The sequence below is a fragment of the Ictidomys tridecemlineatus genome, chromosome 4 (assembly GCF_052094955.1).
Source record: "Ictidomys tridecemlineatus isolate mIctTri1 chromosome 4, mIctTri1.hap1, whole genome shotgun sequence".
NCBI classification, from domain to species: Eukaryota; Metazoa; Chordata; class Mammalia; order Rodentia; family Sciuridae; genus Ictidomys; species Ictidomys tridecemlineatus.
Window position 1 is genome coordinate 7,463,413 of NC_135480.1, and position 58,596 is coordinate 7,522,008.

General features: G+C 50.2%; 2 protein-coding genes and 2 long non-coding RNA genes across 4 annotated transcripts; 1 reads left to right on the plus strand and 3 right to left on the minus strand.

Annotated features, from left to right (window-relative positions):
* Positions 1-975: 975 nt before the first annotated feature.
* On the minus strand, positions 976-7,574 carry Cdc42ep2 (CDC42 effector protein 2). The gene is made up of 2 exons (XM_078045628.1): positions 7,416-7,574; positions 976-2,474 (listed from the first exon to the last, which is right to left on the minus strand). The coding sequence occupies exon 2, from the start codon at positions 2,138-2,140 to the stop codon at positions 1,499-1,501; it is 642 nt and encodes a 213-aa protein (XP_077901754.1). The 5' UTR covers positions 2,141-2,474; positions 7,416-7,574; the 3' UTR covers positions 976-1,498.
* Positions 7,575-13,758: 6,184 nt separating this feature from the next.
* Positions 13,759-18,455, minus strand: LOC144376977 (uncharacterized). Its single transcript, XR_013437420.1, has 2 exons — positions 17,990-18,455; positions 13,759-17,156 (listed from the first exon to the last, which is right to left on the minus strand). It is a non-coding gene; the product is annotated as an uncharacterized LOC144376977 (long non-coding RNA).
* Positions 18,456-19,576: 1,121 nt separating this feature from the next.
* On the minus strand, positions 19,577-46,378 carry Pola2 (DNA polymerase alpha 2, accessory subunit). The gene is made up of 18 exons (XM_005333446.5): positions 45,953-46,378; positions 41,754-41,878; positions 41,286-41,377; positions 41,049-41,106; positions 36,626-36,732; positions 34,348-34,541; positions 33,681-33,769; positions 31,769-31,924; positions 31,093-31,155; positions 30,333-30,375; positions 26,535-26,659; positions 25,894-25,932; positions 25,119-25,192; positions 22,136-22,244; positions 21,809-21,915; positions 21,067-21,126; positions 20,684-20,810; positions 19,577-19,975 (listed from the first exon to the last, which is right to left on the minus strand). Exons 1-18 carry the CDS (start codon positions 46,029-46,031, stop codon positions 19,826-19,828), a joined length of 1,797 nt encoding a protein of 598 aa, XP_005333503.2. The 5' UTR covers positions 46,032-46,378; the 3' UTR covers positions 19,577-19,825.
* LOC144376978 (uncharacterized) lies at positions 19,971-34,979 on the plus strand. Its single transcript, XR_013437421.1, has 2 exons — positions 19,971-20,609; positions 21,042-34,979. It is a non-coding gene; the product is annotated as an uncharacterized LOC144376978 (long non-coding RNA).
* Positions 46,379-58,596: the final 12,218 nt, after the last annotated feature.

The window sequence follows — 58,596 nt, forward strand, 5'->3', positions numbered from 1 at the left end:
CCTTGCCTCCAGCTGCCCGCATGTCTGTACCAGGTACCCAGCGTACCTTAGCACATCTCCCTCTGCTTGGTCCCCTCACCCCCATCCCCTCCCGTGGCTGCCCGCATCCTCTATTCAGCCAGTCCGAGTGATGACCTTTCTAAAATCTAGATCTGACCACATGTCTCTCCTGCTTCAAATCTTTCAGCAGCTCTGATGCCTCAGCTTCGGACTGGCAAGCAGCGAAAATGTTCCCAGCAGATGCCAGCCCGTTACCCAGCTTCACAGTAGCTCCTCTATCATTCATTTTGGTGCCTTAATGACTTTTGCTTATGCCTGAGCACAAACGCCTTAGCTAAGGTTTAGCTCGCAGTCACACCAGATTGTCCTGCTGGGCCCTGACACCACCTGCCCCAGCTTGGGAGCACTCCTGCCCCTTTGTCGCGCCTGATAGTGTTGTTTGCTTTCTAGCATTTACCAAGCTAGAGATTGTCTCTTATGGGTTTACACGTTTATATCCTCCCCCCACTAGCATGCAAGCTCCAGGAGAGTAGGGATCACATCTGCCTTGGATCCCCAGCACCTGCCGCCCTGCCAGCTAGACTATGGATGTTTAATAAACAGCTGCCGATGGAGTCCTCTGGTCAGCAAGGTCGGATCTCTCCCAGGCCCGTCCCTCTTTCCCACGTTTTTCCTCATTCATCTGAAGCTGGAGAAGCTGTTGGTCCCTTGCACACACTTGTGACTATTCCTTTCCTCTTGGGTCTCCCCTGGCTGACCCCAGCTGCCCAGGCAGGGATTGGACCCAAGCACCTGAATCGAGGTCTGAATATCCACAATAGACACTTGACTTGCTCCTGCTTTGTTCTCACTCTGGCTGGGCTCTGAGTCAGGTGTGATCCTCCTGAGAGTAAGGCCTGCCATCCGGCGTGGGGCCTTCCTCACGTGAGCACACCTTCTGCAGGAAACCCGGGGCAAGGGTACAGGATGCTCAGCCACAGGAAGCAGCACTTTTTATTGCAACCAGAATCCCCGGGGTCAGGTGAGGAAGGGATGGGACAGGACACGAGGCTGGACACATCTGGTCACTGATACCAGGCTACCAGTCCAGGACACAAAGCCAAAGGTGTGGAACAGCCCACCAAGTGCCCAAGTCCTCCAACTGCCTCTTCCCTGCCCTCAGGCAGGGCATCCAGTGGGGCAGAGGGGGAAAGAAAGTGGAAAGGGGGCTCTTTCAGCAGAGCTTTCACCCAAGAGAGAGCAGTTGGCAGTGGTGCCCAAGAAGTTCAGGGCATCTGGGCTGACTTCTGCTTGTGTCCTGGGTGGGTTGTTCTGGGAAACCAACAAGGCATACCGTGCCTGTGGGGAGAGGACAGGAGGAAGGGGGACAAAGGCTCACAAGGAGAATCACCCCCCAGCGACCACAGGTAGGCCAGGGATCCTTGACTTTGGACCAGGGCCATGTCCACACCCGGCCTCCTGGCCTCACCCCAGCCTGGATGCCTGGTCAGCCAATGTCCTATGTGGGGATCTGCACGCCGTCCAGGTCCTGATCCATGATCTGGAGAACATCTTCCAGGATGGAGGGCCCTAGGTCCACGTGCAGGGACAGCAGGGAGCTGCCGTGGGACAGGAAGGGCTCCTCCTCGGCCCCTGACTCTGGGGTCAGCCCGTTGTGGGGCGAGCCAACCTCTGGAGTCCTCCAGATGTCCACATTTCCTGCCTCCTGTGGGGAAGGCTGCACCTCCAGGTGCAGGCGAGGGGGCTTGGGGGGGGCCTGGGCTGTGGGCAGGGTGAGGGCCTGGGGCCCGCCGATGACAGGTAGGGAGATGGCATTCTTGAGCAGAGGCGACGGCTCGATGGGAAGCAATGGCCCCACAGGGAGCTCCCGGCCACACATGGTGGCAGTGCGCATGAACTGGAAGGGAAGGGCGAAGCTGCCATCCTCCTCAACTGCAGTTCCCGGCAGAAGGTGGAACTTGCCCTGCAGGAAGGAGATGTCCCCAAACATGTCCCCGCCACCTCCACTGCCGATATGAATGGTATGACGGAAGTCCCCTAGTGGTGGGCTGATCATGTCCGAGGACAGCAGGTCCCGCAGCTTCTCCTTCTTGCCCTTGCGACTGCCACGCTTCAGATAGATGGGGACCTTTGTGGACATAGTGACCTCACCCAGGCCTGGTTGCCCAGCCCGCGGCTTATGCTGCCTCCTCTCAACACCCTCAACCCCAAACTCAGGGCGCAACGTTCAGGTGCTGGAAACGTGCCAAAGGGCTGAAGACCAGGGTGTGGGATGTAACCAAAACGGACCGAAGGAAATTGCAAAAATGAAGATTAAAGACCAGGGAAGGCAGAGGTTGAGATAAAAGTCACTTTCTCCCAAAGGGTTGAAAATTCTTTTTTGAGAACTGGAGGCAGAAAGATGGGGAATCTGTTGCTAGCAGTGTGCTTTGGTCTCGTTCCTGAGATTCCCAACTGAGTCCAGGGCTGAGGAGCTGAAACACAAAGGGGGCATATAAGTCAGGGACAAGAGGACAAAAGTAACCATTTCATTTCTGGTCCCCCTGCCTCAGTCCGACTTGGCTCCTCTCCTTGGGGGAGCCCTCTGGAAGAAGCAGGTCTTCATAAATCCACTGCATCTTAAAGAGTAGACCCTGGGAGTCTAAGGCAGGAGGATTGCAATTTTGAGGCTAGCCTCAGCATCTTAGTAAGAACTTGCCTCAAAATCTAAAATTCAAAATAAAAAGAACTAGGGATATAACTTAGTGGTAAAGTGCCCCTGGATTTGATCCCCAGTAAACCTCCCCCCACAAAAAAATGGGACAGAACACCAGCACCAAGCCCCTCCCTTTATATGCCTAAAACTGAGGCTTGGAACTTGAGTGATAGGCACAAGTCTTGTACAAAGTCCTACTCTGATCCCAGGCTCTGCCTATCACCTCCACCTGAATTCTCTCTCCCTTTCCTGATCCACTGCACCTCATGACACATTATCCCTCATGACATGTAGGTACCAAGTTGCGTGGTGGTCTCACACATGGTCTCAATACCCAACTCAACTGAGGACAGAGAGCTTGAAAACTGTTCTGCTTAGGCGTGACCTGGGGCAGGATGTACAGTCGGACTGGACCCACAGGACACGGGTCCAGTCACATCCCACCTAGAGGGGAGTTAGGAGTTTTTATGCGCAGGGGCCCCTGAATCTAATACAGTGTAGGCCCTCCCTCCCTGCCCACACCTGAAGGGCAGGTAGAGTGGACAGTTTAGATATTTCTAGTGGGAACTCTTACCTGACATTCTTTTGGGCTTTCTGCAAACACATCTCAATCAATACCACCACCCTACTATCACCCCCCACCTTTGAAAATTAGGGTATTGAGGTGAAGATATAGCTCAGTGGTGGAGTCCTTCGCTGGTATGTGTGAAGCCCTGGATTCAATCCCTAGCACCGTAAAAAAACAAAAACAAACGAACAAACAAAAACCTATTTGGGGAGGATTCCTTCAAGGCATTGAAGAGAGAGAAGAAAATGCAAAAACATGGTATAGGTGGTGCCATTTATTAAAAGCACGACTCCTTCTCCATATAGGCATGTATAAGAACATACATATATGGGTCTGTATAGGATTCTGTCCTCTATAAAGACAGAGAAGAATCTGGAAGAATTTAGATTGTCCCATGGACTACACTGACAGGTAGGGGCAGAGAGGATGTGTGGAGTCATGGATGAGGAAGGAAAGATGTCCTCAGTAAAAGTGATCTGTAGGGCTGGGGATGTGGCTCAAGCGGTAGCGCGCTCGCCTGGCATGCGTGCGGCCCAGGTTCGATCCTCAGCACCACATACCAACAAAGATGTTGTGTCCACCGAGAACTAAAAAATAAATATTAAAAATTCTCTCTCTCTCTCTCTCTCTCTCTCTCTCTCTCTCTCTCTCTCTCTCTCTCTCTCTCTCTCCCCCCTCTCTCACTCTCTCTTTAAAAAAAAAAAAGTGATCTGTAACACTTGGTCCGGTTATTACAATGTGGTGTACGTGTATGGTACACGTTAATGCCAAAGAGTGTTTGGCCAAATGTTGATGGTGGTTGCCTCAAGGTGTACAATCTCAGGTTAACTTCTCTGTCTTATTCAGACTTTTCTAAACTCAACTTGTTTGTGTGTGTGTGTGTGTGTGTGTGTGGGTGTGTGTGTTGCTGGGGATTAAATCGAGGGCCTTGCTGAACATACTAAGTAAGTGTGCTACCACTGACTGAGCTACACCTCAGCCATCAACTTTTTAATTTTTTTTGGGGGGGAGGACTGGAGATTGAACCCAAGAGCACTTAGCCACTTAGCCCTTTTAATTTTTATTTTTTAAATTTTGAGACAGGGTCTGTTTAAATTTCCCAGACTGGCTTTGAACTTGCAATCCTCCTGCCCCAGACTTCCAAGTCGTGGGGATGATAAGCCTGGGCCTGGCCATCAGGCCTGGTCATCAAGTTCTTACTAATAAGCATATTGGGGCTGGGGCTGGGGCTCAGTGGAAGCGCACTTGCCCAGCATGTATGAGGTACTGTGTTCGATTCTCAGCACCGCATAAGAATAAATAAAATAAAAGTCTATCAACAACTAAAAATTTTTTTTTAAAATAATGAGCATATATTATTTATGTAGTCAGGAAAAAAGATATATATATAGATAGATAGATAGATAGATAGTATATATGTATATATATATATATGTAGTATATATATATATATATATGTAGTTGGACACAATACCTTTATTTTTTGTTTACTTATTTTTATATGCTGCTGAGAATCGAACCCATGGCCTCGTACATGCTAGGCGAGCACTCCACCACTGAGCCACAACGCCAGCCCCTAAAGCTATTTTTAATGTGGGAAAAAATAAATACACCATGAAAGAGTGTCATACTGGTTGAACAAAAAAAGGAAATGGAGCAAGTGTGTCCTCTGCTTCCTGGGGGTGATGCATGGAGGGCCTGGTTGGCACAGTACAGACATGCAGGGGCCCAGATGTGCAATCAGCATAAAGAGGCAAAGAAAAAAAATTGTTCAAGATCATCCAGCAGATAAGGTCAGGGCCAGGATTCAAGCCAGATGAGCCTGCCCTCTCCCACTGCTCCCCACCCCATAGGTCAGCCAGGGGTAAGCAAAGGAGGCATCTGCCAGTTCCCCTGCCTCATCCTTCATCCTGGGCAGGAGGAAGCAGGAAGGAGAAAGGAGGATGCAAGAATGGGACCCAGTCCTTCCCCCCAATGTGGGCCTTGGATCAGGAAACCCCACCCCAAGACCGGACACCCCAGGTCAGTCAGGCTGAACCATGGACTCTGGACATCTTGCTCCTCCCAGAGCACCTGCAGCTGCACAGGAAACAAAGGAATGACTCTCCAGTGGTAGCATTCCAGCTAAGCTTGGAAGGAGCTGCCGGGAGGGGAGGGGAGGCGGTGGGCCTCCCAGGGTCTTGGAAAACCATTTATCCTCTGTCTACCACACCAAGCCCAGGGACATGCTGACAAATATCCAATCCACTCCCTTGTCAGGAGAGAGTCCTGGGAGAGCTTTTCCTTCCTTTCCACTGTTGGAGAGTGGGGCTCACCTATGGGATTTGCCCAGAGCCTGGGCCAGGTCCTCCCTCCATCCCTAAATCACACTAGAGCACCAAGCCAGCTTGAATGTTTCCACAGCAAAGTGGGCGTCCCTGACAGCTGTCTCACTCAGAGCCAGATGTACCCACCCAATTCCAGATGTGGAGAGACCAGAGGCTAAGGGGAAGGGTGGGGCCCGCATCAACCACCCAGGGGAGAGCTGGAAATTACAACCAGCAAGCCTCAAGTATTTAGATTTGGCAACCATGAAGCTTCCCATACTAATGTTCCCAGTCACATCACAGTGAGTGTCCTTATTGCCCTGTACAGAAGTGGCAGCTGAATCTCAGCGATGTTAAGAAACTTTCCAAGGCCAACCAAATAGCAAGAGCTGGCACTGATCCATGTGGCTCAAATGGGGTGGGCTGCTACAAGTGGGATGTATCTGGGGAGTGGGAGGGAAATCACCAGGTCCCTTCCATCTAGTCATGCCCTTTGGCTCCCCACTCCCCCCAACTTGCAAGTGTGCAGAGATGAGAATGAGATTTCCTTAGGACAAGGCTGTCCCTGGAAGGCTGGTGGAATGGCGCCAGGCCGCAGTAGGAGGAGCAGATGAGAGCCATCCCAGCTCTCTGGACTTGCCTTGGACCTCCCTCAGAGAAAATGACTTCCTGAAGATGGGGTCTCTCCTGTCCCGAGGAATATCAGACCACTCCCCACTAGGGATATTCAAGAAGGAGGCCCCTGAGCTTCAAACTAGAAGACTGGCTGTAAATCCAGTTCCATCCGGGAGTGGGTGATCTTGGGCAAGATACCCCTCCTCTCTGGGTCTCACCCTCCTCATTCAGAAAATGGGCTGCTGGAGGCCTCACTGCTGTCCCGCCAGTGAGGGCGCAGGGGTCACTGTCAGTCCTGTCAAATGGATATTCAGAAACTATCTGCAATGCCTTCCTCAAGCACTGTGGGTCTCGGGGACACTGCCTTGAACAAGATCAAGAACAAACTGCTCCTGGCCAACCCGGAGTTGAGGAACGCGCCCGGCTCTGCAGCCACTAGGTGGCGCGCGCGCTCCCGCTATCGTCCAGCGTCCTGGAGGAGTCCCAGGGCGCAACCGGGTCTCCAGCGCGCCTCCGGCTCCAGGCAGGAGTCCCCGAGGAGCTGCGCGTTCGAGTATCAGATGAGGATTGTCTGTGGGATCGTTTTCTCTTGGGAGTTACTGGTCGCACATACAGACAATGAATGGGGGAAAGGGGCGATGGGGGACCCTGTCCCTGTCTCCAAGCTCTGGGAGGGGCCTCCCTGGTGCTTCCCGGCCTGGGCGATGTCCGAGTGTCCGCTCGGCGCCGGGCCAGAGCTCCGACAAACAAGCCCCCGCCCCTCCCGCGGGTCGGGTTCCTCTGCCCGGGCTCGAATTCCGGCGCCGACCCCTCCCGGTCCCCAGTCCGAGCGCAGCTCAGCCCAGCCGGGATCCGTTTCAGGTCACTGCAGCCGCCGCTAAAGATAGGAGAACATCTCACCATCGGCTAAAAATACAGCCCGAGCCCCGGCGGGGACACTGGGTGGCAGGAGGACGCTTCTGGGTGCCCGGGGCTAGGACCGAGGTTCGGGCAGATTGGGAGGAGGACTGGAGATTTTCAGGTGGAAGTGCGGCGCCCCACGGGCCGTGCGGGTCACGGGCGGGGCTGCGGGGATCGAGGCGCAGGAGGAAAAGCCCACCGAGCCCGAGAACCTGAGCGGCGGTGAAGCCGGGACCGGGGCGCGAGCGGGGACCCGGAGCCTCTGGGATGGGCCTCTCAGGGGACCCCGCGGAGCCGCGGGAGAGCTGCAGAAGCCCTGGCCCGAACTCACCATCAGGAGCGCTGTCAGCGGACCCGCGGGAGGCGAAAGCTCGGAGCTGGACCGCCAGGCTGTGGGACCCGACCCGGGCTGTGAACTTACTGTACGGACAGTGGCCCTAAAGCCCCGCCCCCGTCCTGCAGATCCAATGACGGTGCCGCCCCAGTAGGACCACGCCCACAGCCCCGCCCCGCCCGGGCACCGCCCAGGGCTCCCCTAGTGCAGAGGCGCTGGGTTGGGGTACAGAGGCCTCGCACTCCCAAGGGCGCGGTCCTGCTTCCGTTGTTGCTGGCCGGCGCTGTCCGATACCGGGGATGGACTCCCTGGTCTCAAGACTGTGCCCTCTGGAGCCAAACCCTTGGTTCTAGAAGGCCCGGGGAAGTGGCTGCTAGAAGACCCAATTCTTCATATTCACTGGGCATCACTGGACCTACTAAGGGCTGTGTCAGGGGAGGCCCTACTAGGCGAATGAATGGGGCATTGGAAGTGTCTACGTTGAAATCTTACAAACTCATGAGCGTTTTGAAGAGCTTATAAGCTCTCCTAGAAGAGCCAGAGGAGAGACAGAAAGAGAGACAGAGAGAAACCGCAGTGTGTGGTCTGGGCACACCTGTATTTGCTGACCAGCTAGGTGACTTCCAGAGAGGAGGTGGGGCTCTGACTCACTCCATGGACTCATACAGTTATTGACCGGCAGGACTTCACAGGGTCTGGAGATAACTGAGGGAAACTCTGTCCTTGTTCCCTTCAGTGATTCAACAGATATATGTTGAGCATCTGCTATGGATTAAGCTCTGGGAATTCAGCACCCCCTGGGTTGGAGCCTACAGCACAGTAAAGGGAAAGTCAAGAAATCCAAGGTCCCAAGCACAAAGTGATATCCTTCCAGGTGGGTCAGTGCTAAGATTCAGGCAGATGAAGAGGGGGATAGTGATCTGGTGAGGAGATCTTCATTGTCCGCGGAGTGTCAGCCCAGAAGGTACAGTGGGTCCAGGAGGGTTGGCTCCAAGCTGTGAATGTGGGAAGGGCCCTTAGTGAGGCGGGTGAGGAGGAAGGACGTTAGTGGTAGGGGGGTCTTGGTAGGCAGAATGCTCACCCTGAGGTGTCCATTTTCTATATCTTTGGAATTTGTGAATGTTTTATTACATCGAAAGAGGAAATTACAGTTGCTAAATCAGTTGGCTTAAGGCTATTAATATTTGAGATAGGGTCTCACTCTGTTATCCAGGTTGGTCTTGAACTTCTGGGCTCAAGTGATCTACCTACTTCAGCCTCCAGGGTAGCTGGGACGACAGGCATGTGTCACCACGGCCAGCTCAGTTGACTTTAAGATAGGCCATCCTGAATTATCTGGGTGGGCCCAGTGTAATAACGGGGACCCTTAAAAATAGAAGAGGAAGGGGAGAGTCAAAGAAAGAGACATTGTTCTAGAAAAAGGGCCAGAGGTTGCCTTGCAGCTGTCTTTGAAGATGGAGGAAGAGGCCAGAAGCCAAGGAATTTGTGTAAGGAAATAGATCCCCTCCGAGAACCCCCAGAAGGAACATGGCCCTGCTGACACTGATCTTAACCCAGTGCAACCTGCGTTGAACTTCTGACCCACAGAGTGTAAGATAATGAATTCATGCTGTTTTAAGCTTCCACGTTTGTGTTAATTTGTTCCAGCAGAAGTGGAAAACGAATACAGGAAGTTTCAGGTTTTAATCTTGAGGCTGCTCAGCTCCTCCCTCAGCTCCCCAGGGAGGATGGGTGAGGGGCGTTCTGCCAGGACTCGCCTGGTGGCTTGGAGGAAACAGGCTGAAAAGTTCAGGAAGAGGGAAGGATGACCCAAGGTCCAGTTGTGGCATAGGTGGGTGCTGTGGTTTGAACGTGTCCTCCCCACAAAAGCATGTTTTGGAAACTTAAAGCATTGTTGGGAGGTGTTTGTGTCATGTGGATTTCACCCCTTTGAGTGGATCAGTGCTCATTATAAAAGGTCTTGGGGCTGCAAGTTCAATCTGTCTCCCTCTCCCTTTCTTATATTTCTTCTTTCCATCATGAGAAGACATAGTTTGAAGGCCCTCACTGTGCTTTTGGACATTCCAGACTCCGGAACCTTGAGCCAAATAAATCTCTATTTATTTATAAACCACCTGGCCTGTGGCATTGTGTTACAGCAGCAGAGTATGGACTAAGAGGCTGTGTGTGTTAAAGGCTGTGTCTTTCCCCCTTTTGGCCACCTGGGTGTTGCCAGGCACTTCTCCCCTCAGACCCACCAATGCCCTTACCTTGCCTTTTGTCCCTGAATCCTGCCTGGTGAGTGATCAGAGCTTGAATGATTATCCCCTTGTAAAAGAGAAACTGAGGTTTGGCAGGAGACTGAGACAGGAGAATCACAAGTTCAAGCCCACCTCAGCAACTTAGCGAGGCCCCAAGCAACTCAGTGAGGTCCTATTTCTACATAAAATGTAAAAGGGGCTGGGGATGTGGCTTAGTGATTAAGCGCCTCTGAGTTCAATCCCCACCACTAAAAATATTTCAAAAAGAGAAACTCTTTTGGGATTACTACAATGATTTGCTTGGCCGGAAAGGGGCAGAACATGAGGGTCCTGAACCCCTTCCCTCAGGCTTCTCAGAATCGTTGTCTCTGCCCTTCCAGTGGATCCTGGGAGGGGAGGAGTGACTCAGTACACTGAGCTCTGAGCCACCAACCAGGCTCTGAGCTAGCTCTGCTGATGACTTGCTCTGAGGTCTCCAGGAAAGAACTTTCCCTTTCTGAGTGTCCTTGCTTGTGAAACAGGGGAAGAGCATCAGGCCACATGTGTCCCACACAGGGGATCACATGTGCTTTATTAATGGGAATACACAGGCCCGCAGGCAGCGAAGTTTTGTGAAACGTTACAATAGCTTTGGCGGGCAGCTGTCCTTGCCGACTGACCAGGCAACTCTAATGATAAAGCCACCTGAGCCTGTAGGGGTCCAGCTGAGCCAAAGCCCCCACCCCTGCACGGTGCCCCCAGAAGTCCTCCATCGGGGCTGGGGCTGGGGATGGTCAGGAGCTGCATTCAGAGCAGGTGTTGACACAGACAATTCCAGGGAAGGAGGATGGAGAAGGCTCCAGCTCTTGGTCAGAGCCACCAATAGTCAGGAACCAACCTAGAGCTCTTTGCAAAGGTTTTGAGGAGGGTGGGTTTGGGGGTCCTGGGGCAGAAGTCCATAGCCACAGAGCCCCTGAGCCTGGCTCAAGGCCCTGCTCTCCTCCTCCAGCCTGGCTACCAGGCCAGGGCGCCAAGCCAGGACTGGAGCTGCCGTCTGCACACCCCTGTGGGACAAGCTTCTGTGTGGCGCTGGTACCCCTTGCTGCTTGGACTACTCCCACCAACACCCGACCCTGGATTCTGCCCTTTGCAAGAAGAGAGCAGGACACTTCCTTTTCCTATTCACAGATGAGGCTGTCCCTTGGCTGGGGACCCCAGAGTCCCTGAGGAGGTTCTGCTGAATGGATGAGATCTTTGTGTATACACCCAGCATCGCTGCAGGGACCTGCAATTAAGCATTTCTAAAATGGGACTCCAGTTACTAAAACCGGCTTTTCCACACAGCTTCTCAGGTATGTGTAGGGACGTGTGTATGTGTGTGTGTGTGTGTGTGTGTGTGTCCTGCATTTCTGACCCAGAAGACACAGAGGCAAGTGCCAACCCAAGCCTGGACCGTGTGTCTGGGTCTGAGGACTCAGTTGGGCCTGGATTGTCCTGCCGGAGGAGCTTCTGGACTCTCTGGTGGCCAAGAGGGCACTTGGGAGGGGCAAGGCAGCCCATGGTAGAGAGACACTGGAATGGCGAATGCAACTTCCTTTTCCTTTGCCTGGAGCCTCCCATACCCTGGGATAGTCCCAGCAGCCCCATAGCCCCTCCCCCACTACCACCCCCCTCCCCCCACACAGAGGGGGCTGATTCAACCCTTCCTTCCTGGCTCCTTTTTCCTGGAACTCGCTAAGGGCCCTTGGGCCAGAATCAGACGTCCCCTCCCCCAAGGGTGGCCAGCATGAAGAGATTAGAGCGGAAGTCCTCTCTCCTCGGGCTCCATCACCTGGGGACCCAGCACCCTGAGGGAGACCTGGCAGCAGAGAGTCTCAAGGGGAGGGTGGAGTCCTCTTGGATGGGTATCTAGGGGAGGTGCTGAGGAGAAACCTCAGGAGAAGCCTCAGGAGATGCCTAGCCCCTTGAGCAGGCCCACAGGTCAGCCAAGAGCTGGAAGGAGCTCCACCTACCTATGGGTGTCGCCAACATCCCAGCTGAGTGCAGCCTGCAGGGCCGTGTCCTGAGCCCCCAGCTCTGCGCTGGGGTTTGCCTTGATTGTTTCTCATTTCCTCCCCCCACAGGATGCCTGCCAATCGCAGCTCTTCCCTCCTGCTCTTCACCCGCTTCAGAGAACTGGACCCAGCAGAGGCTGGGACCGGAGATGGCGGGGCACTCCGCCTTATCCCAGCCCGCTCCCTGGGCCTTGGGCCCCTCTTTGGGAGTTGCGTGGTGGCAGGGCCTTGCCGGAGGAACTTTTCTTTATGCCTGAAGTTTGGCTTCTGGCCCAGTGACATGGGGGTTTCCAGAATGGTGACAGCCCTGTCCTAGCAGGGACAGGCCCAGGCACTTCCTCCCAGAGCCTCTGGGAACGTCAGCCCCACGGCTGTCCCTGGGCGTAGGGAACCGTTGTGGAGTCAGCAGAGGCCGTCTTCAGTGCTTCCCACGCCTTCAGGGACACCATGTCATTAATCTCGAAACCCATCTTCTCCTTGCCTAGGGCTGAGCTGGAGCAGAGAAGACACAGGTGGCCAAGCTGGGCCCAGCCCTCAGAGAACAGCTAACCCCTCAGGAAACAAATAACCAACTCCAAGACAGCAGGAGGTGTGCCTCGGCCAGGGCCTGTGCTAGAGGCAGCTCTGAATCACCCTGGCTCAGGTGGAGAACCCAAGAGAACAGCCATGAGAAGGAGTCAGAAGGGCCTAGAGGAGGAGGTGACAAGTGAGCAGGGTGTTGACAGGTGAAAGGGAGTTTGCTGGGCCGAGAAAGGGAAGGACACTGGAGCTGCCATCTGTGTCCACTGCAGGCAGAGCAGGAAGAGTCCTGGTGAAGGCAAAGGCACTGGGTGATCAGGAGGCAAGAGAGGTCCAGCAGGCCTGTCCTGGGGGTCAGTCCAGGGGGTGGAGGGTGAGCACTGTCTTCCCTGCCCGGCATCTGTCCCTTTATTCCGGCGTCGTCCAAAATACAATCTTGCAGAGTCTCCAGCAATACAGTGCCTACCCCGAGCTCTAAAAGTGGGTTTGAAGCTTGTTCTTGGCCACGCTGGGCCATTCCTAGGCTCAGGGATGGGCATGTAACACCAATGGGCATCAGCCTGGGGACTTGCTGGGAGTCAGGGTTACGAATGCCTAGATGCCAGCCCCCAAAGGCTGCTGGTCATTTTTACCACCCTGAGGGGAGAGCCTGCTGGAGAACAAACAGAGCCAAGCAGAGCCAGAGACTGAATCTCAGTGATGTTGCTCGTAAGCTCCTGGATCCGGTCATGCCTGAAACAGTTTCCATTGCATAAACCAACAAATTCCAGTTCTGCTTAACTCAGTTGGGGTTAGTTTCTGTTACTGGCCACTGAGAGGTAAAATCCTACTACAGAATAACTGAAGGGAGGTGATAGCTCCTGAGAGTTTCTGGCTGCCTCGGGAAGCCTATCGAGGGCCTGTGGCCTGATACGACTAGCAGTTTTTTCATTTGAATTACTTTTTGGATAAGGACACGATTTCGTGTGGTTCAAAATTCAGAAAATTCAAGAGGCAAAATCTTACCTCTGTCACCCACTTCCCCTCTGGAGACAATGGATGTGACCAGTTTCTTGTACCCCTGCTAGAGTTGTTCTTTAAGTTCAACCAAAGCCTCGCCCATCTTTTTGTCACAAATAGCCAATATGTAGACAAGTACAGCCCCAAAGTCCTGTAGGCCCTCATGGGAGCCAGGGGAGGGCTGAACCCCTTGTTGGGGGCCTCCACTATCCACACTGGTCTTCACTTTGCTTTTTTTTTTCTCAGTTAACATTATATTTTGGTTTGAATATGCTTTCTTTCCTCAGCAAACTCAGTTGAAGTTTAATCCCCGTTGTGAGCCAGTGTGGTGGTGCACGATAATCCCATCAGCCCAGGAGGCCCAAGCAGGAGGATCGAGAGTTCAAAACCAGCCTCAGCAACTTAGCGAGGCCCTAAGCAACTCAGCAAGATCCTTTTTCTAAATAGAATGCAAAAAAGGGCTGGGGTCGGTGGTTAAGCAGGTTCAATCCCTAGTACCCCAAATAAATAAGTAAGTAAATAAATAAATAAACAAATAGATCCCCATCGTGAGGCATTGAGAGAGTAGAAATTTAATCTGACCAAAAATGGAGATAAGTCTTTGTGGGGTGATTAGGATTAAAGTCATGGGGTGGGCCCTTCCCCATGATTGGATTCTGGTGGCTGGTGATCCAGGCTCAGGGATGCTACTTCCAGCTACTTGGGAGGCTGAGGCATGAGGATTCCCAAGTTCGAGGCTAGCCTGGGCAACTTTGCAAGACTGTTTCTCAACATAAAAATATAAAGAGGGGTTGGGGATGTGGCTCAGGGTAGAGATCCCCTGGTTCAATCCCCAGTGCCACCTCCCCCACTGCACACACTCTCCACACTCTCTGTCTCTTGTCATTTCATACCCCATGCAGCATGGAGGCTCTGCCAGCAAAAGGCCATCACCAAGATGTGGCCCTTCCACCTTGGACATCTGGTCCTGTGAGCCAAATTAAACCTCTCTTCTGAGGACATGGAGGTGGACACCTGTAATCCCAGCCGGATGTGGCTCACTGGTAAAGCACCTCCAAGATCAATTCCTGGTACAAAAACAAACCCTCTTTTCTTTATTGCCTCCCAGTCTACGGTATTGTATGAAGAGTAACAGAAACAGAACTAGTGCCTCTGCACCAGGATGAGGAGTGTGTTCTCCAGATCACATTTTTACACCTATATGGTTTTCCAGCTCAGGAGTAGACTGTGAGTCACGGAGGCACGTCTGGGGGGCGGGGGTGGGGGCAGCAAGTCATGCTGTCAGTGCTGTTCCTCATGTGCCTGAGAGACTTCTAGCAAGATGTAAGGGAGGCCCTGTACCGCTGTGCAGGCCTGTAATCCCAGCAGCCCAGGAGGCTGAGGCCGGAGGATCACAAGTTCAAAGCCAGCCTTAGCAATTGAGCAAAGCCCTAAGCAACTTAGTGAGACCCTGTTTCAAGACAAAATATAAAAAGGGCTGGGAATGTGGCTTGGTGGTTAAGTGCCCCTGGGCTCAATCCCTGGTATCAAAAAAAAAAAAAAAAAAAGGGTGAACGCGACAAATCCTTCCCAAGCTCCCCCACCCCTAAGCCTGAGCCTCTGCACCCCTTCCCAGAGGCCTCTTCTGCTGCCAGAAGTGTCCTAGGGAGCTGACCACTCAAAGGGGCCTTGGAGTCCTTGAGTGGACAGGGCCTTGTGAAGAGCCTTCCAGGAATCGGGAGCAACCCTCGGTCTCCCCACGTTCCCTGCTCTGTGCTGGGAGAGCCGGTGAGCAGGGCTCAGCGCTGACGGAGGGGCAGGACGAAGACCCTCACCCAGGGTCTCCCACACTCCTGCTGGGGGAAGCTGCTTCCTCTGAAGGGCTGGGGGCTGCCCCTGCCCGTGGCCTCTCCCTCCCTACTCCTCCCAGTGAGGCTGCTGACTCAGCCTCGGAGGCTTGGTTCTCTTTCTCAGCATGAAATGCTTCCGACCCCAGGAGGATGTGGCAATGATAAGAGCAGGCAGAGGAGAGCCCGCGGACCATGCACAGGCGCCCGGGTTGCCAGGGAGCAGGGTCAGCAGGGTCAGAGGGCAGCAGCTGTCCCTGAGACCTCTGAGAGGCCCCAGGTCTAGGCAGCTGCAGGCCTCAGCTGTCAGGAGGGCTCTGGGGGGGTGGGGAGTAGCCTGCAGCCCAGGAGGAGGAGGAAGAGGAGGAGGAGGAGGAGGAGGAAGAGGAAGAGGAGAAGGAGGGGAAGGGGTCTGGGCGGGGGGATCTAGAGCTGGTTGTTGGTCCACCCTGGACCAAGGGTGGCCCAGCCTAGGCCCCTGGGCATTTCCAGGGCACACCTAGAGGGAGCAGCCACAGCCCTGGCTACTCAGGAACAGAGAACACAGAGTGACGGGGGTGGGTGACAGAGAGGCCCAAATTCCTGAAACGCAGTCAGCTGAGCCCACCATGGATGGATGTCCAGGAGCATCCTCTTGTCTGCCCACTAGAATCTTGTCACCCTTCTCCTCTCCCAAGCCAGTCCCGCGACCTTTGCCCTGTTATTAAGGAAAAGTGTCGTCCAAGGTCCCCTCCACAGCAGTGTCTGGCCCATCGCCCCTGCACCAGCTCCCAACTCCTCCTTCTGCAGCTCTGGATCTCTGGGAGCCCGCGGTCCCCTCTCCGTGCCTGCGTCTCTCCAGGGCGCCTCCCGGCTCCAGCGGCCCTCTTGGGTGCTGCCCTTCATCCATCCTCCCAACACACCGGGCGCCTCCTGCAGCCCGTCCGCCTCACCTCCCTCCTCCATGTGCTCCTGGCGCTAGGGCCGGTACCTGGGACCCCTCTAAGTCCGTCCTTGTTGGGTGGCCATGTTCACCACCTGGCAGGGTGGGAAGACAGAGGGTTTGGAGTTTGAATCCAGCCCGTGGCTTCCGGAGGCAGTGACTCCCAGCCTCTGGCAGGTTGGGTGGGAGGGTGGTTGCTGCCCTCCTTCTGATCTGAGCTGCTTTTTATCTGTCTGTTCCTTGACAGTCCCCGCAGTCCTCCTCCCCTAGTTCAGGCCCTCATCCTATTGGTTGCAAGTGACAGAAAATTCAAACTAGGTTAAGTGGGGAAAAAAAGAGAAAGAAGAAGAAAAAAGAAAGGGTGAGGGGCATCTGTGGTTCACGGTTGGGATGGAGACGAGCTTCCGTGCAGTTCAGACACCAGAAGGCGTTCCTGACCCCGCTGTTCACTCCTGGCACCCGGATGTCCTGTGTTTCTCCTCTGGTGGTGAAGGAGCTGTAGCAACTCCGCCCTTGCAGCCGTATCTTCTCCATCAGCCCTAGAAGAAGGCTTACCTTTGGAACACCTTAGTTCCCACCCATCCCTGACGGGTCACTGAAGCCAGGAGATGCAATGCAGTGTTAGGTTGAGGCAAAGGAAGAGCGTGGAGGAAAGGTGGTCACCCTGCAGGGAATCTGGGGTGCTGTTTCCGTAGGAATGGAGAGTGGCTGCTGGGTGACTGTCTTCTGATAGTTCATAAAATGGTCTCTAGGCTCCCCCAGCTTCGTCGCGGGGGAGCACTGCCAGTCTTCTGGTACAGGTTGTATATTACCCACCTCAGTCCTCAGAAGCCTCAGGAGACCCCTGGGATGGCAGAATCCAGTCCAAACTCCTTTGCCATGTATTCTAGACACTATTGTTCAGCTCAAAAAAAAAAAAATGTTTCAGGCCCTTTGCTTCTCTTCTGTCTCTTCTTTTTCCCTCTCCTTCATTCACTCCTGTCCCTCTTCCTGTCCTCTATAAATCTACAGCACTCCCACACTCCATTTCCCTGGAACATACCCAAGAGAACTGAAAAACAGGTGTTCACCCAAAAACGTATACCGAGGTGTCTGATAGTCACAACAGCCAGCAAGTGGAACAACCTCAGGGTCTGTCCATGGATGAATGAAAGAGTGAATGAAATACAGTTTGGCCAACAGTAAAATATCATACAGCCCTGGAAAATGAAAAGAAAGTACTGTCACATGTTACTTCAAGAATGGACCTTGAAAATATGCTAAATGAAAGAAATCAGACAGAAAGGACCCTGTTTGAGTGATTCCATTTAGATTAAATGCCTGGTGTAGGTGAATCGATAAAGAAAGTAGATCAGTAGTTGCCAGGGCCTGGGGCAAGGGGAGTGAGGAGTGACTGCTATTGGGTATGGGTTTCTTCTTGGAGTGGCAAAAACATTCCTGAAGAATGTAGTAGAGATATTTGCACAACGTTGTGGATAAAGTGAAAAATCACGGAAGTGTACGGTTCTTGTTGTACCTCAATAAAATACCTTTAACTCTCAAACCTCCCTCCCCCCAGTCAGTCAAGTTTTGTGCCAAGTTTGAGGCTCCCGGTTGGGAAGGAGGCCACATGTGCCCAGGCAGGACTGGCTGTCAGGTGGCTTCGTTGTGACCCAGGCCAAGGGTCAGGCAGAGGAAACAAAGAAGTAAGGGATCAGCCCAAATAGCCACCCAGCGCCAGAGGCAGCTGAGCAGGGCTGCTGACCCTTAGGGTCAAGGGAAAGACAACAGCAGGCTGAGTGGCGCACAAGGCTGGGCAGGATGGAGAGGTCCGAGGACTGCGTCTTGCTGGCCCGCCCACCCAGAGCGCCCCTCGGGTGAATTCTCCAGCCTTGTTCCTGGCACCCAGTTCCCACCCACAGGAACTGGGGGGGGGGGCTTTAGTTCCTTGCCAGAGCCGGGGCCTGACTCCTGAGGGCTGCCCAGGCTCCCTGTGGGAGTGGGGAGGAGACCCCGGGTGGAATGCCAGACATTGCTCTTCAGAGCTCTCTACCTTGTCCTGGGCTCGCGTGCCAAGGGCCTGGGGCATGAGCAGACACGGAGAGCTGCCCCCAAGGAGGGGTGGAGGCGCAGGGGACCCAGTCAGCCTCCACCCTCCACCACCGATGCCTCCCTCTCAGAGCCTCTGTTCCAAGATCGTGTGCCCCACCGCAGGATGGCATGAGCCCTGGGGATGACAGATGCTGCAAGAAACTGGGCACAGCTGGGGTCTAGGGACAGTCAGCTGGCAGACGCCTGGCACCGACTTCCTGATGAGAGCAAAAAGGAACTGTCTGGTGGCAGAGAGGCCGGAGAGACGCATCTGCGGGGCCTGCCTGCTTCTGGGCCACGTCTTGCCTTCTTTCTGTTGAATCTTACTTGCCTGCTCCGCCCTCCAGGATCGTTTCCAACAGTCACACGACCTGTCTCCAGGCAACGCTCCCAGCTCTCATTCATGCCTGCCACAGGGAGTTCCAGCTTTCTCTCTCCGTGGCCTCTGGCCCCTCCCTGCCCTGGCCTCCCTCTCTGCCAGCGCCCCAATCCTACCCAGCCTCTGACGCCCCCTGAGTCTGGAAGGAGTTGGGGTGCGAGATGTTACCATTCCCCAGAGGCTTCTTCAGAATCAACAGGACAACTGCCAAGTGCTGTGGCCTCTGGTGATAAGGGCCGACCCTCCTTTATCGTGGCCGGAGGCCCCTGGTTAATCTTCCCAGGCCTGGTTTCCCGAGGCGGGGAGGGGCGGTGTCGCTGGTATTTGGCTTGGTAGAAGCACAAAGGCTCTTGAACTGGGGTAACTGAGTCAGGCTGTGGGGGGAGGCGCCTCGCCTCCTCCAAGGCCACGGGGTGCTTCCTGTGCGGGGAGCTGGGGGGAGACTCAGCTCCCCAATTTGGGGCCTGTCTCTAAAACCAAGAAGCAGCTGAAAGGGAGCTGTACTGCGCAGGCCCAGCCCATCTGCCGCCAGATTCCCGTCACCTTCAGAGGAAGGCGGGAGGCAAGGCTGGCCACTGTTAAGTCACCGATTACCTCTGAGTCAGGGGACTGGCAGCTGCTGCTCCCTCACACACCCCAGGCCCGCCCACCAGGGGTTTTCCGACTTGGCTCTGGCAGACAGCTTCCTGCTCAGGTGGACTTAACCCGTGGCAGGCCTTTCCCCAGAGTAAGGACATGTGGGCAGGGGGCGTGTGGGGACCGGGAAGGCCTGTCCTGGCCCGAGGGCTCTGGGTTACAGGCAAGCCCCATGCCCTTTGGGACTGGGTAGAGTGGCGACCTCAAGGGACTTGGGCTTTTGGCTCAGGGAAGCTGCCTTGGGCAGCTGGAGAGGTCAGGCTGGGACCCCAGCACGGACGAGAGGCCATGTGGGGAGGGCTGGGCCCGCCGCCAGTGCTGGCTCCGCAGCCCAGCTCCAGGCCAAGCCCAGCGCCCCCCCTCAGCTCGGCAGCCAAGGGGGCCTGGGGAGGATGAGGGTGGGGCCAGAGTCCCAAGGAGCTGGCAGAAACCCAGTGTGACCGCACTCTGCCTTCCCCGGACACGGGTCAAATAGGCCACATTCTTTGGCTACTACCAGGAAAAAGAAAGTGGAAGAAAGATTAAACGCAGAAGTTACATTCAGAATTTATTTTTATTTCTCCAAAAGTTGTTTGTGGGTTTGATTCACGTAGAAAAATCCCAAAGCCTTCCCGCCCTTCAGAGCACTGTTTCCCGCTGGCTCCCCTCGCACACTGGTGTCCATCCGGGGTGAGAGCTTCCTCCCAGGGAAGCCTGACCCAGAGCCAGGGCCCCACCACACCCGGGTCCTCAGAGCCGGCTGCTCCCCTGTGCTGCGCAGAGAGGGTGGCGAGGCCCGAAGACTCAGATCCTGACCACCTGGGCAGCAATACAAGGGCTCTGCCTCGTCTCTCCGGCCGCCAGCAGCCTCCTGAGGTACAGGCGGCCAAAGGTGCCGCCCACCTGCCCTTTGGTGAGGCGCCCGGGATTCACGCAGACGCAGCCGAGGATGTCCTGGGGAAGGAAGGGAGAAGCCCGGCTTTAGAGGCCCTCAGCTGGGGACTGATGTGGCAGAGTAGCCGGACACTCAGACCCCAAAGAAGATTTTGTAAAATGGAAACGAAGGCCATCACATGGTCACTCTGAACTGCTCCTGCGACTCCGAGACTGAACAAAGGAGAGGTGCCCTGGAGGAAGACAGTGGGTGCTCATACTCGGAGACAAACCGATCAGCTGTTTCTTGTTTTCTGGATGAGAAACAACTTGCCTCCCGAGGCTGGACTAGCTCTGGTCTGGAAAACGGGGACTGGCCCGGGGGTTCCCTGTGACGGACGCAGCCCAGCAGGCAGGGCTGGCGGTACAGGGACCACAGTGGCTCCTGAGCTGCTTCCAAGTGTCCTCAGTGGATCCCGCGGGAGGTCACCAGAGTACGGAGGGGCAAGGCAGGGCCCGTGTGCCGCGCACCAGGCCACCCTGACTCGCCTGGTGGGAGCCACTGTGCCAGGCCTTCCCACTCACCGGTGGCTCCTGCTCCATTCCAGCTACACTTCACCCACGGATTTGTCATCTTGTCCCACCGTGTCCCCCAAAGCCATGAGGCCCAGGGCTAGGTCAGAGGCCACCATGCCCTTCAGCAGACCTACAAAGGGTGAGTGCTGGGTGGCCCGGGAGGGAAGGGCAGGGACCTGCTCTGGAGGTCCGGGAAAGCCAGCGCAGACCTACCTTCACGAAGTACCTCAGCTCCGAGGGGACTATGAGGACGTCTGGGGTGACCAGCAGCTGTGCGTAGGCATAGAAGTTCTCATAGTCGATGGCCATGTCCTCCTGGGGAGGGTACAGTGGGTAGTAGCTGCAGAGATGAGAGAGAGGGTCAGCAGCAGCGGGGACCAGGGACTTTGCCCCAGGCCCCTGTGCCGACTTCTGCGCACTTGTCTCCACCGACCGGCTCTTTCTTTTGTTTGGGGAGACAGAATGCAGGCTTTTGGTGACAGGGTGACGTCCCCCAGTAGTGAGTGGCCTGGTGGAGGTCTGACAGTCAGAGCTGTCACTGCTCCATGACCCCAAAGTACTCTCTTTGCAGCCAGCTGGCGGCAGCGAGCGCTCACCTCCTCTGGGTCAGGATGTGCTTGAGAATGCGGCTGAGTCGGTCTGAGGTTCCAGAGGAGCTGGGAGCAAGCACAGAAGAGGAGCGACCCAGCTAAGTGGCCAAGAGGCAGCAGCAGGACACCTCTGGGGAAGCCTAGCCCTGCCAGGAGCAGAGCACACTGTCCCCACAGGAGGGAGGCAGCACCAGGGGTGAGGGAAGCAGGGACCCTGGTGATCAAGGCCAACACATGGCCTGGCCAAGAGGACCCAAGGTCTGCACCCACTGGCAGCCACCAGGAGCACCCACCCACCTTCCCAAACCACCTCGCTCCGCCTCTCCTCCCTGTCGAGGAGGGCGGGAGAGCCAACCGTCAAACCAAAAGGTCAGACTTGGCTGCATCTACCCCTCACCCTGTTCCACCGGGAGAAGACCCTGGAGGGCAAACCCACGGCCCGCCCTCCACAAAGAGGACACCCTCGCCTACCCAGGTCGCAAGCCAGGAGGTGGAGGGAGGGAGGAGCGGGGAAGACCCAGCTAAATGCTGGAGTAGACGGGGCCCCCAGGACTCTCACAGGCTGTTTAGATGAGTGAGGGCAACAAATGTGTCCGCTGCTCTCGGCTGCAGGGACATGGCACATGGCCAAAGGGCTTGGCATGAAGTGCGGTCCTCAGGACGCGCTGGTCAGGACTGCCCAGCACCACGCGGCTGGCAGGCTGCAGGGAGCCGGCTGACACTTGCCGGCCTGGAGTGGACCTCTTACCTGCTGATCTCCTCGGCCCCCATGTGGAACAGCAGATCCGTGGACGTCAGGCCAAAGATCACCCCGTTTACAGAGAGGCTGCAGGGCTCCGACACAAACTGCACTCGCTGAATCAGAAGGTGGGACACACACGTGGCACAGGGCAGCAGGAAACACCTGCCCACGACGGAGACACTGGAGGGGGCCCACCCACGTGCAGCAGACTCACAACCGTCTTTGCCTGTCACAGAATGTCTAAGAGCCAGGCTGCGTGGGGACCCCAAACAGGCTTCTCCTCCCCCAAGAGTTGCCCCTGCGCCTCGCTGTCATGGGGGGGGGGGCTGGCACCTTTTTGTCCTCCCTGGACAGATCGGAGTAGCTAAAAGGCGGCTGTGGGTACACAGGCTCGTGGTGCACGTCTCTCAAGGACGGGACGAAGACCAGGTGGGAGCCGGAGCTGCTTTGTCAAAACACAAGAAAAGAGAGACAGTGAGAGCCGCTGGGCCCAGGCAGTGGGCCACGTGGCCCAGGAGTGAGGGCTGGACACCGCAGACCCTCGGCTGGGTGGACGTGGAAGGTGCTCTGCCCCAGAGAGGCTGCTGCCCTGGACACGCGAGGGAAGGGCCATTTGCCCTCATGTACACACATCCATTTTGACCAGCTTCTGTGACCCAGGACACACCGTCCCTTCCTCTGTGTGGCATCCCACTGAGGGGCAGAGGAAAACTATTATTTGGTAGAAAAAGGAAAAAGAAATTGAGATCTAGAAAATCTAGACCGACGAGGATTTGGCCAAAGAATCCCGGGCTCAGAGCAGGCACTGGGCCTGTAGTTCAACCCCTGATCCCTGGACACACACAACAGAGGCACTGAACTGTCCCCAGACGCCTGGCCAGGTTCTGCCACAGAAGCTGGGGACTCCTGACCAGGGAGAAACCAGGCACGCTGGGCAGATCGGAGGCTGCCTTAGCACTTTCAAGATCAAGCTGAAACCCCTTGAGTAGTCACAGGCTGGGCCCCGACAGGACGGTGAAGACGTGCAGGACACGTGCTGGCTTCTCTGTGCCAGCGCCCGGGTTTCGACCTCGGAGCCGACGGGCTCGAAGGAGTGGAAGACACACTCAACAGCAACAGCAGAAGCAGAGACGGCAGCAGATGTCTGCTCTAACAGAGGCAGAAGGAGAATCTCTAGGGCCACAACATGAGGGAAAGCTGCTAACTCTCTGGGCCAACTGTTTATTTTCCCTGGCTGCACAAAAGAGGAAAGGGGGAAAAGCCGGTTTCCTTGGCTCCTCAGCTTGGTTGGCAGAGGGGCCCTTTGTAAACCAAACAGGCGTAAAGCATTACTTTGGGGCATGTTTAAAACCTGCCAACAGCTCTTGCTTCCAGCTTCTTTTCTTGCTGACAATGCTGTGGCCCTGCAGGCATAGGCACAGGGATTTTCACGTGTGATCTCGGTGTTGACTGCTGTCACCCTATCACTTGTCCATCATGCCTACTCCCAAGAGTGAACCCAGACTGCGTGCGGCAAAGGAAACCAGGATGTTGAGACCAAGGGCACTCTGCACATTAATGACAATCCCTTTGGCACTGAAGGCTCATTATGTTATTCAAGTCCACCTCTGGGTGCTGGAATCTGACGAACAGGCCAGCGGGAGGGGACGGGGACATCTTGGCTCTAGGTTCCAAGGACTCATAATCTGTGATGCATGCAAAGAATGAGGCACAGCTGGCTGCTGTCAGAGGCTGGAGTTGCTGTCTCAGGGTCGAATTTGGAAGTGAGCTTGTTGAGGAGGAAACAGCTTCCTGGCTTTGGGGGAGGGATCAGGAAGAAAATTCCAACTGTCTCAGTGTTGCACAACCTCACACATCACACGGAGGGGGGTCTCACAGCCGCTCCCTCACATGGACAGCATAGGAGCTGGTCCTTCCTCGCTGGCTCTGTCCTCTCCTGACAAATGAGCGCAGTGCTTGGCATTCCTGACCTCTAGGAATAGAAAGAAGTCCTCGGCCGAGGACCACTTATATACTGTTTCTGGAAGGGTGGGGCAGCTCCCGCCCCACGGCACACACTGGCTGTAGATGAAAGTGCCTGGTAGTGCTGGGCGCCCGCCTCAGGGTGACAATGCCTGGCTTGTTCCTTGTTTGTATCATTGCTGTCAATACCACATGGGGTGAGGAACCCAAATCAGAACCCAGCCTCAAACTGCAAGTACCAGCCACACTGGGCCCTGCTGCAGCTCCTATGGATTCCCATGGCCGACAACAGGGACATGTGGCCCCCATCCTGCTGCTGCTTTTTATTTTTGGTATGAGGGTGGGGGAGGGTGTCTCCTAAGCTCTAAGCACTCTCCAGATCTGATGAACCTGGCTGGCATCATGACAGGTTGAGGAAGTGGGAAGGACTTTCAGATGACAGGCCCAGCCTGTCTTCTAGCTCCAGGATGAATTACTGGGGTGCTCACTCTCAGGTCTGCTGCCCCCTGCACTGGCCCACACCCGCTGGTAGGAGAAGGTAGTGTTACGATTAATCATTTTGGGGATCTGTTTTCATGCCCAAAGGTGAAAGATTATGCACCTTGTTTTGAAAACCGCCTTTGTTATAGGCTCGTTTTTAAAAACTCAGCACAGCAATATTTGTTTTTTTATGAGCTCAGTTACGGGCAGGCAGATCCCACAAGATGCTCTGTTACTACACCAACTTCTTCAGCCCCTGGCACCTGGGAAAAGGGACAGGAGTGGATAATCAGCTTCCTGCATCACTTCCTGCTTCTAGCATTAGACTCTTCCTGGGACCGACTCTCCTTTCAAATTAGAACCGCACAGCTCTTCCATCACTGCTGTGACTTCTGCAGTCCCTTTTTGAGCTACGGCAAGGAGTCAAGATCCCCATCCTCGGCAAGTCCCACTGAACATGGGAAGCACCAACTCAGGGAAGGAACTGGCTCACCCCAAAACGATTGCCCAAGGAGAAGCCTGGGCCTCATGGGCTCTGCTGCCAGTCATAAGGACCACTCAAAGCCATCCCAGAACATCCCCATGGACACCAGGTTTGCATACAGAATGAGAAATAGAAAGAGAGGAGAAAGAGCAAGGGAAGAGCGAGGGCTGGGGCAGCTTTTCCTTTCAAGTTGGTTTATCTCGGCGCTTCACAAAGCCGCCGCATCACTTGGCGCCTGTACACTTGAAGTTCAAGGGTTCTATCTGATCTTATAGTTCAAAAGGACGCAGACGATGGGAACTACCATTAAGGTTTAAATAGTTCCGGTTTCTTAGTGGGAAGCCCTAGAAGAGGAAGCTTTGGGTTCTGTCTAGCATCTGGAGTGCTGACCTTCTCGTCCCTTCGATGATGGTTCGCAGACACTGCCTAAAGACATCTTCAAATGGGCTTGTCAGCAGACAGTTCTGCAAGGGAAAGGATGGGGATTTAGAGGTGGTCTCTGGTGTCATTCACGTGTCATACTTGCTAGGTGACCCTTGGGTGATGGCTGTCAGGCTTGGAGCTGAAGGATAAAAAGGACGCGCTCTCTGTCCACCAGGAGCTGGATCCAGGTGGGTGGGGAATACATGAGGAAGAATCGATCTGCTGAACATAAGCTGAGAGAGACTAGCAGGAAGAAGAGGGCACCCCACCAGGTGGAGGCTTTGAAATCTTGTCCATGGAAGGTGAAGTAGCCTGAGTCAAAGGCAGGAGGCCCTGGCCTTGGCCACAAGGATGTCCTAGGAAGGGCCATTTGTGTTTTATGGATCTAAGGATAGCCAGATGGTCAGCAGCTCAGGGCAGTGGCCGTGTCAGGTATGGTCAGAGCACAGCTCCCATCTCAGGGGTGCCTGCACTTCAGCCGCTGCTCTTGTGCCTTGGCACCAAGTGCCACAAAGAAACCAGTGCACTTCACCCCCCACCCCGCCAGTTTCCAGATGGCCTTATATCCTAGTGAAATGAGTACCTCAGATTCAAGATATTTATTAATGCCTGGCTACAATATTTTTTGATTAGCCACAGGTTTAATTTAGGTTTGTTATAGATGTGGAAAGTGGAAATAAAAGCAAGGCCTGGATCGAAGGGAAGTGCCCGGTCCCCTTCCCCACCATCCCGAGGCACTTACCTCCACCTGTTCGTGCTTAGCATCCAGGAAAGGACCAAACTGCCCCGAAAGGGAGAAACAAAGACACCAAAAGAACAAGTCAGGACCGCACAAGTCTGCAAACACCTACAGGTGACTTCTTGCCATTCTTTTCCCAGGGTCCCCTGTCCTGCCACGGCTGCCTGGAGAACCTGGGGATATTCTGCAGGGGGGGCAGGGGGCGCCCTGCCAACTCCACAGGCAGAGACACCTGAGGCCTGTGGAGAGAGGCTCCCAGGGCCCACACCTGTACTGCTGCCCCTCCCCAGGGCACTGGGCTATTTTCTTTCTATAGCTAGCAAGGACAACTGACCACCATGCTAACAGCAGGACTTTAGACATAAAAAGATTTGGTTCAAAAGCTGGAAAAAGGAAACAGAGGCAAGAATATTATAAAATCAATGAAGGGAGAAAAAAAAAAGCTGGGCATTTAGATTTAGCGAAGGCCTCTAGATCACATTCACCTCTCCAGAGATGCAGATGGAGAACTAAAAAGGGTTTAAAAACAACAAGAACTGACATATTTCTGAAAGACTTAGAACAGCAGCAAGACCCCTTTCTGAGACTGACTGCTGTTCTCCCCCAGCCGCCTCCCTGCACAGAGCCATCCTGGGGGCTCCTACCAGGATGCAGACATCCGGCCGGTCGCGGTTGATGACGGTGATCAGGTCGAGCAGTGGCTCGTAGGTGATGCTGTCAGATGTGGTGTAGGGCCCACAGGCAACCATGACCATGGTCTGCTCAAAATCTAAGACAGAAAGGACTGTCAGGTCTTGAGTAGAGGACGGGCACTGGGGTGGTGGGAGCAGGAAGGGCCTCTGGAGGAAAATGCCCTGGGAGTCCCCACACTGCGTTTCCATATGTGTGTGGCCTGGGGACCCAAGAGGAGGCAGACCTCGTCCTTCCTCCAAGGGCACCTCACCAGGTGGAGGACACAGGCAGGTCTGCAAACAACCACAGCCACAGCAGTGCTTCCCAGCAGTGCACCCGAGGGACACGAAGACACGGCCACCAGGAAAGCCCTCACCCTCACTGAGACTCAATCGTGCCCAGCACTGGGACCATGCGGGTCCAGGGGGGCAGGACAGTCCAGAGGCAGGTGGGCTGAAGCCTGGAAGGGGAACTGCAGGTGCTGTTTCCTGTCAGACTTTCTAACAGCAGATGCTTTGCTTTTGGAGAGTTGGCCCTCTCCCCACAGGGCAGAAAAGTGGGGCTGGAAGTCAGGTGCTCTGTCCTCGGCTAGCCTAGGGGCAGGCACATGACCCAGCTCAGGCCATTCACACCTTCCTGCTGGGGTCTGGAGTCTGGAGAGGGCCTGTCCCAGGACAGGAGGAAGGCGGGAGCCCTACTCCAGTCCAGGTGTTTGGATGACAGAGCTGGGGGGTTCCTGTTACCTGGACATAAGAGCTGCTGGGCCTGTGTCCTGGTCCCAAGCCTAGGTCTCCAGCCCCTGTCCAGTCTGTAAGCTGCCTGGATTTCCCTGAACAAATTCTGATATTGATCTGGGTCAGTTTTTGTAGCTTAAAATGACAACAAAATCCTAAGAACTTTGACTTTTTAAAAAAAATTTTGGTAGTCCTAGGGATTGAACCTGGGACCTAGCACAGTCTAGGCAAGTGCTTGCTCCACCACTGACCACCCAGAGCCCAGACTCTGGCTTCCTGACATGCAGTTGTATAGCTTCTGAGCATTGCTGCAACAATTTACCTCAAACTTAGTGGCTTAAAACAAATCTTTCATCTTCCATTTCTGGAGATTTAAAAGTTCTAAAATCAAGGTGCTGACAGGGCAGGTGGGCTAGGGGAGAACCCATTTCCTTGTCTTTTCTAGCTTTCAGAGGCCACCTGGGTTCCCTGGTGAATGGCTCTGCCTTCCGTCTTGGAAGCCGGCAGCCTCACATTTCTGACTCTGATCATCCTGCCATCCTCCTTCATAAGGACCAATGTGATGACAGGCAGCCCCCTGGGTATCCAGTACAATCTCCCCATCTCAGGGTCTTTAACTTAATAACAGTTCCTTTTGCCATAAAAGGCAACATCTTCACAGGTTCCAGGGACAGGAGGGGCATCATTCAGTCCACCACTGCCACAGCGGCTCCACAAACAAAGACAAAGCACTCTATTCAGTGGGAAAGCAGTTTGTGTGGTGGTGGGCGGGGGACAAAGTCGGGTTGGTTCTGTGTGCCTACCAGAGACGTAAAGGTACCAGAGGACACAGTGAGTGCCAAGAGGGCGAGGTCCGCGTCTCATCTGTATCTCTACAACCATCTGATTAATTCCTCATCCAAAAGCTCCTGGCCCATGGCTGGGGCTCCTGGTACCTAAGCCATGATGATTCATCCCTTGAAGTTGATCTGATACCAACATGCCACCCTTTACACACACATTTTCCTCACAAACACATACTTTCTGATAAACCGTACAATGTCATAAATTACTAAATTTTGTTCCTGATTCTAGGTCATCTCCAAGAATGACCTCACGTGCTGCTGACTGGCACAGGGTAGTGACAATACGCTAGTCTGCCATCCACTGCTAATCTTTTTTTGGGGGTGGGTGTGAACTGGGGACTGAATCCAGGAGTGCTCTACCACTTTTGCCACATTCCCAGTTTTTAAAAATCTAAGTCAGGGTCTTGCTGAGTTGCCCAGGCTGGCCTTGAACTTGTGTTCCTCCTGAATAGCTGGGCCTGAGTCTACTCCTTTTTTTTTTTTTAATCTAGTGGAATATTTTGTATTATTTTCATACTAAGTTGTTTTTTTTAGTTTGTCTCAATTCTGATATTACACATTTATTGGAAATACCTGACAGTTATTTAGATTTTATGAGATTTACAGTTGAAAAAAATAAATTGAGCTGGGCATGGTGGCGCACGCCTGTAATTCCAGCGGCAGGGGAGGCTGAGACAGGAGGATCATGAGTTAAAAGCCAGCTTCAGCAACAGTGAGTTCTAAGCAACTGAGGGAGACCCTATCTCTAATAAAAATACAAAATTGGGCTGGGAATGTGGCTCAGTGTTTAAGTGCCCCCTGAGTTCAATAAACAAACAAACAAATAAATAAATCCGCGTGTCCAAGTTATCCCCAAGCTAATTAAACATTTCCCAAGATCTGAACTGAGTATCTTTTAAAATTAAGAATCCAGTTCCTCAGTAGTAGCTTTAGCTATATCTCAGGTGCTCAGCTGACACCTGTGGACAGCACAGGGCCAACACATCTTGGCTCCCACCGTCACAAGAATAACTTCTTATTCTAGCTCCTGGTGGGACATAAGTCAGGCAGCAAGATGAAGTCATCCCACGGGAGAGCCTGGCGCTGCTTTTCATCTCTAATGGTGTTCCACTTTGCTTAGAAAAATGCCTAGAGATGTTTTGTCTATTTTTTACTGGTAAATTATATTTGTGTGCAATGGTGGGATTTGTTGGTATCTATTTATACATGCACACAATGTAAGTATAATCTGATCAATATCACTCCCCGAGTTCCCCTTTCCGTCCCCTCCTCCCTCCCGTTCCCTTTCCTCTACTCCACTGATCTCTCTCTGATTTTCATGAGATCCTCCCTTTCTCTTCCTCTTTCCTCTTAGTTTCCACATGAGCAACACATAACCCTTGACTTCCTGGATTTGGCTTATTTTGCTTAATATAATGTTCTCAAGTTTGCCTACAAATATTTTGAGGCAAAGTTTGCCTAAGTTTCTTTTTGCATTTCCTTATCTAGATTAGTTCCAAATTAACAACAGGCTTTCTTAGATTTTTTTTTTTAAATATTTATTTTTTAGTTTTCGGCAGACACAACATCTTTGTTTGTATGTGGTGTTGAGGATCGAACCCAGGCCGCATGCATGCCAGGCAAGCGTGCTACCGCTTGAGCCATATCCCCAGCCCCTAGATTTTTTTTTTTTAACATAATCTTTTAATTTTGGAATACCTTTAGAAGATAGAGATGGCGCAGGACTCCTGCCTGCCTCTTACCCAGCGCACCCTAACATTTCCGCCTTAGGTAACTATGGCATAAGGAACCTTGGTATGTTAATTACAGTTAACTCTTGGCTTTATCCTGAGCTTCCTAGTTTTCTCACCAGTGCTCTTTTCTCTTCTAGGATCCGATCCAGGATGCCAATAAGTTATTTTAAAAAAATGCACATCTTTTTCCTTTTCAAAGTAACTTCCAAATGCCTGTCAGTGTGGTCTTTAAAGGATGTGCTTCCTGTAGTCGGAAGTGATAACACTACCAGGTCATGAGGCTTGGACCTGGGGCTCTTGGACAAAGGGCCCAGCGTCCACAGATGGGCTATGTTCTCACTGCGCGGCTACATCACCCCTAAAAGCCCTTGGAGGTTCCTGGGCCTGTGCAACGCCCTCCCAAAGCCTGTCTGCCACCCTCACTGTTGGAAAACTGGTAAGTTTGAACCCAAACTTACCTCCGTCCTCTTCAGTGGGCTGATAAAATGGAAGCGGCACACCCTTAAAACAGGAGAAAAGCTCAGCTGAGGTCTCGCTCCACCCTCACTTTGGTAACGAAGGTGAGTGGGCTGTCTGAGTGTGTCGTGGGAGAACAGAGGGCGGTGTGAGGGGAGGGCGAACCTCTCTCTATTGCTCCTCGGAGCTAACAGCCCAGGGGCAAGAGGACCTGTCATTTTTCTAAATGGCTCTGAGTGCAAAGCAGCCCAGGCAATGGGAGGTCACTGATAAAACTCTCACAAAAAGCCTGGCAGCCAGTGGCAGCAAAGCAGGTGCCTGGAACATCAGTCTACTTCCGGGCAAGGATGGGAGAGAGGGATCCTGTGCTTTCCCTGCATCCTATGAGAGTCTCTGGAGGGCTGTCACCTGGAGCAGTGACAGGTGAACCGTAGCCTGGAGCCAAATCTGGGGGCTTCCCATTTTTATAAATAAAAGTTTTATTAGAACTCAGCCACATTCATTTGTGGGTTGTCTGGGGTTGTTTCTGTCCTTAATGGCAGAGCTGAGTGACTGACAGGAGCCTATGGCCCGCCCAGCCTGAAATATTTGCTATCTGGTCCTTTACAGAATGGCTTGCTGACCTGTGGCCTGGAGGTGGGTCCACTCTATAGAAAGAACTGACTGTTAAGCAGGCTGTTAAGAAGGACCCTTTCCTAGGACTCAGGACTGCATGTCCTGTGCCTGGAGCCGACAGAGAGGGAGGAGGGGCGCACCCTGTACCTCGTAGAGTTTGGTGGCAATAAGTTTTCTGCCAGTGGTGTTAATTCCTTCCATAATCACAACCTGAAAGAGAAACAACACAGGACTGCTAAACAGGGAGACAAATAGGAGGTTTGAATAGATTACTTTAAAAAGTATTTTGCAACTGTAAACTTAGCAGATTCTTTTTCTTTTTTTGGTATTGAGGATTGAACCAAGGGGTGCTCTACATTGAGCCACAACCCCGGCCTTTTTAATTTTTATTTTGAGGCAGGGTCTTGCTGAGTTGCTAAGGATAGTCTTGAACTTGTAATCCTCCGGCCCCAGCCTCCCAAACTGCTGGGATTACAGGGGTGCACCACCATGCCTGGCTCTTGAAAACAAATCAAGGGGGCTTTAGAGTAATAATAATTATGCTCCACATAAATGACCTAATTCTCACAGCCATCCCATGAGTAAGAATTATCATTCCCACGTTATAGATGAGGACACCGTGGGCTTAGAAAGGTAAGTGCCCTACCCAGTCACACACCTTGGGTTCTCCCATCAGGGAGAACCGAATCCTTACAATGGTGCCTGAGGCCCAGCAGCCACATCTCACAGCATCGGAGACGGCAATCCAGAAGCAGCTGCCCAAGATGCAGCACTCATATGTGCAAGTGGCCTCTTGCATCCCAGGCAGGCCCTCTTATCTCACCTGTCCAGGAAACAGAGAGTACTCTTTGAGCTCAGTCAAGTCCACTGGAATCTGAGCACCTGAGGAGTGCTCCCGGTCCCCCTCCAGAATCACTGACTTGCTGTTCAGTTTCCCATTGCTGTCACAGCCTATCTGGCCCAGCAGGGTGACAGGCTCCTAGGGAAAAAATGGAATAATGTAAGTATGACAGTCTTTGGGACAGCAGCGCCACATCCAAAGGCAACAGGGCAAAGGCAAAACAAACCCCACCAACACTCGCTTTTCTGGCTGGGTATCCCCTTGACTCTGAATTGACCACATCACCACCAGAGGTGGGGCACCTAGTCCACCCACCCACCATGTGAGCCCCTCCAAGAGGTTGCCTGAATCTCCAGTGAAAGGGCGCTTGTCCACACCCATCATAACCTTGGCATCCATGAGTAGTGGGCTTCGTAATAGCTCCCACCCATGGAGCCTGGTTCCCAGGCTGTGTTCTCAGGGCTGATGTGTATTAACTCATTTAATTCCCACAACATGGGCTAGATATGACCATGTCCATTTTAAGATGAGGAATACAAGAGCAGAGAGTTAGATAACTCAGTCAAGGTCAAACCCAGGTGAAGCCTAGGTTTTAAGCACAGGACTCTGGCTCCAGAGCCACATCCCTAGTCACACACCATGCTGCTTCTGAACAGGAAGTTCTTCGTTAGATTGAACAAAATCTTTCCCCCAATGGCTTCCTCTGTCATGTTCCCACTCTTAAGAACAAACAGAGGAAGTCTAATCTTTCCTCCATGATTGTGCATCCCTGCCCCTACTCATACTTCCTCCTGATTCCTCCAAAACTCCTGAATAGGGCAGTTTTGCATATCTTTTTCCTAATGGATCATTCTTCCCTGGATGCAAACACATGACAAAGATACTGTAGACTCTTGCATGCTAGGTATGGTGGCTCAGGTACTTCTTGGGAGACTGAGGCAGGAGGATTACAAGTTTGAGCCCAGCCTTACTTAGCAACTTAGTGAGATTATACCCCGAAAAAGGGTTGTGGGGGGCTGAGGGTGTGGCTCAGCGATAGAGCGCTTGCCTAGCACATGCAAGGTGCTGGGTTCGATCCTCAGCACCACATAAAAATAAAAATAAATAAAAATAAAGGTATTGTGTCCAGCTACAACTAAAACAGTTTTTTTTTTTTTTTAATTTAAAAAAAAGGCTGTGGGTGCCAGGCATGTGGGTATGGTGGTGCACGCCTGAAATCCCAGCAGCATAGGGGGATGAGGCAGGAGGATCATGAGTTCAAAGCCAGCTTCAGCAAAGGTGAGGCACTGAGCAACTCAGTGAGATCCTGTCTCTCAATAAAATACAAAACAGGCCTGAGGATGGGGGTCAGTGGTTGAGTGCCCCTGAGTTCAATCCATGGTACCCAAAATTAAAAAAAAAAAAAAAAAGGGCTGGGGTTGTAGCTCAGTTGTACAATGCCCGAATGAAATCCCCAGCATCGCACTCACACAAAAAGAATCTTGCAGGAGGTCTCTCCTTAGATGAAGAGAGAAAGCACCAGCACATATGCCAGATTTTAACCCTGATGCAAAGATACTACGGGCTGTCACTGGACCAAAACAGGGGAGTCACCGCAATGACAGAGGCAGAACCAGGGGAGTCACCATTGAGGTAATGAGACTCTGGAGATCCCATTCTTGCTACAACCTTACCCTGGACTCCTGAATGCTTCTACCTGTGGGAACTCTCCCGGGCTTTCTGCCTCACCTCCAAGGGGAACAAAGCCTTCAGCCTTTGCTTAGGGCAAGACCCCGATCCAAGTGGGAACACTCATAAGGCTTCTTCGGAAGGATCCATTCTGCCCAATTTAACCAAGACAGAAGTCTCTCTGCCTCCGTGAGACTAATCAGCGAGAACTCGCAGAACAACTTACTTGGGCTGGGACCAGAAGAGGAGTAAAGGCCTCGATCCTGTAGTGTTCCTTGAGTTCACTGCCAAGCTCTTCTATCTTACAGGTCAGAACTGTAACCCCAGAGGTCAACACGCGTTATGCTTAAGACATTTCACTTGCCAAGAAAAGAAAACACGGCACATTGTGAAATATTAGTCGGTCATTTTACAGAGGCAGGGAGGTGCCTGGACATCCAAAGCCCCAGCCTATTGGTTGCTGAATATAGGGGTCACATGGCACAGTCCCAGGGAGTTAGTGGGAATCGCCACCCTGACTCGAACCTCTCCTTTCCTCAGGTTCTACTGAAGTTTTGGGCAAGTCGAGGCAATCTGGAGAGGGCTCCCAAGGAAGAAGCCATAAATGTCCTTAACTTTAAACGGAATTTCTTTCGTAGCTCCTGTTTTCAATACTGGATGTGGGTATGTTTCTTCCTTGGCAAAGTGATGGACTTGGGAGAGTTACTGACAGTACCGCCAGCGCCCCTCCTCTAACAGGCACCCCCCCAGCCCCCCCCCTCCGCCAGCTTGGGTATTCAAAGGCTGCCTTGGAGCTTATTTTGCAGCCCAGCCCAGCCCAGCCTTTGTTACTTCTCTAAACCCCTCCTGGGGGTTTTACACCCACCAGAATTTCAAAGGGAAACACCGATCACCTTCTCGAATGTCTGGGAGCTTCTGGAACATGGATTTGTAGCTCCCAGTCAGTGGCTCTGGATACCCCAGGACCTTCAGGCTGATGCTTCCAGCTCCTCCTCTCCCAGACCATGACACGCCCTGAGCAGAGCCAAAGGTGGTGACCACTTCTCCTCGGTTATTTCTTGAGTTGTATTTCTTGGAGGGAGTAGCACTAAGGGGAACAAAACAGACAGGGTTCACAGCTAACAGGAGGGAGGAATAAACAGGGTTACATTTGGGAAATGGGCACTAGAGAAAAACCAAGATGGCCTTTAATCAGCGTAATGGGATTGGACATACTGGGACCTCTCAGGAATCTCAGGAATGAGAGGCTGAGGAATACCAGATCGAGGAGGAATACCAAACGTGTTTAGAGAAGTTTAAAGACAGAAACATCATTTTAAAAGGTTGTCGTTCTGGTATTAACTAAACAAAGACACAACTCAAACTCTGAATCGAATGAAAAGCAAGTTTGAATTGTCAGCATTTATCAGGACATTCGGAGCCTGGAACTGTGCATAAGCTAAAAGTTGTCGAGAATATATAAAAATTCACAATACAGTCCAAGGTAGGGGGGGAAAAAACCAATAAAATAAAGTTAGCAAAATTACCAATTTCCCTGGTGTCTAAGGAGGTGCAGACGTCATGAATTAAAAGTCACCGGTGAGCAAACATTCCCATGCTCCAAGGCCAACTGCTAAGCTCTCATATCTCTACTCCCTGGCTGGGGAATCACACCAGAACACACAGACACTGCTGATCTGCTCTAATCCTTCAGTTGTGAACATCACGTACCTCCAGACGGGTCTACTTAAAACAGACTTCATTTACTGCACCAAAATTCTGCAGGAACTAGTCTTACATGGCGCACTACTGCCTCTGGGGCCACCTTTCCTTCTCTCCAGATGGACGCTATAGAAAATGAGCTCAACTAATTATCTCCATCTCCAGTGCTGCCTCTACCTGAATAATTTACAAGTTACTTTCATAAATTACAAAGCCAGCTTCTGATGTCAGCTTTATTAGCGTGTATTAAAAACTGACGAGGCAGCACATCCCTGACTTCTCCGAGTTCCTCCCTATGAGACTCCACGGCCCTTTCATGCAACCAGGTGTGCGGGTTTCAAAGGACTGCAGTTGGGAGAACTAAGTAAGGGGCTGGGGCATCCACGAGAACCATTGCCACACACTGGGTTTCAAAGATGTTCTTAGTTAAGTTTGTTTTCAAAAGCAGTCTGAGGCGGGCGTGGTAGTGTATGCCTGTAATCCCAGCAGCTTGGGAGTTCAAAGTCAGTCTCAGCAATTTAGAAAGGCACTTAGCAAATCAGTGAGAGCTTGTCTCTAAATAAAATATTAAAAAAGGCCAAGGATGTGGCTCACTGGTTAAGCACCCCTAGGTTCAATCCTCAGTAAAAAGAATAAAAAATAAAAAGCAGTCTAAGATCTCTCCCAAGCTCTACTGGACCACGGTGAAATCAAATTGTCCTTCAAAGTTCGTGACCATTCATCCTGAAAGCCTGCAGAGCTTCTGTCTCTGCCTTTCCAAGGTATTTTGGATGGTCTAAAAGTATCCATCTGGGGTGGTGACTCCTGGTGGCTGGGATTTCCCTAAATGGTTAACGTCACCGCTTGAAAGTGTCCTCTAAAGTACCTGTAAACACTTCTATTCAGCAAAGCACGTACCTATAGGATTCCCTAACATAAGACATATCATTTACGGATTTCAAAAAGTCACATATGATCTCTGTGGGTTTAGGTGCAGTGGTGGCAGCTGGGAAAAAATATCAATTAAGTCCGTGTAGAGTCTCGGTGACAAGGAAACTCTCAGAAACTAGTTGTAACCTGAGTGAGGAACAACAAACAGGTTATGCAACATTATGAACAAAGATGTGTGTTATGCTTTTTAGAAAATAAACACTTTAGATTACAAAAAAGAAGAAACAAACTGACAGAAGCAGGCAAAAGCCTGTTTGTTTCTACTGGCAAGACTCTGGGCTTCTGAGCAGACGGATCGCCTCCAATCAGGCCTCAGCTCCTGACCTAGGAAACCAGCCCTGGAGAAGTGGGCGGAAAGTGGGTCTCCTCGGCTACTATAAGACACGGGAATTTTCCACCAGGGAAGAGAGCCGGGTGGCCGAGCCAGAGTTGCACACCCACCCACGGCGAATAAGCTACTCTGCAGTCAGCCTCTGCCAGGGAGCCACAGAAAAGGGAGGAGGGCTTCCTTCCGGGCACCTGAATTAGTAGGATCCATACCTTGGAGAGAAACTCGATGGAGAGAGGAGCTGATGTGGGCTACGAGCAGACACGCTCCTTTTTGTTAGGGGGGTTTCTGGCATGGTGAGAGCTCGCTTCTGAGGACCCTGGAAACAAACAAGATCCTAGTCACCTGGACCCAAGTTGCTGATTCTGTGTAGAGCTCCTGAGGAAGCAAAGGGCCAACAGTGCCCTAACGAAGGACCCAGGATAGGACACAAACGGTTGGTCCCTCAAGGTCCCATCTTCCAAGTATAATTCCAGGAAGAAATCTTCAACATTGGCCCCATTTTGAAGGAAATTACAGAAAACACAAGCAATGTTTTCTTTTTAAATAACTAAAAAAAACCAAAAAACAAAAAACAAAACTTTTTTTTTTCGTACTGGCAATCTAATCCAAGGGTGCTCTACCACTGAGTTATATCCCCAACCCCTTTCAAAATTACGAGACAGGGTCTAATTTGCCCAGTCTGGCCTCTAAGTAGTGATTCTCCTGCCTCAGCCTCCTGAGTTGCTGGGATTCCAGGCATGCACCATCCCACCCACCATAAATATTTTCCAGAAAGGATCACCAGAAGGGCAATCTGTCCTGTCAAATCTTTGGTGTGTTCGATTTCTGTCCCTGCCTCTTTGCTTTAGAACAGATCTGAGTCTGGCAATGCAATTTTTTTAAAAATTGAGATTCATTTTATTTCATTTGTAGATGGACACAATACCTTTATTTTATTTATTTATTTTTATGTGGTGCTGAAGATTGAACCCAGTGCCTCATATGTGCCAGGCAAACTACCACCGAGCCACAACCCCAGCCTGGCAATGCAGTTTTGATGTGCCTGCACACATTTTCCTGAGAAGGGGTGGAACCATGTTACACTCACTCTGGCCAAATCTACCACACATTTTCCAAATTAAAGACGGGACTGACTCCAGCAGATAACGTGGCTGAGCTCATACTTGGAGAATAGTTAAACACCTCATCCATGGTCACTTCTGGGTTTGGTGCTTTTTTTTTTTTTTCCTTTTGGCTCATCAACAAGAATCCAAAGATAAGCTCAGAATGGAGGATAAAATCCAGCCAGAGACCCAGAACTCCCGAAAGACTAGAATAGCTTGAGTTCAACAGGAAAGACAAATCTTTGCCCAGCCCACAACCAGGAGGCTGCCTCATCTGCAGCGTTTCCTGCCCAAGAGCGCCTCCTGCTGGTGTATATAAGTCATGCCACCCAGCTGCGGTTCCATGGTGGCTGCAGGAGACAGAAGCCAAGAACAGATTCCAAATCATTAAGTAGCTGCATGGTAACCAGATCAACAAACCCCCCACGCTACTTTCCTCATACAAGAACAATGTCTGAATATGCCTTGATACTTAATACTTTTCCAGTTTTAGATATATGAAAATTAGGACTGGAGATATAGCTCAGAGGTAGAGTGCTTGCCTAGAATGTGCAAGGCCCTGGATTCACTCCCCATTACTGGGGGCAATATAAACACATACACAGACACAGAGTTATAATCTTAGTCTAAATGTAAACTTTAGGTACCTACACTGATTTTTTAAAAACAATTTGTTTATTTTTGGTGGTGCTGGGGATTGAACCCAGGGCCTCGTGCATGCAAGGCAAGCACTCTTCCAACTGAGCTATGTCCCCAGCCCCTACAATGTTTTTTTAATTAATGTTTTTTTTTTAAGTTGTAGACACAATACCTTTATTTTATTTATTTATCTTTTTAAAAAAAAATGTGATGCTGAGGATCAGACCCAGGGCCTCACATGTGCTAGGCAAGCGCTCTACCACTGAGCCACAACCCCAGCCCCTCATTACAATCTTTATCCTTTTGAGTAGCTGTGCTATTTGAATTGCTGTATGAAAATTTACACAACTAACCATCTTTTGCTGAATGATGGGTTGTTTCTAATTTCTAATATGCTGAGAGGCATATCTTCATGCATACAGATTTTTCCATATTTGGATTATTTCCTCAGAAGGTGCTGGGGATGGAACCCAGGGCCTTGCACATGCCAGGCAAGTGCTAACCACCAAGCCCTAAGCACCCCACTGAAGCCTACCTCGGAAGATTTTTTTGCAAGAAAGAAATACTGAGACGGGGTAAAAAAGATTTTATGGAGGCTGGGACTGTAGCTCATTGGTAGAGCGTGTGTGAGGCACTGGGTTCCATCCTCAGCACCACATAAAAATAAAGATACTGTGTCCATCTACAACTAAAACTAATAATAATAAAAGATTTTATGGTTTTGACACATTTTCTCAAACTACTTCCCCTAAAGATTCTTCTACAATTCAACAACCATCATGGGCCAGGCATTAGGGAAAAGCAGATGAACCAGTGTCCATCCCTCAGAACCTTCCACTCTGACGGAGGCACATCACTTTGGGGGTACCAAGCCCCATGGAGATACACAAAGCAAGAAAATAAGCCATGGCGGGAATGAGGTGGGGTCTGCCATTTGAGGCAGGTTTAAGCTGGATACGTTTTTTATTCTCCTCATGTCTGAAGACCAGAAAGGAGGGCGGTGTGGAGGGAGCAGAGTGAGGGCGCGAAGAGAGGGCAGGGCAGGGCGGGGCAGCTTGTCACTGGGTCCCAGCCTGGGTCAGGCTGTAAATGTCAGCATGGAGGATAGGAAGCACAGGGAGTGGTGAGCATGAGAACCCTGGCCAGGCTTTCTTCTGAAAGGAACACTGGCTGCTGCAGGGAGAATCGGTTAGAGGAGGCCAAGGAAGAAAGAGCCAGGGGACTGGAGAGGAGGCTGTCCAGTTGCTTAGGGGACAGAGAGGCTGTGGGCCCTTTGTCTCCTGACAGAAGTGGTGGGAGGTGGCCAGATCCTGGAAGGAAGGCAGATGGGACTGGAAGCTAGTTGGATGGGGTGTGAGAAAAAGAGGATTTGAGGTCTGCAGGATTCTTGGACTGAGCAAAGGAAGAATGGAGGTGTCCTTCACTGGGATATGGACTCTGAAAATCATCTCTGGGAGGAGTTGGGAGTTGAGTTATACAGTCTCTCCAATCTTAACAAACTCGAAGGGAAATATTTCCTGCAGGTTGGGGAGTGAGCTTGGGACTCAAATCCATAGCCTTGTACATGCTAGGCAAGCACTCTACCACGAGCCACACCCAGCCCCACAGTTTCCCATAATATTTTATGCATCTGGTTTGTGTACGAAAATTTACAGGGCATGTTTTTGGTTTCTCTGTTCTTCAATCAGGTTACCAAAACAACTTAGCTTCTTAGGACGTGATTTACTTTGAAAAATTTAGGCTTATTTCATGTTCATGGATTCCCACAAATTCTGTTAGTATAAAGGGTAATTACAGCTGGGTGTGGTGGTGTACACCTGTAATCCCAGTGGTCCTTAGACTGAGGTGGCAGGATCCTAAGTACAAAGCCAGCCTTGGCAACTTAGCAAGACCCTGTCTCAAAATAAAAACTAAATAAAGGGCTGGGGATGTAGCTCAGTGGCAGAGTGCGCTGGGTTCAATCCCTGGTAATGGCTATTGCTGAATACACTGCCAAGGGGGGCCTTGTTCTTTATTTACTCATTTTATCTTCAAGCCATCCAGGGTGGGGGATGCCTCTCAAGGGTAGCACCCATCAGAGCCTTTTTCTTTTTTTGAAACAGGGTCTCTCTATGTTGTCCAGGCTGGTCTGAACTCCTGAGCTCAAGTGATCCTCCCGCCTCAGCCTCCCAAGGGCTGAGACAACAGGCACACTCCATTGCGCCTGCCTCAAGCCAGTTTCACTGATTGCCCATTACCTAGTGTCTAGGACAGTGCTTGGCATACAGTAGCTGCTCAGTAACTGAACAAGTAAATCCTGATTTTATAGGTAAGGAAACTGTAGCTCAGTGACAAAACAACACACTAAGTTGTTCACTAACTGACTCAGACTCTGAAGGCAATACTTTATCATTACTCTACTGATCCTCTCACACTGGGGTCCAACACCACAGAATGGATTATTCAATGACAGTATCTCCACTTGGTGTAAGATTCTGCAACCATTAAAAAAGGGGCAACTGGGGCTGGGATTGTGGCTCAGCAGTAGAGTGCTTCTCTAGCACGTGTGAGGCCCTGGGCTTGATCCTCAGCACCACATAAAAAATAAAATAAAGATATTGGGCCCAACTACAACTAAAAGATAAATATTAAAAAAGGGGGGCAATTATGAAGAAATTGTATTTACAGAAATACTTATAATATGCTTGCTGAAAAAAGCTGGATAACTGTATGTTCACAATTATTATTACGTAAAAATATTTATGTATCTAGTTGGAAAGGAAGATGCAAAGTAGAAATATAGTAGGAGCTATAGGGGAGTGATTGCTTTTCCCCCTCAGATCTATATAGGTTGGGATAACATTAAGAACTGCTATTTATAGAATGCAATTTGTACACAACATATATTCACCTTAGAGGGTGTGGTGTAAGAATTCAAAAGGGTCTCCTCTTCTTCTTCCACTTCGATTCTAAAAACATTGGTTAAGGAAAACAATAATGAACTTCCACTTAAGGCAAGGGCTGATTAAGTAGAAATCTAAATATTAGGTAACTTTTATTATTTGTTTCTAAGTTCCACCTACTACCACAGGCAAATTGTAAAGTACAATATGTGACTCGGTGGAAAACTTTTGGCAGGAAAGGATACAGCTCTTGTATAGAAATGATGTCTCTAGCGCCTGCATGCCCACTGTCCTTGGAGCTACTGTGCCAGGTCTTAGATAATCTTTTGCTCAGAATCTGAGGAAAGAAGACAGTGCACTATTAACCTGTAGTCTCACAATAGGGGAAGCATTTCCCACAGCCTTGAGATGATAATAGGCATTCAAATATAATCAAAGATAAAGATTCTAATAACACCATCTTCTGAGTAATTTTAGGGGTTCTACATCCATTCTCATTTAATTCTGACAGTAACCACAAAAATACAGATTATTAGAATCCTTGATGGAAGAGAAATCTAAGGCTCAGAGATACTAGGTAGCCTGCCCAAGCTCACAGTAGGCCTGGAATCCAGGCCTGATTCCAAAGCCCTCACTCTCCTGCCTACATTGCACACACCCCTACGGAGCAGGTGCAGGAGGACATCGTCAGTTTGCCCACATTTTGTTCTTACCTCATGTTCAAAAGTGCTCAGGACCTCAGGGGTGAGGTGAGCTTTCTTGGTGCTGGTGCAGAAGGCTATGAGCTCGCCCACCATCCCCTCCTCGTTCTGTCCATACAGAACACACAGCTCTGCCACTAAGAGGGGGAAAAGGGGACAGGTAATGAATTTGGTTCATTCTTCATTTTCATCTTGCAAAGTGAAAATAATCCTCTATTTATTTGGTTGATATTTATTCAGCATCTACTAGTGCAGCCCCATGCTAGGCACTGGGAACATAGCAGCGAACAGGACAGAGAAGAACCTTGTTCTCATAAAGTTTATCAAACAAATAAATAAAATAGGCCATATGTTAGACGGTTAAATGCGCTATGTAGAAAAATAAAGCTGGGAAGGGATCAGGAAGTTGGGGAAGGGGTTGGCAAATTCAAACACGGTGATTAGGGAAGGTCTCTGTGAGAAGGTGACATTTAAGTAAAGACTTGGAGGAAGTGAAAGAGCATGTCAGGCAGTGTTTAGGGGAAGAGATTTCAGTAGAGGACGCCACAAGTGCAAAGATCCTGAGGTAGAAGCAGGATCAGTAAGGTCACATGGCTAGGGAGCAAGGAGAGGGAAGAGGAGTTGAAAGGGCACAGGGATCCAAATTGCTGGTCCTGTAATCAGAGTGCTCTGAGCACGTAGGAAATCACTGGAGTGTTTTGAACAGAACAGTGACATGATCTGACTTCCATTTAACAGGATTTCTGGATGCTGTGTTAAGCATGGACTGAAAGGAAAAAGGACAGGATCTGGGGGGACAATTAAAAAATCCTGGAGGCTGGGGTTATGGCTCAGTGGTAGAGCGCTTGCTTAGCATGTGTGAGGCACCGGGTTTGATCCCTGGCACCACATAAAAATAAACAAATAAAAGAAAAGTATTGTGTCCATCTACAACTAAAAATATATATATTAAAAAAAAAAGTCCTGGGGGGCTGGGGATGTGGCTCAAGTGGTAGCGCGCTCGCCTGGCATGCATGCGGCCTGGGTTGGATCCTCAGCACCACATACAAATAAAGATGTTGTGTCTGCTGAAAACTAAAAAGTAAATAAATATTTAAAAATTTCTCTCTCTTAAAAAAAAAAAAGAAAGAAAGAAAAGAAAAAAGAAATCCTGGGGGCTGGGGATGCAGCTCAGTAGAACACTTGCCTAGCATGAGCTGGGTTTGACCTCCAGATCTTAAAAAAAAAAAAAAAAAAAGAAAAGGGGTTGGGGGGAGAGAAAGAAAGAGAATCATAGCAAAATCCAAGTGAGAGGAAAGAGATGATGGTGGCTTGGATCAAAGTGGAGGCAGTGGAGGTGGTGACTCTTGGTAAAGTACAGCCTGAAAAAAACAGGAGAATAAGTCAGGCATCACCCTCCTGTGTTCATACGTATACACAACCGGTGAAACTCCACATCACGCGTAACACAAGAACGGGATCCTAACTGGAATGTTACACTCATGTACATACAAGTCAAAATGCACTCTACTGTCTAAGAAGGATAAAAGAAAAAAGCTGAGGAAAAAGTACACCCTGAAGATAAAGCCAGTGGGATCTGCTGACCAGATGTGAGGTGTAAGAAACAAAGAAAGAAGCCAAGGAGGACGTTCATTTTGTAGCCTGGGCAAGTAGACAGAGGGAGTGATTATGACCTGCGATGGGGAGAGAGTAGGAGAACTGCTCCTGGGAGAGGGAGGAGGTACCAGGAGCTTAGTTTTAGCCATGGAGTTGGAGATGCCAATTAGACATCCAACAGGACACATCAAGTAGGCAGGACAGACCACCTGCAGTCAGGTGAGAGGTGCAGCTGAGACATGAATTTGAGAATCAGCAGCAATTAAATAAGATATAAATCCATGGGACCAGGTAAGACCACGACAGTTAACACATCTAGAAAGCAGCGGTCCCAGATCTGAGCCCTGGATGCTCCAACGCTAAAATGAGGATGAATCTGCGAAGCCTGTAAGTGGTGACCAGCAAGGCTGAAGAAAAACCAGGAGCAAGGACAGAGAAGCTGAGAGAAAAATGCATACTAAGGAAGAGGAAATGAGCCAGGCGCCACAGGGCACACCTGTAATCCCAGGTATCTAGGAGGCTGAAGCAGGAGGGGATCTAGAGGTTGAGGCCAGCCTGGGCAACATGGTGTGACTCCACTGCTAAATAAATAAATTATTAAATAGGAGATGATGAACAGTGTCAAATCTGCTGGTAATTTAGATGAAGACTGAGAATTCATCCCTGGCTTTGGTAGGCTGAAGGTCAATAAGAACTTTGGTAACAGCAGTTTCAGTGAAATGGTGAGACGGAGGGAGCGCTTACTGACAGGAAGAGAAATGTGAAGAGCAAGTACACACAGCCCTTTTGAGGTTTGCTGTAGAAGAAAACTCCAGTTGAAAGAAGAGTCAACAGGATACTTTACAGACAGAGGTAAGAACAACATTTCTATGCTATTTAGGAAAAAAAAAATCTTGGAGAGAGAAAAACAGAAATATGTGCCAGGCATAGCAGTACACACCTGTTATCTCAGTGACTTGAGAGGCTTAGGCAGGAGGCTAGCCTCAGCAATTTAGCAAGAACCTGTCTCAAATTAAAAAACAAAACAAAACAAAAAGAAAAAGGACTGGGATGTAGCTCAGTGGTAAAGCATCCTGGGTTCAATCCACAGTACTCTCCCCCAATAAATCCCCCCAAATATGTAAGAGTGGAGAATTACTGGAGTGATGTCCTTAAGGAAAAAAGAAGAAATGGAATTTAGGACTCAAGTGGGTGGTTTGGCTTTTGCAAGGAACATGTTTATTCACTGTAACAGAAGTCTAGGTATATGCCACACACACACAGGTAGGGGAAAAGTAATGGTAGCAGCTGATGGAAGTTTTCTAATGCATCTATTTTCTCAGCAACACAGGAAGCAAGTTCATCAGTTGTGAGTAAGGATGGGACAGAGGACATTAAAGGAGAAGGGAAAAAAATTAGTCATTAGTAGACTTGGAATAGACCAGGGAAATACTGTGTGACTCTCAAGCAATTATGGTCTTGTTGAGGCTAACCATTATGAATGCAAAGTCTAGAATTCCAGCACCTATGCCCAGATGGGCCTATGTGAGTTGGAGCAGCAGGTATTTTGGTCTGCTGGTACAAATTTGGTTCCCTATTGTTTTGATTTCATGTTTGCTAAACAAGTTTCTGACTAGTTTCTTATTCAAGTCTCCTTTTAAGAAAAGAGAGTCTCCTTTTTTAAAAAAATATATATTTTTAGATGTTGATGGACCTTTATTTTATTCATTTATTTATATGTGGTGCTGAGGATTGAACCCAGTGCCTCACACGTGCCAGGCAAGTGCTCTACCACTGAGCCACAACCCCAGCCTGAAAGTCTCCTTTTAATTCTCCTTAGGGACTTGAAATATTCTGGTGTCTATGAAAGGAATTTCTCGTCAGAAAATAATATGCTTGCATTCTGGTTTTCTCTCTAAAATAAGTTTAAAGTGTGGATGAAGGGCTGGGGGTGTAGCTCAGGAGCACAACACCTGCCTAGCACCCACCGGATGCTGGGGATCCCATCCCCAGGACTGCAAAACAGCAACAAGCAAGTTGATGAGTGGTAGGGCAGGTGCACATCCCTCCCAGTTTTAAAACAGAACTTCACATCTCCTGAGATTTTGGTCCAAAAAATTCCTTACCATCGGTCCACCTGCTGGAGCCCGGGACTGGGGTTCACACATCACTTTAGCAATAAACTCTCCTTTTCTGTGTTCCTCCATCTAGACACAGAGGGAGCTGACAGGCTCCCCGAAGTTCCTTCCAAAGCTAAACTTCAAATGTAGGAACCCACCACAAGGGGTCCATATTTGTCCAGACCACCAATAGGTTGACGAGAAGGGCTGGGTCAGTATTAGAGTTTCCGTGGACTGGACATGGAGGAGCCAAGAACAGAAAGCTACATTCTAAAACCTCCGAGTCTCTTCCTTCAGCCACCTCTAGCCTCGGGATGCCCTCGGGTCCAGTCTGAACTTAGCACGTCCCAATTCCACCTTCCGGACACTCTGAGTAGATTTAAAATCGTGCTCTCTATTTTTTTCCCCCCCCGGACCCCAGGGGTATCCCGGGCGCATTCCGAAGCCCCCACATCCCAATCTCAAAATTTTCTCCCCTAATTCCTCCCGCCGCGCGGCCGACTCCGCAGGACTCACGTTTCTCAATCTGGGCGTCCTCGCAGTCCAGGCCGAAGATCTGCAGCTCCTCCGCCAGCTGCTGGGTGGACACGGGCATGGCGACTCAGCAGGGGCCCGGGGCCCGGCCAGCCAGCTCCGACCTGAGCCCTAGACCCCGCGGGGGAGCGGGGCGACGAGCAGGGGAAGGTTCTCTAACCCTTTCCGTCCCTGGGCCCGAGACCGGACGTCACCAAGCGACCCACGACCTCGCGCCCAGGCGTCAATCACACCGAAATACTTTTTATTTTTACTGTGGGGGTAGTCCCCCAGAGCTCCAAAGGGAAGGCGCGGAAACCTCGAGACGGAGGAGGTCCTGCTCGGGGAAAAGGTACCTCCGAGCTACTCAGCTGGGGAAGCAGAACCCAGCAGCCGGGAAAACCCGCCAAATGGTTTGCGCTGCGCGCGCATGCGCGAAGCCCGGGCCCGCCCCACTGCGGCTGCGCAGTTTCTCCCGCCGCGCGTCTGACGTCCAGCAACCGAGCTCCGCGCGCACCTGTTTTCCCAGCGTCGCCGGTTCTGCGGGCCTTCGCGATGCTGTTTGTCCCCTTTTTGTCCTGTACCTGGGCTCACAGGCGTGAGGTGTAAACGTCCCCGAATATCCGGAACTTGCTGTGCCCGCGCCGGGGAGGCAGAACCCCTTGCTGCCCTCCCACCCCGCCCTGATGTGCCCCTGGTCCTCCTCAGCAGCGGCACCCGTAGCGAACCCGGCTGTCGTGGCTGTTGTCGTGCTTGTCGCCCAGCCGCGGGGATGGGTCTCCCTTCTGAACCTGGGACACTTTGGTGGATACGGGGCGGGAAATGACTCGTGATGTAGTCGGGGGCTTTCAGATTTCCAGGCAGAGGTTCCCAGTGCGGGGTTGGGCGGTTGCGAGGGAGGGTGGTCACTGCGGGCGAGAGTTCAGGTAAGACGGTAAGGTGTAAGGCGGTTCTGGAATATTTCCGACCTGTTTGAGCCAGAGTTTTCTTTGACTCTGGATCAGGTGACCTTAAGACATCATACTCTGGATAGAATGGAAGACTGATGGGGGCTTTCAAGACAGCAGTTTGGCTCTATAAAGAGCCTTTTAAAAGGTGTCCCTCCCTTTGTCTTTGTGGTGCCAATTATTGGAATCCAGGGACACTCTAACGCTGAACTACATACCCAGCCCCATACTGGGGTCCCCCACCGCTGCCTTTTTTCTTTTTCCTCTCCTCTCTTTGAAGCAGTGTTGTGCTGAATTGCTAAAGCTGGACTCCAACTTGCCATTCTCCTGCCTCATCCTTCCAAGTGCCTGATATTACAGGCGTGAGCCCCTGGCTAAAAAATGTCCTTCCTTCCTGACAGCAGATCCTACCTTAGGAAACAGCCCCAAATACAGGCTAAGTTCTTTGTACTTAGCATGTTCTCTGCAGCCTCATTTACCATATTAAAAGCTGGAAGATGTGTGAGCATCTAGTTAGGGGGTTGCTGATTAAGGGATGGCTGGGCTTACCAGAGCAGGGATTCTTAAATCTATGCATCAAAGTGACCAATGACCTCTACTAAGTCCTAGGAATGAGATGAGGGAAGGGGCTAACTCCCTGGCCCACTGGAGCACATTTTGTCCTCAATCAGGATGGAGCAGGATGTGGTCAGGTCAGAGGAGAGAGAACTTCATTACTCTCCCTGAGGCTTCTTACTAATAGGTACCCACCCGGGAGGACAGGAGCTGCCCCGGGTACAGGAAATAAGGAGTATATTGTATTCTGTTACTACCCAGTTATCACAAACTTAGTGAATTAAAACAACATGCATTTATTAACTCCCAGATCTATCTGTGGGTGAGAAGTCTGGGCACAGCATAGCTGGGTTTGCTGCTTGGAGTCTTAGAAGACTTGAATGTGTTGGGGTCAAGCTGCTTTTTTTTTTTTTTTTTTTTTAAGTTCTTGCACCAGCCAGAGAAACTGCTTTTAGAGGGCCCATGTTATTAGGTCAGGCTCAACCAGATAATGGCTCTTGCCTTATTATAAAGGTCAACTGATTTGGGACTGTAATTACATCTGAAAATCCCCTTTACAGCAGTCCCTAGATTAGTGTAAGGTGGGCACTGTCCCAGCACAACAAAGAAAAATAAAAAAGCAAAAGACGAGGTTATGGAGACAAAGGCAGAATCTGCTTTAAAATATGTAATGCCTTCAATGCCAGGCTTGGTTTTATTTCACAGTGATTACTAAAAATAATGTTGCAGAGGGAAGGAAGATGATCTGTTCTGGGTACTGAGTAGCTAGATATGACATGGCCCTCACTCCCTCTTTTCAGTCACATTCTGAGTTACTAGTTTCATCAGGCACTTGATGGTCAACAGACTGGTTCTGGTCTCTTAGGGAAAGCTTCCAGAGACTATTTGTCATTATTGTACACCCTCAACAGGAAACATTCCACATACACATACAAATGCTTATTGGCCACTTGATTTCTTCTTCTGCAACTCCCCTGTTTATATCAGGTGTCTTTTGCCTTTTCTTGCCAAGTTGCAGGAGCTCTTTGTATATCAAAGGCCACTGGTTGCAAACTATAGCTCTCAGAACAAATTCACCCAGTCGCTTGTTGAGGCAAGTCCTACAAGTTGAAAATCTTTTTTTTTTTTTTTGAGTTTTAAATGGTTGGAAAACAAGGAAGAAGAATACTATTTTGTGATGTGTGAAAATAATATAAAATCCAAACTTTAATATTCATAAGTTTTTGCTTATTTTCTTATGTATAGTCTACAATTTATTTTTATTTTTTAGCTGTAGATGGACACAGTACCTTTATTTTGTTTATTTAGTATTTTTTCTTTCCCATGTGGTGCTGGGGAAAGTGTTATACCATGAACCCGGCCCCAGCCCTACTGTTGCTTTTTGTAACACTGACAGGCTTGAGTAGTCTCAACAAAGACCTTACAACGCTGAGGTCCCAAATGTTTAGTAACTGGCCCGTTACAGAGAATATTTGTAGACCCCGGCCACAGCTGACCACTGTCTATCAAGAATATAGCACACTTATTTCCACCAACCTGTCTTTTAATCTTGCTTGTGGTTTCTTCTACAACAGATTTTTTTGACTTTTCGTTCATGGCTTTAGTTTTCCTGCTTTGCTTAAAATGGTTCCTAACCTCAGTTTATGCAAGTATTCTTCCAATTTTTCTTTTATTAATTTTTAATTAATTACTTTACATTTTCCACTGGGAACTAATTTATGATATGTGGAAGGATTTATTTTTGTTTTCTTTCCAATAACCAGTATGTCAGTTACACTTGGTAGATAAATGAAACATTCTTTTCCAACTGACTTGAACTGTGATATTTTCATTTATCAAGTCCTCATAAGTCCTTGGTTCTATTTCTGGATTTTCTTGTTTTTTATTTGTTGTTTTTTTTTTCTGAGTCAACATAACACTTTGATGATAGTAGTATATCAAATAGATTTGAGATTAGTAACACATAATAGCCAAATCCTAAAATCATAGTGGCTTGGACAAAACATAAGTTTATTTCTCTGTCAGATAAAAAAATTCTAAATAGGTAACCAGGGCTAACATGGTGGTTTTACAATCATTGGAGTCTTTCCATCTTTCTGTGCCATAGTCCTTGAATTCATCTCCGTCATTGAAAAAGTTCACCTCATGATCCAACAAGGCTTCTGGAGTTCCAGCCATTTGTATTGACATTCCATTGCAGGTAGCAGAAAGAAGGAAGAAAAGTGGGGGAAGAATTTTCCAAACTTCTATTTATCACTTTTTTTGGGGGGTGGGGATAATGGGAATTGAAACTCAGGGAGCCCCCCTAGCCCTGTTTTGCACTTTATTTAGAGACAGAGTCTCAATGAGTTGCTTGAATTTTTTCATATATATATATTTGTTGATAACTCTTTATTTTATTTATTTATATGTGGTACCAAGAATCGAACCCAGTGCCTCACAATGCGGGGAAGTACATTACTGCTGAGCCACAGCCTCAGCCCTGAACTTTTTTTTTTTTGTGGATGGGACACAATACCTTTGTTTATTTATTTTTACGTGGTGCTGAGGCTCGAACCCAGTGCCTCACACGTGTGTGCAAGGTAAGCGCTTTACCATTGAGCTACAGCCCCAGCCCTGGCTTTGAACCGTCAGCCTCCCCAGCTGCTGGGATCATGGGCGTGCGCCACTCCACCTGGCTATTTATTGCTTCTTGAAGATGTCTTTCTAGAAGTCCTTTCCAACAACAGTTGCTCAGATTTTAGCCACAAAGTCCTATCTTTAAGGGAGGCTGGAATAAGTCCATAAGTTATAAAGTAATGTTGGGGAGGCATTGCTACCCCTATTAATATACAGATGTTAGTGAGGAAGAAATATATGCATTTAGCAGTATTTGCCCCGAGTAGCTTCATAGGAACTTTTAAAAGACACTGCAGTCAAGCCCAGTGGCACACACCTGTAATCCCAGCTACTCAGGAGGCTGAGGTAGGAGGATGGCAAGTTCAAGGCCAGCCTTGGCAACTTAAGGGTATCCTGTCTCAAAAAAAAAAAAAAGAAGAAGAAGAAGAAGGGGGTGCTGGAGATAGATAGGCCCTGAGCTTGATCCCCAGTAAGGCAAAAAAGAAACAATCGTTTTACATAGTCCATCCCACCTCCATTCTGAGAGGAAGTACTTAATATCTTAATGCACTTGGGAAGAGGGGATACTTTTAAGCTATAAGCATTGCAAACGGGACCCTGGTGCATCTTCTGTTTTCCAGACCTGTGCTTTTGCCTGACAATACAACTTTATATAGACTTTTCCATATAGATCCTGTTTTGTTTAATTTGTTGATTTAACATTTGGGTTACTTTTATGAATGGAACATATCCCCACACCCCATACTATCCCCTGTTGGGTAACTGCCAGTTTAAAGAAAAGCCATTCATTTCAGTCATGTTTCTTACAACCAGACATTTCTACCAAATCCTCTTATTTATGATTTTGGAGCCTCTCAGATTCTCCAGATCATAATAAGGTTTACAAATAAAGATATTCCCCTTTCTATTTAAATATTGGTGCTAGTCGATTTATTTCCTGCCTCAGTGCATTGAACCAGATTGTGACATCATCGGTGGGAATGATGAGTCAGGATGAGTGTCCATGCCACCTTCCTCCTTGAGGGCAGTGGCTTCAGCCTGGCCTCTTTTGGTGTGACGCTGGCTGCTGGTTGTGTTTAGAGTGCATGATGAGGAGCGCCTCTAGCTCAGCGGTTCCTTCCACAGGGCATCTACAACAAGAATGCATGATGTGCCCACCTGTAATCCCAGTGGCTCCAGAGGCTGAGGCAGGAGGATTGGGAGTTCAAAGCCAGCCTCAGCAACTTACCGAGGCCCTAAGCAACTTAGCAACTTAGTGATACCCTGTCTCTAAATTAAATATAAAAAAGTCTGGGGATTTTTCTCAGTGGTTAGCACCCCTGAATTCAATCCTAGTACCCCCCCCCCAAAAAAAAAGCATGATGAAGTTTTGCTTGTTTTCTTCTAGCGGTTTTACTCAGGAAGCTTCTTAGAAATGGCTGCTGAGTTGTGCCCAACATCACAAGGGAACAGTTTTCTACCGTAATTCATGACTGTAATAAAAATGTGTCACTTTTACAATGAAAACTATTTTATTTTAAAACGTCATATATTAAAAACTGTTTTGCAACAGAGGACACAAAGTGAAAAGATAATCCACAGAATGGGAGGAATATTTACAAAGCATGTGTCTCAGAAGAGTCCAGTAGCCAGAATAAATAAAGAGCTCCTTTCACTCAACAACAAAAAGACATTCTAATTTAAAAAAAAAAAAAAGAAAAGAAAAAAGGTCAGAGAATCAAAATAGACACTTGTCCAAAGAAGGTGTGTAACAGAGAAAGTCTCGGGTTTATTTTCAAAATCTAGTCTTCTTCTTGAATTCAACTGTAGTCCTTCCCTTTTGCCCGCCCTAATTTTAAAATTAGCTAATCAGTAGATTGTACCCTGGAGCTCTTCCAAAAGGAGCGAGGGGCATACCTCCTTAGGGGCAAATGTTAGTAGACTGCCCGCCCAGCTCAATGCCCTTTGGGAGTGCACCCTTCTGCAGAAGTACATCTGCCTTGCCCACCCCCTCCTGAGTGTTTTAGTGCTTGGGCACCTTGTTATTTCTAACAGAGGTATGCATGTGGCCAATGAGCACATGAAACGATGCTCAATGTCATCTGTTTTAGGGAAATGCAATCATATCACTTGACATGTCCTGGGGGGCTGTCATAGAAACATGCGCCATTGTAAGTGCTATAACAGGTGGAGGAATCGGGACCCTGGAACCTGCTGATGGGGATGCAGAACAGGGTAGCCACGTGGGGAAAGCAGTCAGGTGGTTCCTCAAGAGAACACAGAGTCACTGTCTGTCCAGTGATTCCACTAAGTGTAAACCCAAGAGAACTGAAAGCACAAAGCGCTTTCCAAGACGGCTCACGGCAGTGCTATTCATAATAGCCAAAGGGAGGAAATAACCCAAATATCCATCAAGTGATGAAGGGATAAGTAAGTGCAGCGTAGCCACACAGGATCTTATTCCGTCGCGGACACATGCTACCATGTAGAGGAACTTTGAAAACAGTTTGCAAGTGAAAGAAGGCACACACAAAGGCCACCTCTTGAAGAATTCCATTTATGTGAAATGCAAATCCATAAGGACAGAAATTGGATTGAGGTTGCAGGGGTGGGGGAGAGGAATGGGGAGTGCCTGCTGATGTGGGTTGGGGTTCCTGGAATCTGATACCAGGGATGTTGCGCAACACTGAATTCCCTAAACATGGCTGAGTTGCCGCTTTGAAAGGGTCCACTGTGTCCATGGAGTTGTTATTGTAAAAAGGATTGTGTAGCTGTGTCTTGTAAGCAGTATGGTTCTAGGTAAATGCTCATTATTTTTCTTTAATGTGAGATCCTATATTGTTAACATAATTCCTGCTAAGCTGTGAATAAACCTTGTTCCCCTGAAGGGGTCGGGAGAGGTCAGCCTGCAGGAGTAGTTTGGCAGGGAATCATTCAGAGGCTGCTGCTCTTCCACCTGAACCAAAGTGCCTGGGTGGAAACCCAGCCTGCCACTCTGGGGGAGGGACAGCACCAGGTCAAGGTGCTGGCTGGAGAACGGCCACCCCAACTCCCAGGTAGGCTTCTGAATTAGTCTGCATTGGGAGGGAGCTCTGGGCTCTGAAGCCATGCGCTGTGCCCCTGCCTGGGACAGCCTTTGACCTTACTGTGTCATGTAACCATTGCAGCAATCCGTGGGTTACTGATACTGTTTCCTGTTCCCACGTGTGAACATGGAAGCCCAGAGCAGGATGTAACGTAGCCACGAGTTCTCCACTAAACAGCACGGCACAGTCTAGTCCAGGTCCCCATCCACAAACACATGTTTTTTTGATTTTTGGTTTTTGGTACTGAGGATTGAACCCAGGGGCGCTTTACCCCTGAGCCACATCCCCAGTAATTTTTTAAAATTTTATTTTGAGACAGGGCCTTGCTAAATTGCTGAGGCTGGCTTTGAACTTGTGATTCTCCTTCCTCAGCCTCCTGAGCCACTGGGATTACAGGAAAGCTCTACCCCCCCCACCCCCACCCCCACCCATGCTTTTTTTTTTTTTTAATATTTTTTAGTTATAGTTGGGCACAATACCTTTTTTTATTTGTTTATTTTTATGTGGTGCTGAGAGTCGAACCCAGCTCCCTGAACGTGCTAGGTGAGCGCTCTACCACTGAGCCACAGCCACAGCCCCCCCCCCACATGTTTTAATTGCAATCTCCACTCCCCAATTCAATAGACTATGAGATTTGCATAGTGGTTTACAATTTATAATGCTTTTACTACATATTGTCATCTGCTTTTTTCCATATTCCTATGAAAAAAGACATCATTCATCCCACTTTACAGATGAGGATTCCATAACCTCAGAGAGGTTCAGTCATTTCCTGGAAATCACACAGCTGGCAAGTAAAGTAAACCACGGACCAGTTATTTGATAGTGGGGCCGAGTGGGCTTACAGAAACAACTGTGGGGAATGCCCCAAGAGCAAATTTCAATAAGATTTACAAGCAGGTCCTGTTTCCGATTTCCTGGACTTTGATTGCACATGGGAACCTCATGGACCTTGCCTTGGTAGTGTGCATAACAGAAGGGGTCAATGCCAGGGTCCTATCGTGCACTGCCACTGCGGTAGGCACACGGGGTGGGAAGGCCACCTGTGTCCTGGCCCAGCAAGAGCAGCAGGCATTTGTAGTGGACATTAGAACAGGGGGTGAGAGTTTATATGCTTGGAAACTGCAAAGAAGTATGTAAAGTAGTAACATAGGACACTTTATATAATAGAAGACACAACTAACATTACACAGTGTCTAATAGCACATAATTACACACACCAAAAATTCCAAAGGGAAATTTTAAAATGCTTGGAGGGAAGTTCAGAGATAGGACAGGGACACTTTGAACATTGAGCTTCAAGGTGAATTTTGAGGGTGCTGCCACAAAATCCCAAGGTAAGCAACAGTATATCTGAAGTCAGGCAAGGGGGGATTTAGACTCATTTCACACTTTTGTTTTACCTTTTTTTGTTTATTTGTTTTGATACTGGGAATTGAACTCAGGGGCACTCAACTGCTGAGCGGCATCCCCAGCCCTATTTTGCATTTTGTATTTTATTTAGAGACAGGGTCTCACTGAGTTGCTTAGTGCCTTGCCTTTGCTGAGGTTGGCTTTGAACTCCTGATCCTCCTGCCTCAGCCTCCCAAACCACTGGGATTACAGGAGTGTGCCACCGCGCCCTGTTTACCTATTTCCATTGGAGTACAGAAGGTAAAATAAATCAGGCGTGGTGGTGCACACCTTTAATCCCAGCAGCTCAGGAGGCTGAGGCAGGAGGATCGTGAATTCAAAGCCAGCATCATAAACTTAGTAAGGCTCTAAGCAATTCAGTAAGACCCTGTCTCTAGACAAAGTATTGAAAAAAAAAAAATGGGGATGTCGCTCAGTGATTAAGCACCCCTGAGTTCAATCCCTGATACAAAAAAAAAAAAAAAGTAATAAAAGAGTCATCATCCTCAGTTTGGAGCAGGTGCAGAGGCAGGACAATCACAACTTGGAGGTCACCCTGGGCAATTTGGCTAAAACCCTGCCTCAAAATAAAAAGGCCTGGGATGTAGCTCAGGATTCAATCCGCAGTACCCCCTCCAAATTTTAATCATTTTTAAGTACACCCAGCTCCTTGGGAGTCTAAAGCAGGGAATTCAGAGTTTGAGGCCAGACATAGCCAAACCCTGTTTCAAAAACAAACAAAAATCTATATTTTTGACGCTGTGACCGGGAGGCACCGCTCTGCGCTGCAGGCGTCTTGCCACCAGGTGGCGGCAGTGCAGCACGGCCCAGGGCGGGTCTGCGGGCTCCAGGGTGGTGCTCAGCCGCTGTCCTTCCCTCCCCAGGTCCCCACCGTCTTGATATCTGAAATTAAGGCTCTGGAGAGTGGGAGCGAGGTTTTTAAAAACAGCAGATATGAGATCATTCTGACCTTCGTGGCATTTCTTTCTTTTCTTCCTCTTTTTTGCAGCGTTGGGCGGAGCAGGGGGCTTCTCGGACCAGCCCTGAGCTCACAGGCCAGAGACCCAACTGCCCGGCCCAGATGTCCTTCCTGGACGTCTCCTGAAGGGCAAGGGGTCGGCACGGAGAGGTTCTGGGCAGACCTTTAGGAATCATCTTTCAGCCTCTCCGTGTGGCCTTTGACTGGAGTTTCTGGGCCTCCGTTTCCTGGTGAAGGCTGCTAGGCCACAGAAATCCTCCCCAGGAGATCCGTGAGCTGCTTCTGCTGGCCTGACTGCCACTTCATCCTCAGGCCCAGCAGGACCGCAAGAGAGTGGAGGCGATCTTGCCACCCTTAAAGTACACTACAAGTTATGTGATCTTTAGTTCTGGAACACTGATCTGGTGGCCTTCCCTAGTGCTGGGGGTGTGGTAGTGGAGGGGCGCTGGCCCAGCATGCAGGAGGCCCCGGGGTCCATCCCCAGCTCCGCACACACACAAACACAGAACGAAATGCCAGGCTTAAGAGCAGGTGTTGTGACCAAGACAGGGAAGTGGGTGGAAAACGTCCACTTCCCCAGAAGGCAGAAGGCCACCAAGAAACCTAGAGGTGGAAGCTGTGTCGTGTCAAAGAGTTTGAATACGTAATTTGAGTGTAGTAGGTTAAAATATGTCCCCAGAGTCTTTGATGGTCTTTCCTTCAAAAGAAGAGCCTAAAGGGCTGGGGATGTGGCTCCAGCGGCAGCGAGCTCGCCTGACAGGCGTGCGGCCCAGGTTCGATCCTCAGCACCACATACAACAAAGATGTTGTGTCCGCCGAAAACTGAAAAATAAATATTAAAAAAAATCCCTCTCTCTCTCTCTCTCTCTCTCTCTCTCTCTCTCTCTGAGAAGAAGAGCCTAAGACCTGGAGATAGAGCACCTGCCTAGCACACCTGAGGCCCAGGTTTCAATCTCCAGTACAGCAAAAAGAGAAAAAAAGAAGAATCTTAGCCAGGTGTGATGGCACATGCCTATAATCCCAGTCACTCAGGAGACTGAAGCAGGAGGATTGCATGTTCAAGGACAGCCTGGGCAATTTAGCAAGACCCAGTATCAAAATAAAATAAAAGGAGCAGAGCGTGGTGGTGCACGCCTGTAATCCCAGAGGCTCAGGAGGCTGAGACAGGAGGATTGTGTGTTCAAAGTCAGCCTCAGCAACTTAGCAAGGCCCTAAGTAACTTAGTTGACTAAGTAACCCCGTCTCAAAAGAAAAAATAAAAAGGGCTGAGGATGTGGCTCAGTGGCTAATTGGTTCAATCCAACAAATACAATAAAAGGGCTGTGGATGTTGCTGGGTGGTAGAGAGCTTGCTCTGCATGAGCAAGGCCTTGGGTTCAAACCCCAGTTCTGCAAGAAAATAAAATTAAAAAAAATAAAAATAAAACAGGGCTGGGGTTGTGGCTCAGTGGCAGATCACTTGCCTTGTATGTGTGAGGCACTGGGTTCGATTCTCAGCACCGAATATGAATGAATATATTTTTAAAACAACTAAAAAAAAAAAAAAAAAAAGCAGAGCCTAACTCCTTTCCCTTACACATGAGCTGGTCTTAGAGACTCATTTTTAGTGACTAGAATTTGGTGCAAGTGACCATGGGTGACATCTGAAATTGGCACATACAAGCCTTTGTAGCTTCAGACTTTCTCCAGGATCCCTCGCTCTGCGGCGCCCCGTCATGAGGATGCTCCAGAGTTCCAGGGGCAGATAGGTGCACGTGGAGAGGAACGTGTCTCCTGTCAACAGCCGCTGAGTGAGCCACCCTGGACCAGGATCCTCCTGCCCAGATGATGCCCCGGCTGGCTGCCGCCACACGAGAGACCTTGAGCCCGAGCACCCAGCTGAGCCGCTCCTGGACCCTGGTCCCCAGGAGCCGTGAGACGACACATGCTTGCTGTCCTGCCCTGCTGGGGACAGTGCACACCAAGCGAGTGCCCTGCCACGGAGCTACACCCCAGCCCCATGTCTGTTGTTTTCGGCTGCTAAACTTTGGAGTCGCTTGTTATATGCAGCGGTGGTGCCTGATACAGTCAGATCTCGGGGTCCTGGGCAGGAGCTCCTCCTGAGCTATGTCCTTCGTGGCTGGGTGACTTCTTGCCGTACTTTCAGAGATAAAATGATCTTTAGAAATAGAGTCAAGTTGAAAGCACTTCCCTGATGACTTGAAGACAGAATGAGACCATACATCAGGTGCACAGTTAGACAACGGCGTTGGGAGTCACAGACGCCCGTGATGAGTGGAGGCAGCCTTAGCCACATCGCTGCTACGAGGGTTCCCCTACACGGGTGGCTCGTGGGCTTTGTCTCTAGCCCACACCTTCCCTCTGGGGCTGGAGGTGGGGGTCCACTGCTCTCTGGGCACCTCTTCAGAACAGGAAGCATCTCAGCATCTTCCCTGACCTAAACGGGGCTCTTTCCTTCCAACCTGGTTCTCTTCCAACTTGGCCCTTTGCTCTGGTTTGGATAAATGTCTCCCAAAAGCCCGTGTGTTGGAGGCTTGGTCCCCAGGGCAGCACCTGGGTGGTGGGGGAACATTTAAGCAGTGGGGTCTGGTGGGAGGTCCATAGGTCACCGGCAGCAGATCCTCAAAGGAGGTTTTGAGACACTCACTCCTTCTTCCTCTCTCCCTATGTTGCTTCCTGCCATGAGGTGAGAGGTTTTACTCTGCCACACGCTCCCACCATGATGTGCTGCCTCTCCACAGGCCCAAAGCAACAGGGTAAATCAATCCTGTGCTGGAAGCTCCAAAAACTGTGAGCCAAAATTTTTTCTTTATAAGTTGATTACCTCAGGCACTGTGTTACGGCAATGCAAAGCTAACACTTCTATTCCAGTGAATGGTGCCAATGTCCTCTAGAAACACCCACAGGAAGTCTAGGAGTCACCTGGATAAGCTCTCCTCTCCTCCTGCCCATCCCCTATCTTGTTCATTTCCCTGAGTGTCCCCGTCACTTCTCTCTCCATTGCCACTGTCCTGGTCCAGGCTCCCATCCTGTCTCACCTGGATGGCTGGAATGACCCGATGACTTCCTTCCAGCTCTTCCCCCTGACTTC

Excerpts from the sequence above, each read along its gene's own strand:
- Pola2 (XM_005333446.5), bottom strand. The coding sequence starts at position 46,031 with ATGCCCGTGTCCACCCAGCAGCTGGCGGAGGAGCTGCAGATCTTCGGC. Across the intron at positions 31,156-31,768 it reads ACTCTCTGTTTCCTGGACAG|GTTGTGATTATGGAAGGAAT; the intron begins GTGAGATAAGAG and ends TTTCTCTTTCAG. Across the intron at positions 25,193-25,893 it reads CTAAGCACGAACAGGTGGAG|AACTGTCTGCTGACAAGCCC; the intron begins GTAAGTGCCTCG and ends TTTCCCTTGCAG.
- Cdc42ep2 (XM_078045628.1), bottom strand. The coding sequence starts at position 2,140 with ATGTCCACAAAGGTCCCCATCTATCTGAAGCGTGGCAGTCGCAAGGGC.